Source organism: Phaseolus vulgaris, chromosome 3, assembly GCF_000499845.2.
Source record: "Phaseolus vulgaris cultivar G19833 chromosome 3, P. vulgaris v2.0, whole genome shotgun sequence".
NCBI lineage: Eukaryota > Viridiplantae > Streptophyta > Magnoliopsida > Fabales > Fabaceae > Phaseolus > Phaseolus vulgaris.
In genome coordinates, this window is record NC_023757.2 from 29335224 (window position 1) to 29396990 (window position 61767).

At 41.1% G+C, this 61767-nt stretch overlaps 1 protein-coding gene across 1 annotated transcript; it reads left to right on the forward strand.

Annotated features, from left to right (window-relative positions):
• The first annotated feature begins 49389 nt into the window (after positions 1–49389).
• LOC137805859 (putative ubiquitin-conjugating enzyme E2 39) lies at positions 49390–50764 on the forward strand. Its single transcript, XM_068605760.1, has one exon. It carries the CDS (start codon positions 49639–49641, stop codon positions 50638–50640), a length of 1002 nt encoding a protein of 333 aa, XP_068461861.1. The 5' UTR covers positions 49390–49638; the 3' UTR covers positions 50641–50764.
• Positions 50765–61767: the final 11003 nt, after the last annotated feature.

Consider the following 61767-nt stretch of genomic DNA (forward strand, 5'->3'; position numbering starts at 1 on the left):
CATCCATTATTAAAGAACACAACTTATCGTTGATGAGACATATAGTTTAAAAAATATTTTCTCTTTGACTTTCATCAAAGGGTTTCAAACTTGGCCTAGCATTCGTCTCACCACTAATAAGTCACCCTCACAAGGAATCTCACTCTCATTTTCACTTGTGGATCTAGAGGTGTTGGAAGACTTAGAGCGTTGGGAACTATGATCACTTAAGACTACCCCATCATGCATCATCATATTTCGTTTAAAAGGACAATTAGAAGCAATGTGACCATAACCTAAACATTTAAAGCATTTTCTATTTAAATCATTTAAAGCATTTAAAGGTGAAGGTCTAGACTCTCTAGTTTTGTAAGTGGACTCTTTAAAATATGAGGGAAAATTTGAAGAAGTTTTGTTTTTTTTTTCTAAGAGTGGTAAAAGTCATCATTATGAGATTTTTGACAAGAAGTTTTCTTTGAAAGTTAAGATTCTACCTTGATGGCAAGGTGAACCAATTTTTCTAAAGAAGAATATTCATACAATTCTACCACATATTGGATATCTCTTCATAGGCCACTTACAAATCTAGCCATCTTTGATTCCTCATTTTCATGCATGTCAATCTTGATTAAAATTGTTTCAAGTTCTTTAAAATAAACATACACACTTTGTGTTCCTTGATAAAGTCGTTGGAGCTTCAACAAGAGCTTTTTCCTATAGTGTGGTGACACAAATCTAGCGTGCATGCATTCTTTCAAATCCTCCCAAGAGACCACGGTTGGTCTCTTGTTTAGCCCAATGCCCATGAGAGTTTTGTGCCACCATTGCATGGCATAGTCCAAGAATTCTAAGGAGGCTAACCTAACTCTTTGGTCATTTTGGATCTCATGTACATTAAAGATTTGTTCTACTTTAGCCTTCCAATCTAAATACACATTAGGATCACCTTCTCCACTAAAACTAGGCAATTTTACAAATGGTAAATAAGGCTTTGCCACATGTTGGCACCTATCTTCAAAATTGTGCATCCTCCATTCGACTTCTTCTTCATGTCCATGATAATTTTGAAAATTTCTTGATTCATATCTATGATGGTGCCTTCTTTGTCTTTGGGGCCTTTCATTTAGCATTTCTAATCTTTGGAGTCTTTCCTCCATTTGTCAAATTTCTTCCTCTTTTTGTGCAATGGTTCGTTTAGCTTCCTTCAATTCTCGAATTAGAAAAACTTTTTCAAGAGCATGAGGCTTAGATGATTCACCACTTGAAAGATGATCCATAACAACAAACAAACACAAAACACAATGAACAAACAATTAGAGAAAACAAGTTAGAAGCAAAGAATGCTTTCGGCAATATGAAAAAAAGTACTCAATCATTCAAAGAAAAATTTCTTTCCTTAGCCAAGGTCTCTCTTGTGGATTGAATAACTCTCAAGTGAAAGATGCAAAAGCAAACAACAATTGCTCAAAGTAAAATCACCAGAAAACTTGAGGAAAGAAGAAAAGACAAACAAGTAAAGTTGAAAACAAGAAAAGGCTAAACCAAAGTTAGAAAAGAAATATGAAAAAACTTTGAATAGAAGACAATCAAGAAAAGCACAAAAGAATACTCAAAGAACCTTACTAAACTTTTAACTATGAAACTTTTTGAACTAGAAAATTGCTAAAGAAAAAGGATACAAAATTCCACAAAGTAGAAAACAATTTGTCAATCAAGTTGAATCCATAGATTTGAAAATGAATTTCTAAACCAAATGATAAGCAAGATGCCTTTTGAAACAAATGCTTTGTTGTTTTTATTGTCACTTTTATGTGAAACCGTTACTATTTTGGAACAAAGCAACCCTTGTTGTATGGTTTTAACGTCAATTGCTCACTATTTTTGTATTGTTAAAAGAGCTTGCTGTTTTTCTCTTTTTTTTTTTATCTTAATTGCATCATACAAATTGTCAAGAACATTCAATTTTCACACAAAATTTTTTTGGTGGATTCAAGATAATTGAACACTTGAAATCATATGTTTGGAACTTAACATCAACTTTTACTAAATCAAGTTTCTAATTAATGTGTAAACTTCACAATTAAAAGTATGTAAGAAGAATCAAAATAAGGACACCTAGAACACTAGTGAACATATGAATTTGTATGATGCAATAAAAGATCAATAAAAGACATCACAAGAAAATATTCAAAACGAAAAATGCTATGAATATAAGAAACGCTAAAAAAAAATCTACAATGAATTAAAGTGCTGGAAAATTAAAAGCAAGAAAAATAATGACAACTTTTACTAAAGGTATTTGAATTTTAAAAAAAAATGTAAAAGTACTTGAATTTAAAGACAAGAATTAAAGGTGCTAGAATGTAAATTGCTTGAATGCAAAGTGCCAAATCAACTCACAAAGATGAACACAACCATAGCTCTTGATACCACATGATGTGAGTTGATTTTAGGTTGATTCATTTAGGTGACACTTTAGAATTAGAATTGAGATTGATTAAGCAATTAAGGTGACAAGTCTAAGGAAAATTCCCACTAGACATTAACTTAACAAGTGTTAAGTAGATGTGAAGGTTCATTTCCATAAGACCAAAGGAAAAACACAATTATAGGTGATAATGAATGACAAGAGAAGGTGCAGAAACATGAACACAAATCAAATCATATGAACCAAATAGAATCACAAAAAAGGGAATTGAACCGATTATAATTATCAAACAAAGCACATGAACCGATTAGAATAAAAAACACAAGAACAAGACATATTCATCAATTGAAATGGAATGGAAATGGATTTGGAAGATGAAATATAGGAAAAGCTTATGTGGTTGAAGCTTGGGAAGAAGATCATGCCACTTGGAATGGTGAATATTGTTGATCAAGTGCTTTGAAGAATCCAAATCTTATGTGTTTGGTGCAAGGCTGGTGTTGATGCTGTGTTTTGGGAGGGATCTGGGTAGAATAGAATGTGATCCACTTTGTTGAATCTAAAACTGATGTGATTTAAAACCTTTTAGAAAATAAAGTGTTTTTCCAACTAAGTGAAAACAACCTATTGTTTTGTCGAATGAACCGGTTGTTTTACTCTTAGGAGTTTTTGAAAAGGTTGAAAACTGTTTTAGTTTGGTTGACTTAACTGCCAAACCAAACAATCGGTTGTTTCGTAGTTTCAACCGATTGTTTCTTTGAAAATCCTAACAGAATTCTGTTTTGGTGGTTGAATGTGCTTTAAATGATTTTCAACTGAATACGCTCCTTCATTAAATGCTTTGACCAATCTTTGGAAAATATAAATAGTTTGTTTATGTTTTCAAAGAGGGTAGAGAAACATATTTGAGTTTTTCAGTTGAGAAAAAGTTGATTTCAAGATTTGAACATTCACATCAAGCTTTGGGTTTTCAAAGAGAGTGGAATAGGATTGCAATTGTATTGATTTCAGTTTGTTCTGTAAACAAGTGTGATCCCTTCTCAACCTACTGTATTTCTGATGTTGTGTTGCCAAGGAGTGTTGTGTGCTCTTGAGGTGGTCAAGATCAATACCCTTGGTGTGTAATTTGTCAAAGGGAGTGTGTTTCTTGAAGGGTTCAAGGTCACTACTTTGGTGGTTTGTGTGTTGTAATCTGGTTTGATTACTTAGTGGATTAACCAGTGGTTTTCTGGGACTAGATGTAGCTCTTGGCTTAAGAGTGAACCAGTTTAAATTTTTGGTGTATTTCTCTCTTACCCTCAAACTCATTTAAATTATGTTTTAAGCTTTACTGGTATAAACAACCGAATGTTTCGAAGAAACAACCGATTATTTTTCTGTTGCTTTGTTGTTTTATTGCTTTTGTTCTTGGCTAACCTGATTTCTGTTATGGATTCACACAAAGAATTTTGTTAAACTTTAAAAAGATTTCAAATACCTCTCTTAAACAATTCACCCCCTCTCTCGTTTAAGGCCATATATTCTAACAATTGGCATCAAGAGCTTGGTACTTGAAAAATATTCAAGTTTGATCCTAAAATCTTTTTTTCTATAGCTGAAAAACTGCCTTTTGGGGAGGGTGCCTCAATTAACAGGCCACCCTTGTTTTGTGGTTTGAAATATCAGTTTTGGAAAGTTAGAATGAAAATCTTTGTTGAATCTTTTGATAAAGGAATTCGGGATGCAATTGAAAATGGCCCTTTTATTCCTAAATTTGAAAAGGATGGTTCTTCTATTGAAAAACCTTGCTCCCAATGGACTGATGCTAAAAATAAAAAGGCCAAGTTTGATTGTATTGCCAAGAATATCATAACCTCTGCTTTGAATTCTGATGAATTTTTCAGGATATCACAATGTGCATCGGCTAAGGAAATGTGGGATGCTCTAGAAGTCACCCATGAAGGAAAAAATGATGTGAAGAGAGCTAGGAAACATACTCTTATACAATAGTATGAGATGTTTAGAATGCTCAAGGGAGAATCAATTGCTAAAGTACAAAAGAGATTCACTCACATCATCAATCATCTAATGAGTCTTGGAAAGACCTTTGACTAAAAGGAGCTAAACATCAAGATTCTCAAGTGTCTTGATAGATCTTGGCAACCTAAAGTCACGACAATTTCTGAATCAAAGGACTTGACATCCTTGCTACAGCCTCCTTGTTTGGAAAGCTTAGAGAACATGAGTTGGAGATGAATAGACTCAATGTTCAAGAAAGTGAGAACAAGCATGTAAGGAACATTGTCTTGAAAGCTGCCAAGCACAAGAATAAGCAAGATTCAAGTGATGAAAGTGAGGAAGAAAACCTTAACTTGCTGTCCAAAACGTTTAGCAAATTCTTGAAGAGAAATTGCAACAAAGAATCCAACAAAGAAAGGTATGAAAATAAGAAAACTAGTGATTTCATTCTAACAATTATAATTGCTTTGGTTGTGGAGAACAAGGGCATATAAAAGCTTATTGCCCAAATAAAGAAGGCAAGGAAAAGAAGTGAAGCAATAAGGAAAAGAAAGGGAAATCAAAAAGAGCATATATTGTTTGGGATTAAAATGAAGTCTCTTCATCAAGCTCCTCATTAAGTGAAGATGAAAATGTCAATCTATGTTTAATGGCAGAAGGAGATGATGATTCAAGCAGCTCAAGCAGTGTAAGTTCTTGTCCTTCCTTAAGTGTTGAAAATTATAGCCAATTACTTCAAGCTTTTAAAGAAACTCATGAAGAAGCTAACTGATTGGCTCTCTCAAACAACAGATTGAAAGGGATGAATAACTGGCTTGAAAACAGAGTCAAGACTCTTGAAGAAGATTTGGAAAATTCAAAAATTGATTTTGAAAAACTAGAAATGCATTGCAAAAATTCTTTTCACTTGAGTGACTCCAAGTTTTGTAAAAATTGCAAAACTTTTGAGAGTAAGATCCACTATCTTGTAAGAACTGTGGATAAACTTTCAAATGGTAAATCCAACTTTGAAACTGTCTTGGCATACCAGAAATGTGTTTTTGGAAAATCTGGTTTGGGGTTTTATCCTCAAAACAAGAAAAATGGGATTTCAAAGCCTTTTTCAAAAGTGCCAGAAAAACAACCGATTGAAAGATCGAAACAACCAGTTGTTACATGCTTTTACTGCATGAAGAGAGGCCACTCGGTTAGATTCTGTAAAATTAGGAAATATTTTTTTCCTAAAGGTATCATGAAATGGATTCCCAAAGGTTGTAAGGTTTCAAATTACAAAGATGAATCTAAAGGACCCACATTTGTAAGGGGACCAAATCTTGTTGCTTGAATTTATTATGATGCAGGGATACTAAGAGAAACATGAAGTCTTTGGTTATCTGATCAAGCCTTTGGAAGAAAAGAAGCGTGACTAGAACTGAACTAAGGGAATGCACCAGTCCAAGATGTCTTAAAAGCCAAAAGAAGCATTCTTGATCACAAACAATGACTCATTGAAGGAACTTCATAACAAAAGGATAAGACCTTCCCTGTCTCTTCTTTTCAATTATAAATTCATATTAAATTCTTCATCTATATATGAAAAATTGCATTTGTTTTAAATTCTTCTCAGTTTATACTTAAAATTAAAACAATGTTGTTGTTGCAGAAAAACAACCGATTGTTTTCTCTAAACAACCGATTGCTTCTTCTCTGACAGCACTGGATAAATAGATTTAATTTCTTTGTGCATTCTATCTTTTGCAGATTCAAATCTTAAAGAGTCTTTAATTCAATAAAGCAGTCATGAAAGCCTGATTTGATTCTGAAGGAAGTTACTTCTTGTCATAAAGGAATATATTCCATATCTTGGAAATTCAAGTGCCTTTTTGTCTAGTCAAAGTCACATGTGCTGACCATGTGTTTTTTGCTCTATGCTAACGTTTTTCTATGCAAAAGCTGGACCAAATTTCTTCCTTGAAGACTGAAACCCACTTCAACCAAAGGTTCAAAGAGGAATTATGGTTTGCTATAAAACCCTCTACAGCTGTTTTCCTTCACAAAAACAACCCATTGGCCCATCTCTTGCTACATCTCTTTCTCTCCTTGTGTGTGTGTGCCTTTTTCTCATTCTATTTTCATGGATTCCACTCCTTCTACATAAAAAAGAATTAAAACCAAGGTTGTGAGATCAGGAAGACGTCTTGAGGGCTGGTTTTCAGGAGACAATGAATTGATTGAAAGATATCGCTTTGAAAGAAGTAGAAAAGTGATAAACAACCCAAAAGTTGTCTCTTTTGGCTGGTTGAAGAGTCAAAAGCTAGATGATGTGAGGAGGCTTCTCAAAGAACAGTTGTTAAAAAGGTTATTGGAGATGAAAGGAAACATTTATTCGGATTTCATTCGGTCTTCTACACCAACTTGAAATTTGAAGGTAATAATCTTGTTTCTCATGTCAAGGGTGTGGATATGGAGATCACTCATGAGGTGTGGGTTGTTGTGGCTGGTCCAAAGTATGTTGGGCTGAGAATCAACAAAGGAAACATTGGTGTGGTGGAAAACTTCAATAAGATTCAATATTACAAAAGTTGTTTGAAGAATCCTCATACTCAAGTTAGAACTTGTTCGGTTGGAGGGATGAATTTAAATGAAAGGTTGTTGGCTCTCTTTGTCACTTGGATTCTAACCCAAGAGGAAGCAACCATTCTTTCCTAACTGAGGAAGATCTTGTCTACATCTATTGCATAATGAACAAAGTCAAGATTAATTGGATAGACATCATCAAGGAGCATATGCAAAAGTATATGAGGTTAAGCGATTACCATTACCCTTTTGTTATCTTGATTTCTAAATTCTTACATTATTTTGAAGTAAATCTTGATGGTGAAACGTCTTAGTAGGTGAAGTCAACATTTGAAGTGAACAATGGATCACTAAGAAAGATGGGTTTTACCAAAATCAAAGGAAAATGGGTAAGTAAGGATGGTGGACAAGGTGGTTCCTCAAGTGGCCTTCATGCTGAACATGGTGAAGAAGATCAAGAAGATGATGAAGGTGTTGACATGAATCTTCCAGATACAGAACAGCCTGCTACTGATTTTGGTGTTGGGACAAGTGTTGGACATCAAGAAGATGGGACTCCTTTAATGTCTCCCTTTGAGAGCTACATGGGGAATAGGCTAGATGGCTTTACGGAAAATCAAAGGAATCTTCATGATCTTTGTGTTTCAAACTTTCAAAACTTTGATAATAGATTCCAAAGCATGGATACACGGTTTCAAACACTTGATGAAAAAATTGAAGTTGTTCATAATCAAATTTTCGAGCTGTAGTATGGAAAGGAAGACTAAAGAAAAACAATCGATTGATTTGTCGAAACAACCGATTGTTAAGCTTGACTGACAAGGCTTTGTTGTTCTTTCTATCTTTGTATTGCTTTATTTTTGAACTTTTGTTTAATCTCTTCCTATAGTCTATTTGTGAAGACAAATAGGGGGAGAATATGGTATTTGTGTTGTCTTACAAACTGCTATAACTCTACTTTTATTCAGTTTTTTAATTTTGTTGCATTATTGGTTTGTATGAAGCTGTTTCTGCTATGTTTTTTTTGTTGGTTTTTCTGCTCTTATTTTTATGCAGAAAAATAGTTGATGTATGATCATAACCTACTATGAAAGATGCTTTGGATTGCATAGCTTTTGTTTTGTAGGTACAGTTTCAGATTCAATCAAGATCAACACAAGCAACCAGGGATTTGTCTTCATCAAATAGGGGGATATTGTTGATCAAGAGTAATCAAGTGCTTTGAAGAATCCAAATCCTATGTGCTTGATGCAAAGCTGGTGTTGATGCTGCGTTTTGGGAGGGATCTGGGTAGAATAGAATGTGATCCACTACTTTGTTGAATCTAAAACTGATGTGATTTAAAACCTTTTACAAAATAAAGTGTTTTTCCAACTAAGTGAAAAACAACCTGTTGTTTTGTCGAATCAACCGGTTGTTTTACTCTTAGGAGTTTTTGAAAAGTTTGAAAACTATTTTAGTTTGGTTGACTTAATTGCCAAACCAAACAATCGGTTGTTTTGTGGTTTCAACCGATTGTTTCTTTGAAAATCCTAACAGAATTCTGTTTTGGTGGTTGAATGTGCTTTAAATGATTTCCAACTGAATATGCTCCTTCATTAAATGCTTTGACCAATCTTTGGAAAATATAAATAGTTTGTTTATGTTTTCAAACAGGGTAGAGAAACAGATTTGAGTTTTTCAATTGAGAAAAAGTTTGTTAGATATTATTAGATATAATTAGATATTATTTTATATTATGAGATATTATAAATATTGTTAGATATCTCATATTTATGTAATGGGCTTAGCCCATATGTTTCTTTTTCCTATATAAACATAACCCTATGTGTTCAATATACACAAGGGATTTACCCTATTCTTTCTTTTCCTTTAATATGGTATCAGAGCCATTTCGAGCCTATCCTAGCGAGTGTTTGTGTTGGGCCTATCGTGCCACCCGCTATCGGACCACCCATAATATATAGTCCCACGCACGAGTTGGTAGTCTCGGCGTGAAGGGGTGTGTTGGAGATCCCACATCGACTAGAGATTAGAGTCTTTCATTGTATATAAGTGGGTGCAAACCTCACCTTATTGAGCCGGTTTTATGGGGTTGAGTTAGGCTTAAAGTCCACTTCGTAATATTGGCCACAAAATTGACAGATGTTATGCCTTACATGGTCGTCCTCCTAGATCTGTTGCGGTTGCTCAAATTGCCCCTGTGCAACCTTCTACCATGGATCATACTTCAATTGATACCCCAAGCCAGCCTGCTATTTTCAATGAATTTCTTAAATGGTATGAGGATCGTCAGAACCCTAGTTCCACGGCTTCTGTTGCACATTCAGGTACATCTTTTGTTGGCCTCACTCACTCCACTTCCCATGGCCCTTGGGTTCTAGATTCAGGTGCCACTGATCACATTACTGGTAATAAATCTTTTTTCTCTTCCCTATCTACTACGGGTTATTTACCTTCAGTTACCATGGCCAATGGATATAGGGTACCATCACATGGTGTTGGTACTATTAATCTTTTTTCATCTTTATCTATTGATAATGTTCTTTATGTCCCTAGGTCTCCATTTAACTTATTATCCATTAGTCGTCTCACTCGTTCCCTTGACTGTGTTATTTCTTTTACCAAAGATTCTGTTACTTTACAGGACCGGAGTTCGGGACGGATGATTGGCACCGGATGTGAGTCTCATGGACTTTATCAACTACAGATCTCTGCACATGTTGGCGCAATTATGGATTCTCCATCTCTCATTCATGCTCGGTTGGGTCATCCTACTCTTGCCAAGATGCAACAGCTTGTTGTCTAATGTGTCTACTTTATCGTGTGAGTCGTGTCAGTTAGGGAAACACATTCGTAGTTCTTTTCCTCGTAGTGTCTCACAACGTGCTTCATCTCCTTTTGCCTTAGTTCACTCTGACATTTGGGGACCAAGTCGTATTAAGTCTAATTTAGGATTTCAGTATTTTGTTACTTTTATTGATGATTATTCAAGATGTACTTGGGTATTTTTAATGAAAAACCGTTCTGAGTTGTTTTCTATATTTCAAATATTTTACAATGAAATTAAAAATCAATTTGGAATTTCCATCCGAATTTTGTACAGTGATAATGGACGTGAGTATCTTTCTCATTCTTTTAAAAATTTTATGGCTTCTCATGGTATTCTTCATCAAACTTCATGTGCTTATACACCTCAACAAAATGGGGTAGCTGAGCGCAAGAATAGACATCTTGTTGAAACAACTCGTACTATTTTAATCCATGGTGATGTTCCTCAGCGTTTTTGGGGTGATGCTGTTCTTAGTGCATGTTATCTCATTAATCGCATGCCATCTTCAGTTTTAGATAACAAAATTCCTCATTCTATTTTATTTCCACATGACCCTCTCCACTCTTTACCTCCCAAAGTTTTTGGGTCCACATGTTTTGTTCATAATTTTAGTCCTGGTCTTGATAAATTATCTCCTAAGTCACACAAATGTGTCTTTTTAGGGTTCACTAGATCACAAAAAGGATATAAATGTTTCTCACCGTCTTTAAACCGTTATTTTATTTCAGCTGATGTCACTTTCAGTGAATCTTCCCTTTACTTTAAGTCTTGTCCTTCTCCTTCAATTTCTTCATCTAATCAAGTTAATATTCCTCTTGTTGTGCCTAGTGCACCTAACAATTCACCACCGTCGCCAACTCTTCAGGTGTATAGTCGTCGTCAACCGTCTCATCGTCCATCAGCAGACTCTATTCTGGTGCCAACACCTCATCCCCCTCCGGCTCCTATAGTTGAACCTCCAACTGTTGAACCTGATCTTCCTATTGCTATCCGTAAAGGTATACGTTCTACTCGTAATCCCTCTCCACATTATACTGCTTTGAGTTACCATAGACTATCTCAACCCTTTTATACCTGCCTTTCGTCTATTTCTTCTGTATCCATTCCAAAATCTGTAGGTGATGCCTTAGCCCATCCTGGTTGGCGTCAGGCCATGCTTGATGAAATGAATGCGCTTCAGAATAATGGAACTTGGGAACTTGTTCCTTTATCATCTAGGAAATCTGTTGTTGGTTGCAGGTGGATTTTTGCTATCAAAGTTGGTCCTGATGGTACTATTGATCGTCTCAAAGCTCGTCTTATGGCTAAGGGTTATACCCAAATTTTTGGTTTAGACTATGGTGATACTTTTTCTCCAGTAGCAAAGATGGCCTCTGTTCGCTTATTCATAGCTATGGCTGCTCTTCAACAATGGCCTCTTTATCAATTGGATGTTAAAAATGCTTTTCTTAATGGGGATTTGCAGGAAGAAATTTATATGGAGCAACCTCCCGGTTTTGTTGCTCATGGGGAGTCTTCTGGATTGGTATGTCGTCTTCGCAAATCCTTATATGGCCTCAAGCAGTCTCCTAGGGCTTGGTTTGGAAAATTTAGCAATGTTGTTCAACAATTTGGTATGACTCGCAGTGAAGGCGATCATTCAGTTTTTTATCGTCACTCGAGTGCTGGGTGTATCTATCTTGTAGTATATGTTGATGACATTGTTCTTACAGGCAGTGATCACCATGGCATCTCACAAGTAAAACAACACCTTTGTCAACACTTTCAGACCAAAGATCTTGGCAAACTCAGATATTTCTTGGGGATTGAGGTAGCACAATCCAATACTGGTATTGTTATCTCTCAAAGAAAATACGCATTAGATATTTTGGAGGAAATTGGGTTGATGAATTCGAAATCTGTTGATACTCCCATGGATCCCAACGTCAAGCTTCTACCTAATCAGGGGGAGCCTCTTTCAGATCCTGAGAAGTGTAGGAGATTAGTTGGAAGATTGAACTATCTCACTGTTACTCGTCCTGATATTTCCTTTGCAGTCAGTGTGGTGAGTCAATTTCTTAATTCTCCATGTGAAGATCATTGGAATGCAGTCATTCGTATAGTGAAGTACATTAAAGGCTCTCCTGGAAAAGGTTTGTTATATGGTCATAATAACCATACTAAATTCGTTTGTTATTCAGATGCTGATTGGGCAGGATCTCCATCTGATAGAAGGTCAACTTCTGGTTATTGTGTCTCCATTGGTGATAACTTGATCTCTTGGAAGAGCAAGAAACAAAGTGTTGTGGCAAGATCTAGTGCAGAAGCAGAATATAGAGCTATGGCCTCGGCTACTTGTGAGCTTATTTGGCTTAAACAGTTACTTAAAGAATTGCAATTTGGAGAGGTTACTCAAATGACACTGATATGTGATAATCAGGCTGCTCTTCATATTAGCTCAAATCCAGTTTTTCATGAAAGGACAAAACATATTGAGATTGATTGTCATTTCATTCGAGAACAGATTATATCAGGAGATATCAAGACTGAGTTTGTTAATTCAAATAATCAATTAGCAGATATTTTTACTAAACCCTTACGAGGACCTAGGATTGATTACATTTGTAACAAGCTGGGTACATATGATCTATATGCACCAGCTTGAGGGGGAGTGTTAGATATTATTAGATATAATTAGATATTATTTGATATTATGAGATATTATAGATATTGTTAGATATCTCATATTTATGTAATGGGCTTAGCCCATATGTTTCTTTTTCCTATATAAACATAACCCTATGTGTTCAATATACACAAGGGATTTACCCTATTCTTTCTTTTCCTTTAATAAAGTTGATTTCAAGATTTGAACATTCACATCAAGCCTTGGGTTTTCAAAGATAGTGGAATAGGATCGCAATTGCATTGATTTCAGTTTGTTCTGTAAACAAGTGTGATCCCTTCTCAACCTACTGTATTTCTGATGTTGTGTTGCCAAAGAGTGTTGTGTGCTCTTGAGGTGGTCAAGATCAATACTTTTGGTATGTGATTTGCCAAAGGGAGTGTGTTTCTTGAAGGGTTCAAGGTCACTACTTTGGTGGTTTGTGTGTTGTAATCTGGTTTGATTACTTAGTGGATTACCCAGTGGTTTTCTGGGGAATGGATGTAGCACTTGGCTTAAGAGTGAACCAGTATAAACTGTTGGTGTATTTCTCTCTTACCCTCAAACTCATTTAAATTATGTTTAAAGTTTTACTGGTATAAACAAACGATTGGTTCGAAGAAACAACCGATTGTTTTTCTGTTGCTTTGCTGTTTTATTGCTTTTGTTCTTGGCTAACCTGATTTCTGTTCTGGATTCACACAAAGAATTTTGTGAAACTTTAAAAAGATTTCAAAAACCTTTCTTTAACAATTCATCCTCACCCCCCTCTCGTTTAAGGCCATATATTCTAACAAATATGCTCCAAGATAAGTGATGTTGTCGCCACTTGAGAGCTCCCAAACACTGACAAGATAAGACTAAGCTAGGAGAAACAATTCTCACTATTCTCACACAAATTGTGTGTAGTAACTTTACTCTTTATTCAATGTGATTTTACATGAGTCAAACACCTCTATTTATAGTATGAGAGGGTAGGTTTTCACCAAGGAAAAAGGTGGGAAAATCAAAAGATACACCATTCAAAAAATGGTGCCTAAAAGAGAGTCACATGGAAGGTGTGACTTGTTGCCATTTCTTCTCATAGGCCCTAAACTTCTATCCACGCCTTCCTTTTATGTTCTATTAAATATACTCTAAAGAAATTATAAAAAGAGACATCAATTGATGTTCATCTCCTAATGCGTGTGCCCTGCTCCTAGTAATCCTCTAAGGCATGGTGGATGATGAGAGCTTTTGAGCCTTCTTCTCTAGTCTTATCTTGAAGGATCCATGGTGTCCTCAAGTGGCGGCAACACTCTCATCTAGGAGCAACCACACTTCTAGTGGCGAGATCATTCATCATTCATCCATCTTCATGAGCAATTCTCTTCTCCTTCCTTTCTTCTTTGTTAATTCCTTGTCTTAGCTTGTTCCTTGTTGTTTTTGGTTCGATTTTTAAGTTTTCCAGCAGCTGTTCTTATTCTTCTTTATGTTTTGGTTCGGTACATTTCTGTTCCAGCTTTCCTATTCAGTTTTCTTGGCTTTAATTGCATTTTGTTCGGTTCAAAGTTGTTTTCATTCAATTCTATTCGGTGCCTTTGGTTTTTACCTCTTTTTGTTGGTTCAATTTGACAATAGTTGGAATTTCTATATGAGTTTGTGTTTTGGCACTAGTTTTGGTGAGTTCTTGTTCATAGAACCTTGATCCATTTCTATGATAAAGTGCCTAGCTCTTATCTCCAACTCAAGTTGATTCCTAAAAATGTCAAGAATCATTCATGTTGTGCTATTGGAATCACATCAAAAAGGAAAGTAAGAGAAGGAACGACAGTGTCGATTAGTTTCTGGTAGGGGATTAGATGCAGAGATAACTAGAGAAGCCGATTCACAAGGTGTACCCCCATAACTAGCGACAGGGGGAGAATCTTAGATGAGGCCCTAAGTGTAGAACTTATTCCTCCATCGAGGAAGGTTGCTAGCCCTGATAATGCTAACCGAACTCATAGGTATCGATATCATCAGAATAGTGGACACTCTACCGAGGAATGTTAGGACCTAAAAGATAAGATAGAGGAACTTATCCAGATCAGACATCTCCGCCGGTTTGTACAAGGAGGCCGAGGTGCTAAGTTGTCCTCGCAAAGGGAAGACCCAGCCAAGATAAGGGATTACAACCCCCCCCCCCCTCCCCGAGGGTGCAAGAGAATGACCGCCGACCTGAGTTCCAACCGAGAAGAGATAATCCTCCGAGAAGGGACGACCCTCTAAGGAGGGAGGGGAGAAGAGGTGACCGCGAGGTCATCAACACAATAACTAGGGGATTCGCTTGGGGAGGTAGCTCCAACAACGCTCGAAAGAAACTCCTGAGGGAAGTGCATTAGGTCAACATAGTATCTGTCTGACCGAGGATGCCACCCAACACCTTTACCGATGAAAACTTCAAGGGTGTTGACCCTTCGCAAGACGATCTCATGGTGATATCGATCAACATCGACAAGTTCACCATCATGAAGACGTTTATAGACTAGGGTAGCTCGGTGGACATCCTCTATTGGTAAACGTTTAAGCAAATGAGGATAGTCAAGGAGGAGATGAAGTCGTTTGACGACCATGTTGTCAGCTTCTTGGGTGAGAGAGTGGGCACCCAAGGCTATATCGAGCTTTACATCACTATTGGCAAGGAGAAGGCGACCAAGACTATCAAGATTTGGTATCTGGTAATCGACACCAACACCTCCTACAACATCCTGTTGGAACGACCGTCCATCAATAGGTTGAGAGCGATTGTCTCCACACCTCATCTAGTGATGAAGTTGTTAGAATATATGGTCTTAAACGAGACGGGGGGTGAATTGTTTAAGAGGGATTTTTGAAAACTTTTTCAGCTAGAACAAAATCCTTTGTATGAAACTAAATCAGAAATTCAGTTAGCCAAGAAATTAAGCACAAAACAAAAAAGCACCAAAAAAATAATTGGTTGTTTATGCGAAACAATCGGTTGTTTATACCAGTAAAGCAATAACAACTGAATTTAAAGGAGTTTAAGGGAAGAAAGAGATACACAAACAGTTTATACTGGTTCACTCTTAAACGAAGAGCTACATCCAGTCCCCAGAAGCCACTGGGCAATCCACTAAGCAATCAAAACAGATTACACACAAACCACCAAAGTAGTGACCTTGAACCCTTCAAGAAACACACTCACTTTGGCACAACACACACCAAGAATGTTGATCTTGAGCACCTCAAGAGCACACAACACTCCTTGGCAACAACACCAAAATTTACAGAATATTCAGAACGAATTACACTTGTTTACAGAACAATCTGAAATCAATACAGATGTAATCCTATTCCACTCTCTCTTGAGAAAACCCAAAGCTTGATGTGAATTTTTGATCCTGCCTGTTGACCAGAGCGCAAGAGCCTTGCCTCGTCAAAGGTGTCTTCCTCTAGATCGGCTTTGCACCACGCTAGCTTCCGTCCTTCACACCTCGATTCACCTCAAGAACCTGCAAAAGACAGAGTGGCGCCGCTGCGGCCGATCGCGCTCCGACGCTCAAGTCAGTGACGGAACCACCAAAACTCTAAGAGAGAAAACTAAGAACTCAAGGAACCGTGCAAAAACTCTCTCAGCGTACTCAAGTATTCTCAAGCGTAAAGAAGTGTTCTAAACGGGCGTACCTCAGAAGTTCGAATCCCTTATATACCTGTGCACTTTCTCTCTCCTGACAGTTACACCTCTGGACACGTGGCTCGCATCCAGCTGTACACGTGTCACCATCTGAAACGTCATCTGCTTGAGCGTCACTTCTTACTCTTCAGGCTGTTCGACTAAGTTACCCATGCAATGAGCAACTCTGCGTATAGCTGCCTTGGAGCGCGATCTCTTCTGTGTGGTGAGTGCGGGGTGTCACCATGCACACCTTCTCTGTGGTCTTGCCGGCCGCCATCATGATCTGCTTCACTTGCTTCACCGTGCATGTCCTGGTAAGCTATTCCCTGGCCTCAACCTCTAGCTAGCTAGGGAATGATCATCTGATAACTTCATCCTTCGCACTCGTGCTCCTTGAAAGCCTTGAACAAGCTTTCCTGATCTTTTGGCGATGTCCTCCTCTCGGCGGTCTCTGATCACTTGGTCGCCCAAGCTCGCATACGGCGACGACAACACAAGCCTGGTGACTGCCGGTTTAGATATGCTAGAGATCGGAGCACGCCAACTTAACGACTGGCGACTACATGAACTCCCCGATGTGCTTCCCTTCTGCCAGCCAGGTGTTCCGCTTAACACGCCTATTTTATCTCTTGCTGCCACGTCATCACTCCCGACTACCTGGTCGGTACACAAGCCCCCCAGTCTTAAGCGGAGACTTGTCCAGCGAAAAGACTAAGAGGTCACGTCACTGTCGATCTACGTGGCTCTGGTGCAGGTTTCCGTACATCCGTACCCTCTGTTTTCTGAGGCTCCACTAACTTCCTTTCCCATCGCTCGACACGTGGCTTCATCAACGGTTATCTTCAATTGACGTTTGCGCTTCCAGAAGCGTTCGAAAAAACCCTTAAACCCTTTCGTTTCCACTGTTTCATCACTTTTCTGCATTCTCACACGTTCTAAGTTTTTCTCTGTGAACCCACGAAGCTTCTCAACTCTCTCAATCTCCAACTCTCTTCAACGCTCATCCGATCACAAAAAGGTACCTCTTTTACTTCTTCTGTTGATATTTGCTGCATCTTAACCGATTCGCATCATCCATTATCTGTCTGGTGCATACGTTGTGGGCTGTTTTTTCCTTTTCTCTTCTCTCGTAACTTAGGGCTTCGTCTTCCATTACGTTCATCCAGCGAACTCCTGTTTGTTTGTTCCTCCTTCTTCATCCTTCATCGAGTTGTTTTCTGCGATCTTTGTTCATCCCTTTCCTTTTTCCTTTGCAGTTCCTGCGATGGCTCGCACGAAAACCACCGCGAACCCTCCTCCTTCATCGCGAAACCCTCCACCCCAAGCGCATAAGCTACCACGAGCATCTAGTGCTCCTTCTACCCAGGCTGAGAGGCCTGCAACTTCTCATGCCAACCCTGCTCAGGCAACTCCACCAGTTGCCGGAGGAGCCCCCATTCCTACACAAGACTATAAGAAACTCTACCCGTGGGCCACCCCAACTTTGCTGAAGGAGACCTCTTCAGTAAACTCTGCGTTGGCGGTGCTACGGTTGAAGAAAGGGGACGAACCCAACCTCTCATTCCACAAGGAGCATGACGACAAGTTAATGGTGCTGCCTTGCCCTCCCGACGTGCCAATCTGCGCCGATGACAAGGCGAACAACGGCGAGTTCTTCTGCTTCGTTTACACCACTCTATTCAAGAAGGTGAAACTTAGGTTTCCCTTCACCTGCTTTGAACGAGAGCTACTAACCGAGCTCAACATTGCCGCTGCCCAGCTCCATCCCAACAGCTGGGCATTCGTGAGGGCATTTCAAATCATGTGCGCGCACTTGGGACTACCGGTCTCGGTAGACATTTTCCTTTTCTTGTTCGAGGCCAAGAATCCCGGAGACCGCCCCTGGGTGAGCTTAAACGGGATTGCTGGGAGATCGATCCTCTCAATCTTCCAGCAATCCTACAAAGACTGGAAAGGAAAGTTTGTCCAAGTGCGTCAAAATGATCAAGACCCCTCGCTACTCGATGGCTTCCCCTTGTATTGGGTAAACAAGGGGAGCAAGGATTCCAAAGAAAACTTCAGAAGGCCCAGAAGTCCTGACAACATGGGCGAGTTGGACAAGGACCTCTGCCTTTTCTGGAAGAGGATGGCTGATGCCCACATTAACTTTCCTACTTCTTCAATAATCACCTTCGAATTCCTCAAGGGTCAACTCGAAGCCCCACCTCACCATCAATTTTACCAACTTAGCATTTTTCTCCGTTCTACTTTGGCATCCCGTTATTAACGTACGCGCTGCTTGTGTTATCCCTGTACAGACATGCTTGTATCTTTTGCTTCTGTTTTAATTGCTTACCTACTTTTTTACCTTGTGCAGATAACATGCTGGGAAAAGGCAAAATGGCTGAATTAAGGGCGATCGCCCGAACTCACAAGCTGGCGGTGGGCTCCCAAACCGTGCCCAACTCGGTAGTGGAGATCGCCGTCGCCCAAGGCAAGACTCCTCCTCAGGGTGCGAGTTCTTCTGGGGTACTGCTCGCCCCTAAGAGGAAGAAACTTATCTTGAGGAAGCCCAAAAGGAAAGCCCCCCAGGTGGTTCAAGAGGATGAAGAGGATGACGAGGCGACTGAAGACGGCCTCGTCACCAAAAGAACAAGGGTGGCACCCTCTTCACCACCCGCTCTCCCAACACCAACGCCGCCCTCTCCTCCAGCTCCAACACCACCAGTCCAAGCAACTCCCTTGACTGTCGCACCCCCTGTGGTTGAAGGCAGCAAGCCTAATATCATTGAGAATCCTCCAAGCACCTCCACGCCATTTGTATATGGTGGAGAGGGTCCTCCTTCAACCACCTTTATCGCTGGGGCTGCACCAGAAGGAGATGAGGGAGGCCATACCTCGCAAATTCTGATAACAGAATCTCCGACTTCACCACCACGCCAAGAAGCCCCCCTCGCCCTACAAACTCAAGAGGGTGGTGGTGAAAGTCAGCACCAAGCTCCTCCAGCATCTCCACCGGCAACAACCTCAAGTCGCCCCTCTTCTGTCGATGAGGCCTTGAGGCCCTTCACGGCCAAGCTGAAAATGATGGCAGAGGATCTCCCCTTGATCATAACAAAAGCTGTGGAGGAGTCCAACAAAAGGCTTCGGGACGAGAACTCAGTGCTCCAGGAGGAGAACCGCCTGACAAGGATTGAGGCGGAAAAACTGTCTTGCAACCTGATGGTGGCAGAAATTGATCACTCAAGGGTGGAGGATGCCATGAACGCTGAGCTAAGGGGCGCACGAAAGGAGGCCTCCGACCTGCGCCAAAAACTGCACCTCCTAGCTCAAGAGAAAATTGGGGTGGAGAGTAAGCTGGTACCCTACAGGCTCAAGGTTGCCAACTTGGAGGCATCAATGAAAGCAGATGCGGCCAAGGTGGAGAACCTTGAAAAAAGATCAGCAAATTGGGAGGTGCTCCTCGGGAAAGTCGAGAAGGAGAGGGATGACACCGTGGCTGCGCTCGCCAAGGCTCAAGAGGAAAACAAGAAGATCATTGCAAAGCTGGCCCAGGCGCGGGACGAAGGCAAAAAGGTTGCTGAGGACCTTGCTCAAGCTCGCGGGGAAACTGAAGAGCTGAAGAAACGAACCGACGAGCTGGAGAAACAAACCGAAGAGCTTGAGCAAAACTCCTCCCAAGTCCTTGCCGCCGGGTTCGACGTCGCTTTGGAGCAAGTCTCGTGCCAATATCCCGAGCTCGATCTCTCCATGGTGTCAATATGCAACGAAGTGGTAGATGGGAAGATCGTTCCCTCTGAAGATTAATTGTCTCCCTCCATCACTTTGCTCTTTGAAAACTTGGCGCTTATTTCTGTTTTGTAAAAACTTTACGTGCAATTTTTCTTCTTATGTATTTGACCTGACATTGCTTTATGTAACTCCTTCTGCTTTTTGCACCTTCATCTGCTTTCTTACTCGCTGTATGGCTGATCAACTTATCTGGTGAAACTTGCTTAAACAAATCAACCCAGCGATACGCCGGGCTCAACTGTTCACTCACCGCTTTGAACTTGAGCAAACCGTTAATCTTATAACAATTTATCGAACTGTTAACTCGAAGTAAGACTTGAGCAACTTATTAACCTTCAAGCAATGACATTTAACGGAACTTGCAAACTTAAGGCAATTAGTTACTTACTAGGCAGCAGGCTTTAACTTAAATTGGTATCACAATGCAGTTTACCTAATCTGCCCGGCAAGGTTAGCCTTTACTCCTGTCATCGCCTGGAATTCTTCTGATCGCCATAGGGTTCCGGCGATGTAAGCTTTCTTTGCTTTCATATCTTGGCTTTTGTTCCCTCATCTGGGGGGGTAAAGGCGCCTTTCGGATCCTTCTCTACCTCCCTGGGTTTCAGAACAATAAGCCGGATAGCGAGGTGTTCTTTTTGAATCTACCTTAGCCATCTTTTAAAACTTTTTCCACCCTTCACGCCATACCTGAACTCGTTCAAGACGAGAAGGATTTTATCTGCCTTCACACCGCCTACAAGCGTGGAAGTCTTCTCTGGTCTTACTAAGTCAATATTGATGTTTCACTTAAAGGGGGAAAGGCGTTTTCCTTCCTTTCCCGCCGTTTAAGGACACGAACACCCCTGACCTTTCAGTTCATCTTGCCTGAACTCACTCTGAGGTGAGAAGGACTTTTTCTTGCCTGAACTCGCTCGACGGTGATAAGGACTTTTTCTCGCCTGAACTCGCTCGACGGCGAGAAGGACTTTATCTGGTGCCTCAACTTGCCCAGGGTGTACATCTCCTCCCCCCTAGATGCACTGAGGACTATTTCTCTTTCTCGCCTGCACTCGCACGAGGGCGAGGAGGTCTTTTACTCTTTCTCGCCTGCGCTCGCTCGAGGGCGAGGAGGTCTTTCTTTTCTTGCCTCCAAACGCACGAGAGCGCTGAGGTCTTTAGTCGTCGCTGGTGCCTCCGATCGCCGAAAGACGATGAGGACTTCAAAACTTTAACTGATGCCGCCAATCGCCGAAAGCGATGGGGACTTTAAAACTTTAACTGATGCCGCCAATCACCGAAAAGCGATGGGGACTTTAAAACTTTAACTGATGCCGCCAATCTCCGAAAAGCGATGGGGACTTTAAAACTTTTTCTTAGAAAGCATGCAGCATAACTTCAAACTTGCCTTGAATCACGTACGAGTGATAAGGTCTTTTTCTAAAACTTTCGAAACAACAAGCATGCAATCTTAGAAACTTTAAACTTTGAAAACTCTTCTTTATTGGGTGGCCTCATTAAAAACCCTCCTTAGGGAAAAAAGAGTGCCCCCTTCAAAATGTTTTGACAGTAAGCTTGCAAATCTCTTCATGTTCGTTTTTACTTACAAAGCTTTAACTGTAATATAACTTGAGGTGTGTGGCGTTCCAAGTGCAAGGAATCGCCCCTCCTTCCAATGTCTCTAAGCGGTAGGCGCCGTTCCCGAGCGCCTCGGTTATTCTAAACGGTCCTGTCCACTTAGGCGATAACTTGTTTTCCATCTCGTACTGGTGGGCCTTCCTCATCACCAGGTCGCCTTCTTTAAACTGCCTTGGCATCACCTTCGAGTTATACCTTTGTTCAATCCTCCTTTTGACTGCCTCAGCCTTTACTCTCGCCTCCTCCCTGACCTCATCCAGTAAATCCAGATTCAACCTTCTTTCTTCGTTCGAGTCTTCCGCTACAAAGTTCTGGAATCTCGGCGAGCTCTCCTGGATTTCTACTGGAATCATTGCATCACATCCATAGACCAAGCTGAACGGGGTCTCATGGGTTCCTGACTGCTCGGTGGTATGGTACGCCCAAACTATGCGGGGTACCTCCTCAGCCCACGACCCCTTAGCCTTCTCTAGCCTTCTCTTCAAGCCTCTTAGCAACACCCGATTGGTGGACTCTACTTGGCCATTTGTCTAAGGGTGCTCGACGGATGCAAACACCTGCTGAATTCCCACTTCTTCGCACAACTTCTTCAGTAGGTGACTTGCAAACTGAGTCCCATTGTCCGACACCAGGCGCTTAGGCACACCAAACCGGCACACAATGTTCTTCCATACAAAGCTCTCAATCTTGTGTGCGGTGATCTAGGCTACTGGTTCTGCTTCGATCCACTTGGTGAAGTATTCAATCGCCACCACCAAGTACTTCATCTGCCTGATCACCAATGGGAAAGGTCCCAGAATGTCAATTCCCCACTCGTGCTGCTTCTGACGAGAGCTCGACCACAAAATCGGCGAAAATCTGCCCCTTGATCGGACCTCGAGGCTCATACTTGATGTCGAACTCCGACAGCTCCACCGCCCACTTCACCATTCTCCCAGCTACGTCAGGCTTCTTCAGGACTTTCTGGATGGGCAAGTCAGTCATCACCAGCACTATAAAACTGTGAAAATAGTGGCGCAACCTCCTCGCCGAAAATACTACAGCCAGTGCAGCTTTCTCCAAGGCCTAATACCTCACCTTCGGGCCCTGCAACACCTTGCTGACGAAATAAATAGGCTTCTGAGCCTGGTCTTGATCTTGAGCGAGCACCGCACTCACCGCCCTCTCAGTCACAGCAAAATACAACCTGAGAGGGGTTCCTACAAAGGCTTTACACAAAACCGGCGGGCTTGCCAAGTACTCTTTAAGCTTCACGAAGGCTTCTTCACACTCCTTCGACCAGACAAACTTATTGTTTCGCCTCAAACACTGGAAATACGGATGGCCTTTCTCTCCGCTGGCTGATACAAAACGAGACAGGGCGGCCATCCGACCTGTAAGCTGCTGCACCTCCTTCACGGTAGCCGAGCTCCTCATCTCCAAAATGGCAGCACACTAATCAGGATTTGCCTCTATTCCTCTTTCAGTTAAGAGGAATCCCAAGAACTTCCCTGCCTCCACGCCAAAAATGCACTTCTCGGGGTTCAGCTTTAATCTGAACTTGGTGATTGTGGTGAACAACTCCTCCAGATCCGCAACGTGCTTGCTCTTTTCTGGCGAGGTCACGACCATATCATCCACGTACGCTTGCACATTCCTTCCCAGCATTGGTGCAAGTACCTTATCCATCAATCTTTGGTACGTGGCCCCCGCATTCTTCAGCCCAAAGGGCATCACCTTGTAACAGTAGCACGACCACGACCTCTCAGTCAAGAAGGCAGTTTTCTCTTCATCCATGGGATGCATCTTTATCTTATTATACCCCGAGAAGGCGTCCAAAAAGCTCAGCAACTTGCACCCTGCTGCACTGTCGACAAGGGCATCTATGCTTGGCAAAGGGTACGAATCCTTTGGGCAAGCCTTGTTCAGGTTAGTGAAGTCGACGCACATGCGCCACTTCCCATTGCTTTTCTTCACCAGCACGACATTAGCCAACCACTCAGGGTACTGGACTTCCCTGATATGGCCTGCGGCGAGGAGCTTCTGTGTTTCGTCCCTAATCGCCTGCCTCCTCTCCTCATTGAATTTCCTTCTTCTCTGCCGCACTGGTCTGACCTGGTTGCCCATTGCCAAATGGTGGCACAAGAAGTCGGGGTCAATTCCCGGCATGTCTGAAGCAGACCATGCAAAAGCATCCAGATGTCGTTCTATCACCTTGGCGATCTGGTCTTGGAGCTCAGCCTCCAAAGATCTTCCCAGCTTGAAGATCTTCTCCCCGATCTCCCTTCCGAGCCACTCCTCGACGGGTTTGGGTCTGGCTTCCCTGGCGATTCCCAATTCCCTCGCTTCCTCTGGGCGGTTCCTCGCCTCTTCCTCCCGTTCGGCGCTCTCTCCCTCAACCTCAGCCTCCACCATGGTGACGTCGCCTCCGGCGGCCTCCTCTATCGCTGCATCAACAACTCGCCATTTTGTTGGCTTGGGCTTCACACCAGGAGGCGGTGTCGAGGTGATGTAACTTACTGACCTCCTATTCTTGAGGCTATTCTCATAGCATTTTTTCGCCTCCTTCTAGTCAGATCTGATGGTGATCATCACCCCCTCCATCGATGGTAACTTCACCTTCATGTGCCTAGTTGAGGGCGCAGCTCCTATTCTGTTGAGGGTTGGTCTCCCCAACAGAATGTTATATGCTGAGGGGGCATTCACAACGAGGTACTTGATTTTCTCCGTCCTCGAGGCCACCTCATTCGTGAACGTTGTTCTTAGCTCGATGTACCCCCTGACCTCCACCTGATCGCCAGCGAACCCATACAAGCACATAGGGTCTTAGCTGGTCAAGGGGTAGTTGCAGCTGTGTGAAAGTCGGCCAGAACATTTCATCTGCCGAGCTTCCTTGGTCCACCAGTACCCGGTGGACTTTCCTTCCCGCCGTGACAAGCGAGATGACTATGGGATCGTTGTCATGAGGCACAACGTCCCTGAGATCTTCTTTTGTGAACGTGATGTCCACATCTGGCGAGTGGTCCTCGAACATGTCCACCATCATCACAGACCATGCATATTTCTTCCTCTGTGATGCAGTGCATCCACCACCCGAGAAACCTCCAGCGATGGTGTGGATCTCACCGTGGGTTGGCATCTCATGCTGCTGACCCTCACCACTCGCCGGCTGGGAGCTCGACGCACCCCCCGTCCTCCTGTCCAACAGGTAATCATTCAAGAAATCGCTCTTGACCAGGTTGTTGGGAATGGCGATCAGATCCGCCAACCCCATGACAAACTTGTGCTTCGGTGGGCGATTGCAGTCCCTGGGGCGCCCTGGGCCCCTTCCCTTGTTTCTCTTGGGATCATGAGGATGGCGAGTCCTCTGATCCTTCCTGGCCGCCATCGTCTCCAGCACCCTCTGCGGCTGGATTCTAGTCTGGGCTCGTGGCCTAGCAGGGGCCACGCTCCCTCTCTTCTCGGCGACCTCACTCTCATCGGCGATGTGGGCCACCGCAAGTCGCCTAACTTAAGCAAACGTGGCGGGGTGAGCCCTGATCAGCGCCTCACAGAAAGGTCCCGGCAGCACGCCCTTTTTGAAGGCGTACACCAACATTTCCTCGTCTTTAGCAGGCGAGCGGACCATATGTGCTCCAAAACAATTCAGATAGTCCCTGAGGGACTCTCCCTAGTATTGCCTTATGTCGAACAGGTCATAAGACACCCTAGGTGGCGCCTTGTTCACAATGTACTGCTCGACGAAAAGCTTCGAAAACTACTGAAAGTTGGTTATGTGACCTGTAGGCAAGCTCACAAACCATTCCAGCGCTGTTCCCTGGAGCGTGCTCACAAACATCTTGCAATATACAGCATCCGAGCCTCCTGACAGCATCATCTGCGTGTGGAACGTGGTGAGATGTGCCTCAGGGTCCTCCACGCCGGTGAAAGAAGCTTTCACTGGTACTACGCTCGCAGGAATAGGCGTGTCTGTGATCGCCTGAGCAAACGGCATAGGGAAAACGCGCGGCGGTGACGACGACGCGACCTCTTCAACAGTTGGGCGTCCTCTCTGCTCCTGAAGAGCTTGACGCAACTCCTCAGTTACTTTGCTGAGCTCTTCATTCCTGGCCCGAGAGGCGACCAGGTCTTCATGCTTCTTCGCTTGGTCTATGCGCGAGGCCTCCACATTTGCCTGCAGCGCGCGCATGATCTCCACCATCTGCGCCATGGTCATGGCGCCTTCTGTAGCAACTGGCACAACGGGACTTGAACGGTTGCTTCTCATCTTTCTCATGAAAACTCAGCAAACCACACTTTAACGAGCAAAACCTTCTCCAGCAAACGATCGATCCAGTAGTCAATCGGTCTGAAACTTCCAAACTCCCAAGAACTTCCTTAAACGCAACCACAACAGCACGCCGATAGATTCGGACATCCAAACCTTCACAGAAACTAGCAACCTCACCACGAACCTACCGCTTCTCCAGCAAAACTCTCGATTTACCGATCAGAAACGCGAACGAACGGTAAAACTTCGAATCAACCGATTGAAAACCGCACAAACAGCAAGAAACCTCAAGAAAACGATCGAAAGCTCGAACGAACGGTGGCAAACTTCAGACTCGAATTCACCGAACAAAAACTCGAACGAACGGTGGAAAATGGTTGCACCAGCACACAACCACGCGGAAACTACAGAAACCTCAAGAACTTGACGTTGTGGATGGGAACAGGTTTTACACGGCCCCACGGTGGGCGCCTGATGATCCTGCCTGTTGACCAGAGCGCAAGAGCCGTGCCTCGTCAAAGGTGTCTTCCTCTGGATCGGCTTTGCACCACGCTAGCTTCCGTCCTTCACACCTCGATTCACCTCAAGAACCTGCAAAAGACAGAGTGGCGCCGCTGCGGCCGATCGCACTCCGATGCTCAAGTCAGTGACGGAACCACCAAAACTCTAAGAGAGAAAACTAAGAACTCAAGGAACCGTGCAAAAACTCTCTCAGCGTACTCAAGTATTCTCAAGCGTAAAGAAGTGTTCTAAACGGGCGTACCTCAGAAGTTCGTTAGAATCCCAAATATACCTGTGCACTTTCTCTCTCCTGACAGTTACACCTCTGGACACATGGCTCGCATCCAGCTGTACACGTGTCACCATCTGGAGCGTTCTCTGCTTGGGCGTCACTTCTTACTCTTCAGGCTGTTCGACAAAGTTACCCATGCAATGAGCAACTCGGCGTATAGCTGCCTTGGAGCGCGATCTCTTCTGTGTGGCGAGTGCGGGGTGTCACCATGCACACCTTCTCTGTGGTCTCGCCGGCCGCCATCATGATCTGCTTCACTTACTTCACCGTGCATGTCCTGGTAAGCTGTTCCCTGGCCTCAACCTCTGGCTAGCTAGGGAATGATCATCTGATAACTTCATCCTTCGCACTCGTGCTCCTTGAAAGCCTTGAACAAGCTTTCCTGATCTTTTGGTGATGTCCTCCTCTCGGTGGTCTCTGATCACTTGGTCGCCCAAGCTCGCATACGGCAACGACAACACAAGCCTGATGACTGCCGGTTTAGATATGCTAGAGATCGGAACACGCCAACTTAACGACTGGCGACTACACGAACTCCCCGATGTGCTTCCCTTCTGCCAGCTAGGTGTTCCGCTTAACTCCCCGATGTGCTTCCCTTCTGCCACAAAACAATCAATTGTTTTGGTTTGACAGCAAGTCAGCCAACCAAAACAATTTTCAACCTTTTCAAAAACACATAAGAGTAAAACAATCGATTGTTTTGACAAAACAACAGGTTGTTTTTCACTTAGTTTGAAAAAAACTTTAAACTCAAAAAGGTTTTAAAGCACATTAGCTTTAGATTCAACAAAGAGTGGATTACACATTTAAAGTACCCAGATCCTATCCTAAACACAGCAGCAACTCCAGCCTTGCATCAAACACTTGGATTTGGATTCTTCAAAGTCTTTGATCACTCTTGATCAAAAGAAGTTTCTGTCAGCATTGGGTGACATTCTCACGGTGCATGTAGATCAGAAACTCGAACGAGAATGTTATGCAGAGAGCCTTAAGGTGGAGCCAACACAGCATGATACCGACCCCTAAGTGCAAATCCTCTCAAGGAAAAAAATCCCCTCGAAGAGAGACTCAACCGACACCAAAAGAGCACATGGTTGCCTTGGTCGATTTGGATCCCCAAACGAATGAGCCTAGGCTCGAAGCCAAGGACGAGATACGTCGAGTTCCCCTTCTTGAAGAGGAGCACAACACTTGTGTAGGCACAACCATGGCAGAGGCCGAGGTTGAGTTGGTACACTAGGCCTTGAAGTAGAATGTTGATCTCTTCGCCTGGAAGGCATCCGATATGTCGAGGGCAAGCCCGGATATCATCACCCACAGGCTCTCAGTCTATAAGGAGGCGCGCCCGGTCACGCATAAGAAGCGAAAGCTTGGTGGGGATAAGAGGTTGGCAGCTAGAGAGGATGTCGATAAGCTCCTAACGGTCGGGTTCATCCGGGAGGCCCAGTACACCACTTGGTTGGCCAATATAGTCATGGTTACCAAGCCTAACGACAAATGGACGGTGCGTGTGGACTACACGAATCTCAACAAGGCATGCTCGAAGGATTCGTATCCACTTCCTAACATCGATCGGCTAGTGGATGGAGCAGCAGGCCATAAAATCTTGAGCTTCCTGGACGCTTATTCTGGCTACAACCAGATAAGCATGCACCCCAGGGGCAAGGAGGAGACATTCTTTACAACGGACGATGCCAATTACTATTGTGAAGTAATGTTGTTTGGACTAAAAATTGCTAAAGCAACCTACCAGCAACTGATGGACAAAGTCTTCAAGGGACTCATCGGTCAGAACGTGGAGGTCTATGTGGACGACATAGTGGTGAAGTCAGACTCATGCAACTAGCATATCAAAGATCTGGAGGAGATCTTTGAAGCGTTGAGGCGGACGAATATGCGGCTCAACCCCGAGAAATGTGCGCTCAGTGTGGAGGGCGGAAAGTTTTTAGGGTTTATGATAACCCATGGAGGAATTGAAGCAAACCCGAACAAGTTTCAGGCGATAGCCAAGATGAGAAGCCCTCAGAACGTGGAGGAGGTGCAGCAGCTCATAGGGCGTCTCACCGCCCTCTCCAGATTTCTCTCTCAATTGGTCGAGCAGACATGGTCGATGGTACAGCTGCTTCATAAGGCAGCCATATTCAACTGGACGAGAAATGTGAAGAAATATTTCAACAACTGGAGGAATTCCTGTCCTCACAGACAGTTATTCAAATATGGAGAGTCGATCAATCGATCGTGGTGTACCTATCGATCTCCGAAGAAGTAGTTAGTGCAGCATTAGTCCAAGAGGTAGAGAAGAAGGAACATCCAGTGAACTTCGTCAGCCAGACGCTTCATGCCGCCGAGACCAAGTACCACATGATTGAAAAGGTAGGACTAGCCCTAGTCCTGACGGCCAGGCGGATGTGCCCGTACTTCTAGAACCACACTACAATTGTAAGAACCGACTACCCAATTTTTAAGATTTTATCTAAGTCTGATCTTGCAACACGTTTGATAGGGTGGTCGGTGGAGCTTTCGGAGTTCGACATCTGCTATGACCCGAGTGGAGCGATCAAATCTCAATTCTTGGTTGATTTCTCCACCAAGCTTACTCCCTAGCACGACATCTCGGCTGGATGGACGATATACGTGGATGGCTCATCCAACAAGGCTACATGTGGAGCAGGGGTTGTCCTCGAAGGACCAGGCGACCTCCTTTTGGAACAAGCACTCCAGTTCGGGTTCAAGGCCACCAACAATCAAGCTGAATATGAGGCTATTCTGGTCGGGATGAACCTTGCATACGACATGGGAGCTCGCGAGGTGACTTGCAAAAGCGACTCCCAGCTGGTGGTCAGTCAGATCAAGGAAGAGTTTGAGGTCAAGGAACCCTTGCTACATAAGTATTATCATACGGTCTCCAACCTCATTGCCTGATTCAAGAAAGTAACGATGGAACATATTCGTCGGGAGGACAACACAAGAGCCGACACACTACCTCAGTTCACCACAACAAAGAAAAAGAGCCACCACAGGTATGTGGTACAAATCTATCTAAAGCAATCAGTGTGGGAGAAGCCGAGTGCCTCTTCGTGATCGAGGCCAAGACCTGGATGACTCCAATCATTCAATAGCTCGAGCATGGTACCTGAAACCAGGAGAAGAGAAGACGACGAAACAATAGTGCTCGAGATACACCATGATCGGTCAGGACCTCTACCGAAACGGATACCCTGGGCCGCTGTTATTATGCATCACTAAGAAGAAGGCAGTGTATATCATCCCGGAGATCCACGAGGGAGTATGTGGAAGCCACTCGGGCAGAAGAATGATGACCGCCATTAAGGCCGTTCAAAGCAACTCCGCAAATACGTGAAGAAACGTGCCAAGTGTGAGGAATTTGGTCCCTTATCTCATCTCAAGCTTGAAGCACTACACAACATGGTATCGCCATAGTCGTTCATCATCTGGGGAATGGACATCATCGGCCCCTCTAGCTCGGGCAAAGAAAAAGCCAAGTTTATCCTGGTTGGGGTCGACTACTTCACCAAGTGGATCGAGGTTGAGCCCCTTACCTCCATCTCGGCCAAGAATGTTGAAAACTTTGTGTAGACAAGCAATGTGTGTCGGTTCGGAGTCCCTCACACCATCATCACCGACAATAGTCTTTTTGTGAGGACCTTGGCATAAAATCAATAACGAGCTCGGTCAAGCATCCCCAAACCAATGGGCAGGCCGAGGTTGCAAATAAATTCATCTTGAGTGAGTTAAAGATGCGACTCGCTACGGCAAAAGGGCGGTGGACCGAAGAGCTACTTGAAGTCCTATAGGCATACCGATGCACACCCCATATCGACACAGGAGACGCCCTATAGCCTAACCTACAACCTAACCTACGCAAATCTTCCCTCAAGGGACAACTTTTTGATTTATCCCTAAATCAAGAGAGTTTATCGGTCGGGATCGACTTCCTAAACAAGCTCCAAAACAAGAGCAAAATCCACGAAACAGCGTGCAAACTCCGACCAACCAGGCGATACAACACGAAGGTCCGATCGAGAAGCTTCTAGAAAGGAGATCTCATTTGGAGAATGAGAAGTGAAGCTAGGAAGGCAAATAGCAAGTTCTCGTCCAATTGGGAAGGCCCCTTCCGGATCCGAGAAGTAGCAGCCAGGGGGCATACCACCTAAAGTGGCTATCGGTAAAGGTTGTACCGAGGACGTGGAATGCCACACACCTCAATTTTTATTACAATTAAACAACAAATAAAACTTACACACTCTTTCCTCACCCGACCGTTTTTTCCCTAAGGATGGTTTTCGATCGGGCAGGTTTTAATGAGGCGTTTCTCTTCAAGTTTGTGTATTTAAACAAAGATTTGTGCCTTTCTCAACACTCGGGTCGGTCAAGAATGCAGCCTTAACCGGCATATCTTACCGACACCTAAAAGACATGGTTCGGTCAAAGATGCAGCCTTAACCGACATATCCTACCGATACGTAAAAGACATGGGTCGGTCAAGGATGCAGCCTTAACCAGCATACCCTATCGACACCCACAGACATAATTTGGTCAAAGACGTAACCCTAACAGCATACCCTGCTAACCCCTTAAACACTTGATTTAAATAAACATTATTATCGACTTTACCGACAAAGAATACTTAAATAAACATTATCATTTAAAGTCATACCGGACGGTAAGCCATTAACATTTCACTTGTTCTTTTGATACTAGGTGGCAAAATGGATCCCGTCGGGTTGGCATGGCAACTTTTAAAAAAAAAAATTATTTGTTTATTTGTTTAGTAATTGACATAATTTTTTTAAAAAAATAATAAAATAAAATTAAACTTTAATATTATAATCAAATAAAATGTTTAACAAAATAAAATAAATATTAATAATACTCCAATAAATTAAATAATACATAAAAATTAAGTTACATATGTTTTAGTAATTTTAATCTTAAAAACATGAGATTGATATGTCAAATTTAATCAGATTGGATAGACTTATTTGATATTGTTGCTCCTTTAACTTCCATTAAGCTTTAAGAAGATTAATTTTTTTCACTTTTTCAATTAATTTCATTCCTTGGATTTCTTTTTCACCCATAGTTCTCACTTTTAATCTCTTAAACATTCATCTTTATTTTGGATATAGATTTTTAATTTGTAGTTTTCTACATTCTTATATTTTATTTATCGTGTTTGTGTGTTTTTTATAATTAATTATTTCTTTTATTATTCATGTAGATATAAAGAATTTGATTGTTGTTATTATTCTTGCTATACCACTGATGGTGTGTCAAATACAATGAAAGATCATCACCGTAGCTTCAACGTTTAGACTTACGTTTGAAATTGAATAGTTGCATATCATCCACCTTATTCTAGCATACTGATTTAGAATTACAAGTGAATTTGTGACATACCAATACGCAACTATATTAATATATAAGTAAATTTAAATCATTAGTGGTATAAGTAAATTCATTATGAAGGTGTATACGTAGCCATTTGCAACGAAATAATGAATGGAAGCACACATAACCTACTAAATATACTATACAATACGTAACTATATTAATATATAAGTAAATTTTCATCATTAATGGTTTTTTAACCATTTTGTGCATCTAAAATGAACATATGAATTCTCATGTGTCAGAAAATTAAGAAAAAAAAATCAAATCTTTTTTATTTTAACAAAAAGAGTTACATTTTCATATCTTAGGTGGCCTTTATTTTTATGGTTATTAGGGATGAAATAGTGGTGTTTATTAGTTAGTAGTGTCGTTAGTATTGTTATTCTATTTTCACTCTTTCTCATGCATATATTTTGTATCCATTCTATTAGGTAATATAACTTTCATTTCCACAATATTCATCATTTGTGGTCTCTCTCCTTCCACTCAAATCTTACATGGTATACAAAGCTACCATGGTTGAACTTTCTTCAACCTTTGTTGCTACTTCTTCAAGCTCCACTACCACCATCCAAAAAAATTTTGCTTCCGCTTTCTACCCTCACATTTTCACCACTCCTATTCACTTCAAACTGGATGAAGAAAATTATCTCATATGGCAACAACAGGTTCTTGCCACTTTACACAATCTCAATCTTACCCAGTTCTTGGACTTTGTTTCCATTCCTCCCGGGTATCAATATAAAAAAATCATGAAATAGAAACCAATTTTTAGATACCAAAATAATTAGTTACAATAGGAACTAAAATAGAAACCATTTTAGAAACTAAAAAAAAATTGGTATCTAAATTAGTTTCTATTATTGTTAAATAGTTTCTAAATTGGTATCTGATTAGCAACTCAGGTTTTAACTACCAATTATTTAAATTCTAAATTTGGTAGCAAAAACTTTGGTTGCTAATTAGATACCAATTTAGAAACTATTTAACAATAATAGAAGATAATAGAAACTAATTTAGAAACCAAATTTCTTTTTAGTTACTATTGCAACTAATTATTTTGGTTTCTAAAATTTGGTTTCTATTTCATGATTTTCTTGTAGTGTATTCTTCTGCTACTAATGAATCTAACTCCATGTTTTCTCTTGCTTTTCGTTCTTTTCATCAACAAGATCAAGCAATCATTACGTGGCTTCTTTCCTCCATCTCTTCGTCTCTCCTCACTAACATGGTTGGTTTCTCTTCATCACACCCAAATATGGTTCAATCTTCAAACCCATTATGCATCGAAGACCCGTACCCATGTCAAGAAACTCAAAATGCTTCTATGTGCTCCCAAACGCGATAAATCCATTTCTATTTTTCTTCAATATATCAAGAAAGTTGTTGACTTCTTAACCACTGATGGGTCTCCCATCACCATTAAGGATCACATTGAAGCAATCTTTGAAGGTTTTCCTGAAGAATACGATGCTTTTATCACTTTTGTCACCTCCAAAATCGATTCCTATATCCTAGAACAAGTTGAAGCTCTTCTTTTAGCCCAAGAAGAGCGTCTGGAAAAATATCATACAGTCACTGATCTTCTCCAAGCACAAACTGCATCTTTTTCTCGTTCTAAGTTCTTCTCAAATAATCAACGTCATGCTCGTGGTTCCTCTCGACCTTTGCTTCCTAAACATCTCTTTTTATCCACTACTACAAGACCCACCTCCAAACCTTAATGGACTGCTTCCTCCTTCTCCTCAAACTCTACCAACTCATCAAAGATTCAGTGCCAAATTTGCTGGAAAAATGGTCACTACGCTTATGATTGTCGGCATAGATATGAACTTCATTCTACACCATCTATTTCTACTCATACTTCACAGTTTGCACCCATTCCTTATGTCTCCAATGAACCTTCCATTCTTGGATCTCCTTCTACATCTACAAATTCTTTTTGGCACCCAGACAGTGGTGCCTCACATCACTTCACTCGTGTTAAAGCCACACTAACTACTGAAGCTCTATACACGGGATCTGAAACAGTCAAAATATGTAATGGTTCGAGTTTGTATATTAAAAATGTTGGCACTACAGTATATACTAATCCTCATAATCATTGCACGTTTTCTTTGAATAATCTCTTCCATGTTCCTCACATTGTTAGAATTGTAGGCCTTAAATAAGAGGGGAGTGAATTTTTTTCAAACATTTTTTGAAAGTTTTGAAGGTATGAAGAAAGTCAAAGAAGAATCAAAACCAAAGGAATCAAAGAATACAAAATAGAAAACACTTTTAGTTGAATTCTATAAATTCAACCGGTTGTTTTTATCACCAAAGTGTAAAAATAACTAAAAACATATATGCAAGAGTTAAGGGAGAGAAAGAATCACACAAGCAATTTTATATTGGTTCACTCTTAAACCAAGAGCTACATCCAATTCCTAGAAACCTATGGGTATCCACTAAGTAACCAACAACCAGATTACAAGCACACAACCACCAAAGAAGTGATCTTGATCCCCTCAAGAACACACACTTCCTTTCGCACACCACAATCACACCACAAATTAGAACACTCTCTGACTCTATGAACAACATTTCTTACAGAATTACAAATCAAGAAGAAATAGGATTGATCACACCTGGTACAAATCAAATCAAAGTACACAACAAGTCCTACTTCACTCATAGAGAAATATCCAAAGCTTTAAGCAATCTTGGAGAAAACTTGATTTCAAAACTGATCTTGTAAGTCATCTGCTAGGAGCGTATAACAGAACATTTATACTCCAATTAGCAGTTGAAAACATTTATTATAAAAGCCAAATCAGTTTGAAAATATTTAAAGCAGATTTAACACATTGAACAAAATTATGTTAAGGTAGTTAAAAAAACAATCGGTTGTTTTATTGAAACAATCGATTGAATTGGTTTGACAGCAAAGTCAACCAAATTCAAATCTGCCAAAACCAGTTTCAAAAACATTAAGTATGAAACAACCGATTGAAATGATAAAACAACTGGTTGTTTTTTTGCTTCTTCATAAAACACTCTTTTAAAAAGATTTAAATTAAACCAACTTTTGGATTCAAACTATCCCATAAAACACTCAACTAAGCTACAATCAGCCTTCAAGCAATCCATGGAGATTTTGAGTCATCAAAGCTCTTCTTCAATACACATAACTAAAAATCTTCTTAGTGTATCTCAATTTGCTCTTAATAATGATGTTTTATTTGAATTTCATCCTCACCAATTTTTTCTAAAATAGTCGGGCACCAAGGAGATCCTTCAAGAGAGATGCTTAGGAATGGTATGTATGTGTTTTCTAATGTTATTCCTTTTTCTCCACCTACTGTTAATACTACTACTATTTCACATGCAAATGATACATACAATGCACGGTTTGGACATGTTCATGCCAGTGTAATTCATCGTATTATGCACCACTGCAATATTGCTTTCTCTGTTAAGAAAATATTTTGTGATTCATGCATTCTTGGAAAACATCATCAATTACCTTTTACTGACTTACACACTCTTTACACTACCCCTCTTCAACTTATTTACATTGATATATGGGGTCCATCTTCCATTGCTTCTTCCAATGGCTCTTACTATTACATTTCTTTCTTGATACCTACACTAAATACACATGGTTTTATCTCTTACATCATAAATCTCATGCTGCTACGATTTTTAAATCCTTTAAAATCTTGGTTGAAAACTGAGCTGGTTTTACTCTATAAAATATTCAAACTGACAATGCCAAGAAAAATTGTTTTTAAAGTCATATCTTGTTGAACATGGTATCCACCATTGTTTGATTTGTCCCTACACCCATGAGCAGAATGGATCTATTGAACGTAAACATCGTCACATAACAAATGTTGGATTAACTCTTCTTGTTCACATCAATCTCCCTATAAAATGTTGAGATGAGGCCTTCACCACCGCTATGAACATGATCAACGTTTAATCATCATCTGTTATTAATTTTGATACTCCTTATCATTTGCTTTTTAACACACAACCTGGTTACAATTTTTATAAAACTTTTGGTTGTGCATGTTACCCTCTCATGCGTCCTTTTCAAAAAATAAATTGAATTTTCATTCTTTTTTTATGTTTATTTCTTGGTTATAATCCACAATATAAAGGTTATATTTGCGAATCTCCATCTGATAAGAGATACATTACACGTCATGTTCTTTTTAATGAATCTGTATTTCCTTACTCATCATGTTTTATTTCATCTGATACAACTCAATCTCCTGCTATGCATGATACATCCTTCACTTATCATATCAACTCTATTATTTCTGCATCACCCTCCGCCCCTTCCTCGCCTCATCCTTCCATACCTTTACTTCCTCTTCCTTCTACATCACCATCACCCTTTGTTCTATCTCCGCCTACTATCAACTCATCACCTCACAATACATCTCCTATTCCTTATAATGCTCACCCAATGTTCACTAGAAGTAAATATGGTATTTTTAAACCTCGAGTGTTTAATAGTGAGTTTAACATTTTTCCTTCAACGCTCAAAGAGGCTCTTCAAAATAATAACTGGGTTGTCGCAATGCAAGAAGAATATGATGCCTTACGTGCCAATCATACTTGGACTCTCACCTCACCACCATCTACTATCAAACCCATTGGTTGTAAGTGGGTGTTAAAAAATAAGTACAACGCTGATGATTACTTCCAACGTCACAAAGCTAGGCTTATCGCCAAAGAATTTCATCAACATGCTAGCCTCGATTACTGATAAACTTTTAGCCATGTGATCAAGTCAGCAACCAACGTATTCTTTTAACAATTGGTTTGTTCAACAATTGGCCTATTCACCAAATTGACATAAAAAAAATGTTTTTTTTATGGTGATCTACAAGAATCAGATTACATGCTTCAACCGCCAGGTTTTGAAACAGATTCTCAACTAGTATGTAAACTTCACAAAGAAATTTATGAGCTCAAACAAGCACCAAGATCTTGGTTTCAAAAGTTAAGTCATACTCTATCTTCACTTGATTTTTCTTCAACAAAATCTGATTCTTCTTTATTTATCAAAACTGACTCACATACTACATTATTTTTTCTAGTTTATGTTAATGATATTCTCATAACTAGAAGTTCTCTTAGTGTTATACAGTCACTAATTATTTCACTACAACAACACTTCGGACTCAAAGATCTCGGTAGGCTTCATTACTTCCTTGGCATTGAAGCTTTGTGGACTTCCAATGGTTCCCTTCATCTTTCTCAAACAAAGTACATCAAGGATTTGCTACAAAAGTCAAGAATTCTATCATCCAAACCACAACCAACGCTAATGATATCCTCCATTCGTCTCACACGGGATGGAACCACAATCGTTGATGATCCTTCTCTATACAGATCCATTGTTGGCTCATTTCAATACATTCTCACCACTCGTTCTGAATTATCATATAGTGTCAACAAAGTCTGTCAGTTTCTTCATCATCTTCAACTTCACCACTGGAAAGCTGTCAAATGCATATTGTGATATCTTGTTGGAACTACATCACATCGCCTATTACTTCAACCTTCTCCACGCTTCAATATCGCCTTTGTCGATACTAATTGGGGATCTGACCCAGATGATCGAAAATCCACCTCTGGATATATTGTTTATTTGGGACTCAATCCAAGAGTTTGGACTTCAAACAAACAAAAGACTATCTCTCGTAGCACTACAGAAGCCGAGTATCACAGTATTGTTGCTTCTTTATCTGAGATTAAATGGGTTTGTAATCTTCTTCACGAATTATGCCTATCATATCCTACACTGAATATTTACAGTGATAACTTCGGAGTCGTTTTGCTTATTGCTAACCCCAACATGCACTAAAAAACAAAACATTTTGATCTCGATCTTCACTTTGTGCATGACTTTATTCAACACCAAGATCTACAACTCTTACATATCCCTAGTCATCTAATGATTTTGAAGGAGGGTAGTTAGTAGTATTGTTATTTTATTTTCACTCTCTCACGTATATATTCTATATCCATTCTAATATAACTTTCACTTTTACAATATTCATGTTTTGCTTTCTCTCTCCTTCTACTCCAATCTTACAGTGTTCTTAATGAAAATATACTGAGATATATTTTCTATGTCCTATAACTTTCTTTCTTTTTTTACATTTTTATTTTTTAGTTAATTTAAACTTAAAAAAAAATTCAAAAATATTAAAATGTAATCATATACTTTATTAAATACATGCAATAAAAATATTTTTACCTTAAAACCATCGTCGTTGCCTAATTATACCATTTAAAGCATGTTTGATAAGATTTGACCAAACAAAACGTATCTGATAAGTATTTTAAAGTACTTTATTTTAAAAGTTACTTCATCTACTTTTTCATTAGCTTCTAATTTATTTAATTTTCTTTTATTATTATTTTATATTTTTTAATTATCTTTAACTCTTTATTAATTGTTATTTATTTCGATTTTATAAAACAGTTAATTATTACACCATTTTTAATATTTATTGGCTTATAATTTTTATGTACTTTAATTTTATTTTATTTTTAAAAATAGCTTTATAAATTAAAATAACTAATGGTTTTGTTACATAATATTATTAAAATTTACAAAATAATGAAATTATAAAAAAAAAACAAATTTGACCTAATACTAGTTTAAATGGAAAAAAATTGAAAATAAAAAAATTAAGCAATACTTTGATAAACTCATTTAAATTAAATGAATTATTTAAATAAATAAAAAACCTATACAACTTTAAAAAAATAAAAATATTAAAAAGTTTAATTAAAATTTATAATCACATAATAATTTATTTTTTTCATAAAAATCACAATTTTCCTTCATATTAATAAAAATTATATAATTATATTCTTTTATATTACTTTACATGCATTAAGTAGTTTATTTGCGAGTTTACTGAATATTGACTACAAGAAGAAAAAAAAAACAAAAAAACCATGAATAATCAGAAATTGAGATCCGTATGTAAATTTATCTCACTCACTTAAAAATCCGTATGTAATTTATTATTCATTGTAAGAAAGAGAAAGTGAAAAAGTGGTTAAAAAAAACCCTTATCTACAGATATAAGGGAAGGGAAAAGAAAATCCCCAATTATATTTAATAATAAAATTAAATATAAAAAAATGGCAACAAACTCAAATCTCCTTACGCCAAAAATCTGAGGAGAATTTGAAAGAAATTTGAAGACATTTTGTTCCAACTTTTTTTTTCTCAAATCCAAAACAAAAGAGTGACTAAACTACTCTTTTCCAAATTTTGAACTCTAAATCATCATTCTCACCGACAGTGTACCACAACTTTGTCTTGAATAATAAATCAACGATTAACATTGTTACAACTTCAATCACTACTGAAATAATTTAGAATGAGATGTTTAAGGTACGAATAATTTTTAGTATGGTATTTTCTTATCAAGAGTAGGACTTTTTTCACTTTCCTAAATGGTTGAAAAATGAGCTTCCAATCTTTCTTTTGTTAATCCATTGTCTCACTAACTACTTTCATCCTCATCCATGACTTAAGTGACATTTTATTTAAATATATTATACAGAGGTTCATCAGTGACTTTCTATATGTAGTATTATGTATGTAGAATAGTTGTGAAATCATCTTTCTTTTAGTCTTGATAATGGTTGAGTTTTACCCATTGATTTATGACTAGGACGAAATGTCCACATTCAATAACACAAAAAACCAATCCCTTTCTTTTTTTTTTTTTAGATTCGTTAGCTTTCCACTTAGGTAAAGGAAATAGGTAGAAAATAAAAGAGAATTTGATTGGACTCTATTGGAATTAAAATACTATCACTATTGCTTGTTTATTGTATTTGATGAATCCGAAATAGAATCCTTCTTTTAGGCTTTCAAAGCTACTAGGTAGGGAATGAAAACTATGAGCATAATTCTATTAACACTTAATAACTTTAATCATAAATTTTTGAATTCTAATAATAAATAAATTCATTATTTTAATTAATATCCTTTTAATTAGGTTTATTTTGGTCTTAATTGTTATTTTTGTTAATTCTGTATTTTTAACATAAGTTGCTTCTTTGAATCAAAATAGAGAACAAAATTTGAAGTAAAGAATTAGAGAATTAAATCTGCAAATATCTTATAAAATGAATTGAATGCAAATTTCTGGAGGGATATTCTCTCCAAATTTTGTAATTAAAATTCCTTTGCAAAATCCTTCCAAAATAGAGCAAATATACTTTGAAAATATTATTCAAAAAAATCTTTTGCAATAACTCTCACTGTAGTGTGCTGAAATCAATGCACAAATATGAAGAAAATTGGAAACAATATATTTAGAAGAGAAGTAAGAATAAAATATGAGACGGGAAATGAAGCATCTAATAATTGTAAAACAATGTCATAACATATTTTTAATCCAATTTTGTGCAAGGAAAAGAAGGTTATAAAAGAGACTTCAGATGAAGGAAGAGAGAGCTTTTGGACCGTATTCATAGGAGCAAACGCATTCTAGACCTAGTTTTTTTTTCTTCTTTGTAATTCTTTTGTTTTGTCTTCGCATGGAAAGCTAAACTTGACAACTTTTTAACATTGTTCTTTCTTCTTGGATTATATCCTATTCCATTTTTATTGAAGACAACATTTTTTATCCTAAAAGTTTTTCAAGGTTTTCCCTACCTTTAGTGAAATTTGATAAAAATTTTAAAAGGTATTCAACCTTCTTTTCTAAACCTTTACAATTTTCACAGGTTTTAATAGATGCATGCAGACATGTTAATTCAAGGCTAACTAATTTTATTTTGGCATCATGAAATTCCTTTTCTAATGCTTTGATCTTTGGTTCAAGTCGATTATTTGTACTTCTTAGTTTATTGCATATAACAGCCAACCTATTGGCTTCATCATGTGTTTATTTAAAAGCAATTAACAGTTGATCATGGCTTTCCAAATCAATTGAGTAATTATTAATTGAATCATAGCTTGATTCTCCATTGTTCACCATGAAGCATAGATTTGTTTCTTCACTTTCTGTTGAAGACTCACTTGATGAAGATACTTCCTTATCTTCCCATGAAATATATGCCCTTTTTCATTTGCTTCTTTCAACCTTCTTGCTGACTTGTTTGTCCTTGCTTTGATTGTTTGGACTATCAATTTTTATATGACCTAGTTTACCACAACCAAAGCAAGTGTAGTTAGAGGAATTAGATTCATCCGGTTTAGAGTACCTCCTTTTTGGTTGTGTTCTTTCCCGACTCTTCTTCTTTAAAAACTTGTTGACTCTTTTGGTGACAAGATTTAAAGTTTCTTCTTTCCCTGAATTCTCTTCTCCTTCACTTAGTTCATTTTCCACAATAGTCTTCGTAGTAATGTTTTTGGTCTTCTTTTCCAATGATTCTTGCTCCTTCAATATGTTGAACTCTAACTCATGTTCTCTGAGTTTCCCAAACAGTGTAGCAGTGGAGAGATTTGATAAATCTTTGGAATCAGAGATTGCAGCCACCTTGGGCTACCAACTTCTATCAAGACACTTTAGAATCTTGATATTTAGCTCCTCTTTATCAAAAGCTTTTACAAGACCGGTTAGATGATTTGCAGTATGTGTAAATCTCTTTAGTACATCAGCAATGGTCTCTTCTGGTTGCATTCTAAAGAGCTCATATTCTTGACACTGTCACTCTAATCAGACCAAGCCTTTTTTTCAGTTTCATCTTTAACAACATGCATAGGTATAAAAGGTTCATTCACAACAGCATACCAAATTTCCATATCAATTGATTCCATAAAGATTTTCATTCTTATTTTCTAGAATGCATAATTCACATCACCGAACATAGGAGGTCTATTAATAGACGCACCCTCGACAAAAGGCAACTTAAACTGAGCCATATTGACATAAAACTTGATTAAAATAAAAGTTCTAGCTCTGATACCAATTGTTGAGATTATGGGAGTCTAAGTTCAAGAGGGGGTTGAATTATACTTAGAAATTTTTTTGCAAATATACTCTTTAAGAAACCCTAACATAAAAAGAACAAATTGATTTAAAGAAAAACATATTGATTTTCTTATTCGAGAAGCAGTTTCATAAATACAACAAATTAGTTTTAGAATCAACAGATTTTATTTCTAACTTATCAGTTTAGATCTTTATACAAATGACAGTGTTAAACCTTTTACACAATGAGTTAAAAAAGATTTAGTTTCAATTTTAAACAAAAACTTGAGAATCAAAGCAAGTGCAACAAGATCTTTAATTCTGATTTTTAAAATAGAACCTTTAAAACACTTGCTTCAAAAGGTTTTAGTTAAAACAATTTTGTTAAAGAGGAATAAGAACTTAAAATCAGCAAGCACTTTTCATAAATCTTTTAAAACCAGTTTTGATATGATGAAATCTTGAACCATTTTTAGAACAAGATTGCTTATAGAGCTTTAATTCGAGTATTACCTTGTAAAAGATTAAGGATACCTTGAATTTTAAGAAAGAATGATTAAGGTCTTATCAAAATCTTGAAAAGAGAATATGATTCAGGCCAATAGAACAGTTAAAAACAACATATTCAATTATGAAACAACATATTTATTTCATCACATATTTCCAAATTTTAGTTTTAAAGGCAGTGGTTAAGGAAGAAGAATGACACACATAGAATTATACTAGTTCACTCAATAAGAGCTACATCTAGTCCCACCTTACACCAAGATGGATTCCACTAAAAACCAAACAATCTTTACAAACAACTCAGTTCTTGAACCCTTCAAGAACCAAGAACACAGGCTTAAAAACATTATTTCAACAACACTATACTTCTAGAAACACTATCAAGAAGCATATACAAATACACTTTTACAAAGAAAACAGATTTAGGAAAGAGAACACCTTGTTTGCAGACTAAAGAATCCAAACCGGAATCCTTCACAGCTGCAGCACTAGTCAGAACTTCAAATCCCAAGCCAAAAAGAAACCAGCACAAGAACTCTTAAAAGTTTTTAACAACTTTCAAAAACTAAGCTCATGAAAACCTCAATGAAAATCACTTGAAAATTGTAAGCACTTTGTAATTGCAAGGGATGATATGAACTGTGATAAAACTCCCTTTTTATAGGATTCAAATCAAAACAGTTTTGAAAATTGTTATAAAATGACAGGTTAAAACGTGAAAGAACATATTGTATCTTGAAAAAGCTCTTGGTGGTAACATAACCAACCTATGATCAGTTGAAAACTGAATATGTGAAAAAAAAAACATAATTTTGGAGACAAAACAGAATTTTGAAAAATGAAAACAGTTTTGGTGCAGTGTAAATTAATCGATTGTTTTATCAAACAGCAAATTAAATTTTTGTACAGTAACATCAGTTTTTGAAAAGCTTGAGCAGATTTTTAAAACTCCTTTTAAAAGACCTTTGTGCTTAAGATCTTCATTATGGCTATGAGATATGAAGTTGAATCAAAGTGAAAAAGACTACTTAAACAACTTTATCCTAACTATATAATTTTTTATACATCTTCAAACATATTTTCTTCATCAAACACTTCTTTATGAAAGTTGAGTAGAATTTTCACTTATTCTCAACACTATCATCTCTCTAGTGTTAGACATCTCTACGCTAGAGTCATTTTAATTTGACAACGACAGTTATCAAACAACTTCCACTAGATTAGATATAGTGGAAGACCCTGACTCTTATACTTGAGTGACTATTATTACAATTCTTTTATACTAGTTTTTTTCCCCTTTTATGTACTTCATTCTATTATATCTACTCGTGTTCTTTCTTTTCAAATAAATATCTCCATCTTTCAAATATTTTAATGGATTATATTTTTTTATTTCTTATTTTCTGATGTATGACTTATATTATATATTATTCTTTGTTTTTATTTTTTTGCAATTATTTCGTATTACTTCTTAGTTGCATGAGTTACATCGTATTGTCCCTCACACTTTTGGACTATAAATTGATTAGCTATTTTGGAGATCTCACATCAACTAAGGATAAGGATATTTCATAATATATAAGTGGGTGCAAACCTCCCTTTATGAGCTGATTTTATAAGATTGAATTTGACTTAAAGTTCACTTTCTAATATGGTATTATATTCATTTAGAGTCTATCATAGTGAAAGTTTGTTGGGCTTATCAGTCATTCGTTATCGGACCACCCATAAATATATAGTCTCATGCATGAGTTGGTAGATCTCGGCGTGAGGGTGGTGTGTTGGAGATCCCACATCGACTAGAGATAAAGACATTTTATAGTATATATATATATATATGGGTGCAAACCTCACCTATAATGATTCATTTTTATAAGGTTGAGTTACGTTTAAAGTTCACTTCCTAATGTATCATTTAAAATGTTTCTTTACTATTTGTGTTGGACTCGTTGTTGGGTAGATATGATCGCGAATCTAAAGGTAGTGAATGTACTTCGTTAAAGCGTAAAGGTGGTTCATCTTCCAAACTTTTAATCTCTTGAGAATTTAAATTGGTATTCAAATATTTTAAAATAATTTACTACTATAGAAATGCTTTCAAACAGCGGTTTTTAAGGCTCTTAGATGGTTTTAGAACTGTAGTTTATTTGCATGTCTATAATTTTGAATTATAAACGATAACTAAATAATCATAGTCTATAAAACAACTATTGACGACGGTTATTAACAGAACCATTGTCTATATTGTAAGTTAAATAAAAACATAAAAGACCCATATGAGGGTATAGACGACGGTTAAACTGCCGACTATACTCTTTTCTGGATCTCTTATGTTTAACTGCATGGAGTCATCATAGATTACGGTTATATCTAAAACTATAGTTTATGATCATTTATATATAACATTTATGTCCATAATTACCACCTATATTGTCTCATAGATTAGGGTTTTAGTTATAATTGTAGTCTATAATGAATTTTTTATAGTTCAGTTGTTTAATATGTTTCCTCCTTTTAGATAATCTGTTTATTTTAAAAACTCAACTAGAAAACTAGATTCACGTTTATTCAAACAATCATATATATAAAATTTTAAAATATTATTAAAATATTAATTAAAATCTGATTATAATGAAATTGTGTTACTTTATTACAATTTGAATTTTTTCATAATAAAATTATATCATCTTAATACAACTTATTCATTTTAATAATTTTTAAAAATTTATTTTATTTTAATAATTAATGTGTGAGATTGTAATTGTTTAGTAAGAAGATAAAAAAAATAATGAATAAATAAAGCTACACTATTATGCTTAACAAGAACTGCGAACTATAGAAACAATATCATTATATATTGTAAATGATTAGTTACAGACAAAAACAAATCATAGTATAATTTATATTTAAATCGTAGTATATTTAGATTTGGAATTAAATTTTGACTTGTTATTAAAATTTTAACTTTTTTAAAAAACTTAATTCAAATTAATGATAAATTAGATTAATGGATAAATTTTATCCCAATTTTATCCCACTTTAAATTTTATCCTCATTAACTTTGCAATAGGAAAGTATAAAGATGAGGTTTTATGTGATGTTGTACCCATGGAAGCAACTCAACTTCTTTTAGGAAGGCCTTGGCAATTTGATAGACATGTTTTACATGATGGCCTATACAATACAATGTCTTTTTCCTTCCAAGGGCGCAAGGTTATCTTAAAACATCTCTCTCCCAAAGAGGTTCATGAGGACCAAATGAAAATGAAAACTAAAAGAGAAAATGAAAAAGAAAAAGAAGTAAGTACTAAACTGAGTCACACCACTTTCTCCACTAAATCCATCATGTTGACTCGTGCTATGCCTCAAGTTGAACCTCCAAGGTCTTCTTCAAGCTAAAAGAAGACTCAAGAATAGGCTTCAATTAATATCTCTCTTTATAGTTTCTTTTGTATAAATTGTAAATAATAGAGAATGTTTAAATACATAGTTTTTAGGAAGGTGCTTAGAGGGAAACATTAGATACCTCTTTTGTAAAGCATCTTTAGGCTTTAGTTTAGAATTTTCTAGAAGGTGACTCTTCATGAGTCACTATAGGCGTTAGCCTAGGAGTCTTTTGGTTAGCTTGTGGTACAAGCTTTGTAAGCCATGATCGGCCCTTGCTCCTATTAAAGGAGGGCTTGGGTCCTTCATAATTCAGAATTGATGTTTGATGTAGAAAAACTCTCCCAAATTGGTGATTGAGTGTGTGAGAACTTGTCTTCTCCTCTTCCTTGTCTCATCTTGAGTGCCTTGGTTCTCTCAAGTGGCGGCATTGCACACTTATCTTGGAGCATTCATACTTCAAGTGGCGTGTCCATCAACCAAGCTTTTCATTCACATAAGTTCCTCTCTTCTCCAACTATTCATTTCATCTCCATGTTCATACGAAGCTAAAACATGTCTTAGGTTCCTATTCTTGCATTTTCATTCGGTACTTTAGCTTAATTCTTGTTTTAGTTTGGTTTTTCTTCTCTTTTGCTTGATTCATTTGGTTCTTCTTCATTTCCTATTGTTTTGTTCGGTGCATTTCAGTTTCTAAGCAATTTAAACGGTTCTTTTGCTTTCTTATCTCTTTTAATCGGTTCAATTGGCAAGAAATGAGTCTTCCATGTGAGTTTGGTGTTTGGTGCAAGTTTTGGTGAGTTCTTGAAACATAGAACATTGATCCATTTCTATGAAAAGTGCCTATTCAATCTCCAACTCAAGTTGATTCCATAAAATGTCAAAGAATCATCTATATCTTGCTATTGGAATCATATCACCCTTCGAGGCGCCTTTTAAGGACAAAACCGTGACGGAGCACCGACCTCCAAAGCGGACAATACCTCGGATGTGGTGATTGACCCTAGCGATGTTGTCCAACGACTTGAGGTCGGAACAATGGCGCCCACCGTGGGGCCGAAGAGGCTCCTTTGCCCCTCAACTAGGAGGATCCACTCCCCTTAGACCTCGAATGGGGGGCTTGTTCCTGTATGCCAATACAGTCCCACATCGCTCAGGAATCGAGGCCAAGGGCAGTTTATATACTCCCTCCTCCCTTCACCCTTCGAAGCGCCTTTTGATGGAAACCAAGTAGAGGACGCTCAAGCCCATGAAGCCCAAGCCCAACGAGTCACTAGGAGCATGGCAAGAACTTTGGGACAAGAGTATCAAAAGATGACTCTTCTTATTTCTATTGTATAGAGTAGGGGTGCGGATATTAAATAAATAGGTGTGAATGTATTAGAGAGAGTCACTTTGTCCATGTGACTTGTTAGGGGGGTGTAGATGTCATATAGGAGGTGCCAAAACTAGGAAGGAAGTCACACCTTCCTCATGCTCTAGTTGGCGCCATTTTAGTGTCATTTAGGAGGGAATTTGCATTTGATTTGGCTTCTCATTTCAGCACCTCTTAGGCTATAAATAAGGTGCTTTCCTTTGTAATTTTCAGAATTGGAAAATAGAAGTAGAGAAACTATACTCAAGTTTAGAGAGAAATTGTGAGTTTTGTTGTCTTCTTCTTCCTTTGCCTTATCTTGTGTGCCAATGGTGAGCTTCAAGTGGCGGCAACCTTTCACTTATCTTGGAACAAGACTCCAAGTGGCGTGAATGCAGTTCCAAATTCTCAAATCCAGCAAGCTTCCTTCAATAAGTGTTCATTCTCTCATCTCTTGTAATTTCAGTTGGTAGTTTCAAATGCTTTAGTGTTCTTCATCCTTTTCACCGTTTGATTTGGTGTTTCTTAGCTTGTTCTTCAATTTCTGTTCGGTTCTTGTTGTTTCTGTTTTCAATTGCGTTTATATCATGTTCCACGGTTATGTAAAAGGAAATAGCACTCTTAATGAGTTTGGATCATCATTTTGGAAGGCTTGGTCTCCATTGATGACTCCTTAAGCTTCTTTGCACCCATTCTGTTTTCAGCTTGTTGTTTTGTGATTTTGATTTCGTTTCCTTTGTTCTAAGCACTCTTTGATCCTTTAATTGTTGTTATTCTTCTCCTATAATGTTGTTTTCAAGATTTCTAAAGTGTCTATGTTCAATGCAACTCATATCACCTTTTAAGGACAAAACCGTGACAAAGCACCGACCTCCAAAGCGGACAATACCTCGGATGCGATGATTGACCCTAGCGATGTTGTCCAACGACTTGAGGTCGGAACAATGGCGCCCACCGTAGGGCCGAAGAGGCTCCTTCGCCCCTCAACTAAGGGGATCCACTCCCCTTAGACCTCGACTGGGGGGCTTGTTCCCGTATGCCAATATAGTCCCACATCGCTCAGAAATCGATGCGCCTTTTAAGGACAAAACCGTGACGGAGCACCAACCTCCAAAGCGGACAATACCTCGAATGCGGTGATTGACCCTAGCGATGCTGTCCAACGACTTGAGGTCGGAACAAAAATTTAATTTTTACATAACAAAATTAATTAAATAAAAAAATATTTTTAGAGACCTAATTAATTAATATATTGACTAAATTATATATCATTTTATAAACTCAAAAATTATTGATATCTAAAGTAATTTCTATTATAATAAAAATTTATAAAGTAGTCTTTAAATTGGTATTTAACATTAGCTACCAAAATTTCATCTACTAACTACTTTATATTCTAGAAAGTAACTATCAAGGTTTTAGCTAATGTTAGTTACTATCTATAATATAAAATAATTAGTAACTAATGTTAGATACTAATTTAAAAACTATTTTATAAATTTCTATTAATAATAGAAACTACTCTAAATATTAATATTTTTTAATTTATAAAATAATATATAACTTAGTCAATAATATTTTTTGTCTCTAAATTTAATTTTTTTTAATGAGTTTTTTTTTCACATTATTCATCTATAAATAATAAACTAATTTAAAATTATAATAAAATTAAAATCATAAGAAAAAATTAAAAATCATCAAAAAAATGTGAAAAATTATATATATACATATACTCAAAAATTGAATTAATACTCTTTAAATATAACTACTCTTTCCCGTAATAAATATATAGAAATTAAGTTGAAAAACAACAACTTGTTGTTAAAGTGTGTGAGAAGGCACATAGATTTAAGAGATAAAACTTTGTACTGTATTTATTATGCAAATTAATGTTCATTAATGCGTGAAGTTCCACTTATAAATAATGAGCATTGATTATCTAGTTAATGTTCATTGATGAATTTGGAATCACTTGCAATTTATGAGTATTAATGATTATTGATTATGTCATTAATATGCATTCATGAATTGGTTTTCAAATACACTATTAAGTATCAATGACATGAGGCTCACTTACTTTATTCATTAGCATTAATGGTGTTTATATAAGTAATTCTTACCTACAGAGAATATGTGTACAATTGCTAGATTTGTGTTGAACACGTTAATTATAGAAAAAAGAAAGTGAGAAAATTACTAAAAACAATGAAACAATTTAATTAGATTAAATGATTATGCTGCAAGAAAGACACATAAGGTTAAAAGAGGGAGTAGATTTGAGATAAAGTGGAAATCAAGCATCTTTTATTTCCTTCATAACTACAAGGAAGCAAAAATGGAGAAATTATTGGATGATGAAACCTGTAAGAGAGCACGTGGTATGTTGATTATTCTTATTCAACTCAATGCTGAAATTGCGCATCAACTGCGACGTGCTCCTTGCTCACACTGTATTTAACAGCAACACTCACTTGCAGAGAGACATAGCAAACAAAGCAACACATGGCGGCAGGCACCGACAATAACAACAACATGGAACGCTTCGACGTCGTATCGGACGACGCTGACCACTACTTCCTAGTACCAGTTGTGGACTCAAGGGGGTTCAGCAGAGTAGGGAGTAACGTGTACAAGAGGATCATGAGAGAGTGGAAAATCCTCGCCCGCGGCCTCCCCGATTCCATATACGTTCGTGTATACGAGAAACGCATCGATTTGCTCCGAGCAACGATTGTCGGCGCCGCCGGCACCCCCTACCACGACGGTCTCTTCTTTTTCGACATCGCGTTCCCGCCAGATTACCCGGCCAGCCCGCCGGATGTTCATTTCCGCTCCTACGGCTTCTCCGTCAACCCGAACTTATACAGCAATGGCCAGGTGTGCTTGAGCCTGATCAACACGTGGATCGGGAGAAGAAACGAGAGGTGGGACCCGTCTCGCTCCACCGTGCTACAGTTGTTACTTTCGATCCAAGCGCTTGTTCTAAACGACAAGCCGTTTTTCAACGACTTTTGGTCGGAGATTTTCTTACTCGGACGCGTGTTCTTGGAGAAGAGGTCGCAGGCTTACAATGAAGCCGTTTTCGCTCTCAACTGTAGGACCATGCTTTGTCAGCTACGCCGCCCGCCGCGGAACTTCCAAACCTTCGTCGTTGCCCATTTCCGTGACCGGGCGCATGCCATTCTGAGCGCGTGCGCCGACTACGCGAACGGGCGCGTGAGAGTTGGGCATTGCGGTGAAGACGGCGAGGGCTCGAAGTCGAAGGTGAAGGTTTCGGCGAAACTGAGGGATTCGTTGGTTATGTTGTATCCTAAACTTGTTGAGGCATTTGTTTTGAGTGGTGCGGTTTTGGGTAGTGACGAGGAACGGTTGAGGATGGAAAAGAGAAATGGGTTGTGCAGAAGTAATGTTGCTATGAGAAAGTACAGGGTAATTATGACGAAGGTGATTGGGAGAATACGGAAGGTTTATACTTCAACGTTGAAGACTGGTGACAAAAGTTGATCTCAATGTTATTCCATAGGAAGTTTAACTACCTTTCCATGGCAATACAAGTAAAAAAACATCAGATGAAAATAAGGAACCAAAACCCTAATCCTTTTTTAATTAGAGATTTTATATATTTTAATTTGAATCTCTCAATTTAAAATATTTTCACGCTTTTTTATTTAATCATTTTAATTATTTTAGTTCATGAAATATAAATATTCTGAAATTTTCTTTTTTTTATGGAGATAAGCAAACTCAAGAATTAAAATTTCAACGTTACTCTATTTCTATGTTTAACTATGTATAATAGTAATTTTTAAAATTGTATTATAATTACGGATAAATTCATTTAAAGTTTTTAATTCAATCATTTTTCTAAGATAGAAAAGCTGAATTAGTTACTACTATCTTATATTTTGTGATTGATGGAGTAAAGATTTACTTTTATTCGTCCCTAATTACACTACAAGAAAAAATAATTTTAATAGGTGTTTATTTTTATATTATCTATGGTTAAAACTTCTATTAAGTCATTTATCTAGGGTTACAGTTCCCCCGCTAAACCATCTCTGAGGGACGTGTCCTTCGAGGTTTTTTTAAATCTCAGGAAAAGTCTTTCAGAATTTGTACCGTCCCGTATCCGGGCGTTGACTAAGTCAAGGTCAAAGTCAACTGCTGGAGAGACAAAGTCAACACAAGGCGTCGCCTGGGTGGAGAGACGCCAAGAGGAAGCGTCGCCAAGGCAAGGCGTCGCCCAACCAGGGCGTCGCCAGATCAAACAGTGCTAAAGTAAGGCAATCACGGTGTGGTTCCCCGATACCCATGGGTAGGAAAGACCATGGAGGGAGCGACGCCGTGGGAAGGCCTCAGGTCCCAATAGCACGGGGCAGCGATAAAGAGAAGGAAAAGGTGGCTTCAAGGCCATAGTAATAGTACCAGTGAAGGGCAGCCTGACTCGTGAAGTGCTCCTGCCGCCCCAGAGACGCCCGTGGGGCAGATACGACTTAAGAGGAAAGTCACGCCCAGGGCAACCGGGTGCAGAGTACAAAAGGAAGGCAGATACGCTCTCAAAGTAAGTGACTAGATACTTGGGGGCATGAGTTGGCACCCAAAAAGTCACCCCTAGCGCAGTAGCACTCTCAGCAGGAGGACTCACACGTAGAAACGTCCCCAGATGGGCAGAAACGCCCCAGATGGGGTCACGGCGTCGTGAGGCCCTCCACGTGTACAACAGCCATGTCAGAATGGAAACACCCTTTAGTCAGGTGCCAGGTAATTAAGAGTCATTCAATACAGTTTCCCTTTCGAGCATTCAGGTACTATAATGGCTCCCGAGCGTTTCAACGTCTTAAATGCGCTACGTTTTCTAATTAAACGCTTTAATGAGTGCGTTACGTTTGTGATTAAAAGCGCTTTAAGGCGCTTTAAATGCTTGGGTAGTTTAAATAGCGCGGAGAATGTTGGAAAAAGGGGGAACTTTCGACAAATTTACCAGAGAACTCTCTAGTTGCTGGCTCGTGCTTCAAGGTTACGTACAAGCGACTGGGGAATATTTTTGCCTGAAAGAGACAACACACACATATACACAGTTCTTTTACCACCTTCAGAGTGCCATACGCGGTGCTCAGACACGTAGGTGGACAGTTTTTGGTGTTTCTTGTTGGCTGACTTGAGCGTCGGAGTGCACACGGCCGCTAGGGCGCCTTTTTGTCCTCTTTTTTTGCAGGAATCCACAGGCTACCAGTGGGAAGGAGTCCCTAGCTGACGGTTGAGGTCGCGCACGAAGACGTCCCGGTCAACCGGACGGAACATTATCCGGGCGTTGACTAAGTCAAGGTCAAAGTCAACTGCTGGAGAGACAAAGTCAACACAAGGCGTCGCCTGGGTGGAGAGACGCCAAGAGGAAGCGTCGCCAAGGCAAGGCGTCGCCCAACCAGGGCGTCGCCAGATCAAACAGTGCTAAAGTAAGGCAATCACGGTGTGGTTCCCCGATACCCATGGGTAGGAAAGACCATGGAGGGAGCGACACCGTGGGAAGGCCTCAGGTCCCGATAGCACGGAAAGCGATAAAGAGAAGGAAAAGGTGGCTTCAAGGCCATAGTAATAGTACCAGTGAAGGGCAGCCTGACTTGTGAAGTGCTCCTGCCGCCCCAGACACGCCCGTGGGGCAGATACGACTCAAGAGGAAAGTCACGCCCAGGGCAATCGGGTGCAGAGTACAAAAGGAAGGCAGATACGCTCTCAAAGTAAGTGACTAGATACTTGGGGGCATGAGTTGGCACCCAAAAAGTCACTCCTAGCGCAGTAGCACTCTCAGCAGGAGGACTCACACGTAGAAACGTCCCCAGATGGGCAGAAACGCCCCAGATGGGGTCACGGCGTCGTAAGGCCCTCCACGTGTACAACAGTCATGTCAGAATGGAAACACCCTTTAGTCAGGTGCCAGGTAATTAAGAGTCATTCAATACAATTTCCCTTTCGAGCATTCAGGTACTATAATGGCTCCTGAGCGTTTCAACGTCTTAAATGCGCTACGTTTTCTAATTAAACGCTTTAATGAGTGCGTTACGTTTGTGATTAAAAGCGCTTTAAGGCGCTTTAAATGCCTGGGTAGTTTAAATAGCGCGGAGTATGTTGGAAAAAGGGGGAACTTTCGGCAAATTTACCAGAGAACTCTCTAGTTGCTGGCTCGTGCTTCAAGGTTACGTACAAGCGACTGAGGAATATTTTGCCTGAAAGAGACAACACACACATATACACAGTTCTTTTACCACCTTCAGAGTGCCATACGCGGTGCTCAGACACGTAGGTGGACAGTTTTTGGTGTTTCTTGCTGGCTGACTTGAGCGTCGGAGTGCACACGGCCGCTAGGGCGCCTTTTTGTCCTCTTTTTTGCAGGAATCCACAGGCTACCAGTGGGAAGGAGTCCCTAGCTGACGGTTGAGGTCGCGCACGAAGACGTCCCGGTCAACCGGACGGAACATTTGGCGCCCACCGTGGGGCCGATATAAAACATCAGTCCCATCACAAGTTCGAGAAAATTTACCAAGTTACAGTGACATTGAAAGAGGTTGGAGTGACAATGGCCCCCACCAGACGAAGAGCAGCACGCGCAGCCTCAGCAGACCTATCGATGCAATAGGTCCTGGAGATAATGAGGGGGCTGCAGCAGGACATGGCGGATTCGAAACTGGAACAGGAACGCATGCAGGCAGACCTCGATGCCTCGCATGAGCGGAACGAAGAGCTCCACCGTGTGAATGAGGAGTTGCGCCAGAGCCTGAGAAACGATCGGAGGCGGCCGAGACAGGACGAGACGGAGAACCATTCCCCACCAAGGGAGTTTTCCACTCCTTTCTCGCAGGAGATCCTGGACGCAGCGATCCCGAACACGTTCGCGGGACCCAAGGTAATCTTCACCGGGATGGAGGACCCAGAGACGCACCTTGCTGCGTTTCACACACAGATGGTCCTGATAGACGGTTCTGATGCTGCCAAGTGCAAGCTCTTCATGAGCACCCTGACCGGGATGTCTATGGACTGGTTCATTAGCCTTCCAGAGGGCCATATCACATCTTTCCGCCAATTGTCGCGGTTATTCAGAGAACAGTACTTAGCAAACAAGGCCCCGCCGCCGGTCTCCTACGATCTGTTTGACGTGAAGCAGTATCAGGGGGAGACCCTGAAGGAGTATATCAATCGCTTCGGGGCCCAGGTCGTGAAGGTTGGTACAACAGAGGAGCCTATGATCGTGTACGCATTTGTGCCCTCACGCCCGAGGTGACCGACTCGAGTTCAACCCGTCAGAGTCAATGAGACCACGACGGGGAGAAAGAAGCCAGAGGCGAGACGCCCCTACGAGGCCAGAAAGCCCCAGCCCCGGGGCCCAGCAGGAGGCGAACGCCCCGCCAGAGAAAGAGCAAGACCGGCGAGGTACAACTTCGTGGTTGAGTTGAAGGATTTGATCGCCGTGCCCAACATAGCTGAGAGGCTGAGGCGACCGGCGAAGACTGACAAGGTGTTAGGGCCCCGTAAAGACTCTTGGTGCGAATTCCACGAGGCTTTCGGACACCAAATTGATAATTGCCTGTCATTGGGCTACCAGCTAGATGAGCTGGTGAGGACTGGGTTTTTGAAAGGTCGCAGATTCCACAACGACCGCCACCGTGCCGCCGCCGGCAGATGAGCCAACACACGAGATGCCTGTGCTTGGCGAGGTCCACACCATTGCTGGAGGTTTTTCCGGCGGAGGACCCACCGCCTCCCAGCGGAAGAAATACGCGAGGGGGGTGAATTCAATCGAAGAGAGGCTCTCGGGGGAGCCCTGGGAGTCAGATATTGTGTTCACAAGAAGAGACCTCCGAGATGTGGTGCCCCACGACAACGACCCCGTTGTCATCTCAGTCGTCACAGCTGGAAGGAAGGTCCACAGAGTGCTTGTTGATCAAGGAAGCTCGGCAGACGTCATGTTTCTGTCGACCTTTAATAAGTTACGGTTGTCCCCCGATCTGCTGAGTCCCTATACGGGATGTTTGTATGGGTTCGGGGATAACCAGGTAGAAGTCCGGGGGTACCTGGAGTTGAGGACTACGTTCACAGACGGAGAGGCCTCCCGTACCGAGAGCATCCGGTACCTCGTCGTGAACGCTAATTCTGCCTACAATATTTTGCTGGGCAGACCGGCGTTAAACCGTCTGAGCGCGGTGTCCTCCACCCGTCACATGAAGATGAAGCTGTCGGACCTCAGTGGCCGGGTGATAGTCATCAGGTCAGACCAGGAGGAGGCGAGGAAATGCTATGAAAACAGCCTGAAAACGAAGAGAGGCGTATTCATGGTGTATGAACGTCCGCCGAGCGCGGACGCGACGATGATTGAGGCGACGCCCGCTGGGCTGACGCCTGAAGAGGCCATAGCGGAGAGGGCGATGCCCGAAGCAGATGTGCCAATGGAGGAAGGCCCTGACGACGCGGCGCCCGTAGAAGAGGCGGCGCCCGTCGAAGATGATAGCAGGGAGCAGCCTGCAGCTAACGCCATAGAAAGGGAGATTGGCAGCAAAACTTTCAAGTTAGGAAGTTCGCTAAGCCCAGAAGAACAGGAAGGGGTGGCAGAAATGATTTCACGCCACCTAGATGCCTTTGCATGGTCCGCCTCGGATATGCCAGGCATCGACCCCGATTTCCTGTGTCACCACCTCAGCATGGACGCCACGGTCCGCCCCGTGCGTCAGAGACGAAGGAAGTTCAATGAGGAACGACAGCAGGTGGTGAAAGACGAAACGCAGAAGCTGCTGGGTGCTGGCCACATCAGGGAGATTCAGTATCCTGAGTGGCTCGCCAACGTCGTCTTGGTGAAAAAGGCGAACGGAAAGTGGAGGATGTGCGTTGACTTCACGGACCTGAACAAGGCATGCCCAAAGGACTCGTATCCGCTGCCCAGCATCGACGCCTTGGTAGACAGTGCGTCCGGCAGCAAGGTGTTAAGTTTCCTAGACGCCTTTTCAGGGTACAACCAAATCAAGATGCACCCAAGAGACGAGAGCAAGACTGCATTCATGACGGAGACATGCAGTTACTGCTACAAGGTGATGCCCTTCGGGCTGAAAAATGCGGGCGCCACGTACCAGAGGCTAATGGACAAGGTCCTGGCGCCAATGCTTGGGAGGAATGTGTACGCTTATGTAGACGATATGGTGGTGGCGTCGCAGAACAGAGTGCAGCACATGGCAGACCTGGAGGAGTTGTTCAACACAATATCCAAGTACCGCCTCAAGTTGAACCCCGAGAAGTGTGTTTTCGGGGTAGAGGCCGGTAAGTTCTTGGGTTTTTTGCTCACCGAGAGGGGGATAGAGGCGAACCCCGACAAATGTGCGGCTATTATCGCCATGCGGAGTCCGACATCGGTAAAGGAGGTGCAACAGTTGACAGGGCGGATGGCGGCGCTCTCGAGGTTTGTTTCCGCCGGAGGAGAAAAGGGGCACCCGTACTTCCAGTGCCTCAAGAGAAACAGTCGCTTTGCATGGACTGATGAATGCGAAGCGGCTTTCATTAAGCTGAAGGAGTACCTGGCGACGCCACCGGTTCTCTGCAAGCCGGTAACGGGCGTGCCCCTCCGGTTGTATTTTACTGTAACGGAGCGGGCCATCAGTTCTGTGTTGGTCCAAGAGCAGGACCAGAGTCAGAAGCCCATCTACTTCGTAAGCAAGGCCTTACAGGGGGCTGAGACGAAGTACCAAGCACTAGAGAAGGCGGCGCTGGCGGTAGTGTTCTCTGCTAGGAGGCTCCGTCATTACTTCCACAGCTTTACGGTGGTGGTGATGACCAACCTCCCTATACAGAAAGTGCTGCAGAAACCTGATGTGGCAGGAAGAATGGTACGCTGGGCAGTGGAACTGTCAGAATTCGACATCCAGTACGAGCCTAGAGGATCCATCAAAGGGCAGGTGTACGCAGATTTTGTAGTAGAACTTTCGCCCGGAGGTGAGCAAGAGGTGGAAGCGAGTTCGCAGTGGCTGCTCTCGGTTGATGGCTCTTCAAACCAACAGGGGAGCGGTGCGGGAATAGTGTTGGAAGGACCCGACAGCATACTGATCGAGCAGGCCTTGCGTTTTGCCTTCAAGGAAAGTAACAATCAGGCAGAATATGAAGCCCTGATAGCAGGAATGCTCTTGGCTAAGGAGATGGGCGCACAGAACCTCCTGGTCAAGAGCGACTCTCAGTTGATTATGGGGCAGGTGTCGGGTGAATTCCAGGCGAAGGACCCACAGATGGCGGCGTATCTGAGATACGTCCAGTTATTGAAGGGGGCGTTCAACGCTCTTGAGCTGATACATGTCCCGAGGGAGCAGAATGCCAGAGCTGACCTGCTCGCAAAGCTGGCCAGCTCAGGCAAGGGGGTAGACATAGGACAGTGATCTAGGAGACTCTCAAAGCTCCGCGTCGATTCGTGGAAGACAACAGGGTGGATGTCCTCCAGATTTATACATCAAGGGGAAGGCCGAGGAGTCATTCCTCTTTGACCCAAGATACGCAGAGGGCGCCCCGCATCAGCATATACGCGGGTGTGCCTGAGGAAGAGCAGATGCAGGTCTGTGTTTTGTCCAAGGGAGACACCTGGATGACGCCCTATAAACGATACCTGGCGGATGGGGCTCTTCCAGTGGACCCTGAAGAGGGTAAAAAAGTCAAAAGAAATGCCGCAAGATATACTTTGGTGGATGGGGTGCTGTTCAGGCACGGCTTCACTCACCCTATCCTAACATGCGTCAGTGGCGATGAGTGCACCAGGATAATGGCGGAGCTACACGAAGGCATATGCGGAAGCCATGTAGGAGGAAGATCCTTAGCCTCCAAGGTAATACGCGCAGGTTTCTTCTGGCCAACAGTGAAAGAGGATTGCGCACGGCACGCCCAGCGGTGTAGGCAATGCCAAAAGCACACCGACTGGCACAAGGCGCCGCTAGAAGAGTTGCGGTCCATATACAGCCCGTGGCCTTTCCATACATGGGGAATTGACATCCTGGGCCCTTTCCCACTGGCAATTAGGCAGATGAGGTATCTGATCATCGCCATCGAATACTTCACTAAGTGGATAGAGGCAGAGCCCGTGGCACAGATCACTGCGCATAAGGTACAACATTTCGTGTGGAGAAACATTGTGTGTCGCTTTGGCGTACCTAGGCGCCTGATATCTGACAATGGGACCCAGTTTGCCAGTCAGCAGTTGAGAAATCTGTGTGCTGAAGTAGGAATCAAACAAGTGTTCGCGTCGGTTGAACACCCCCAGACCAATGGACAAGTAGAGTCGGCAAACAGAGTTCTGCTGAGGGGGTTAAAAAGAAGGTTAGAGAAAGCCAAAGGGGCGTGGGCGGAAGAGGTGCCAAGGATTGTATGGGCATATCACACCACGCCCCAATCCTCTACTATGGAGACGCCCTTCAGTTTGGTGTACGGGTCGGACGCGATGATTCCAGTAGAAATACATGAAAGCTCACCACGTTTTCAAAACTTTGTGGTGGAGGAGTCCAATGAAGAGAGGCGGGTAAACCTGGATCTGCTAGAAGAAGCCAGGGAAGAAGCCAGAATAAAAGCTGAAGCGACAAAGAGAAGAGTAGAGCGGCAATATAGCTCTAAGGTAAAGCCGCGACAGTTTCAGGTTGGCGACCTAGTGATGAGGAAAGCTCACCCATACGAGTTGGAGAATAAGCTGTCTCCCAAGTGGACCGGGCCCTTCAGAGTTACTGAGGCTAAGGGCAACGGTTCGTACAACTTGGAGACTTTAGATGGAGGGCCCATCCCGCGCAGTTGGAATGCAGCCAACTTAAAATTTTATTTCAGTTCACTTATGTAAGCAGTATGTAACGATTTAGTTGAAGGGGACGCTCTTTTTCCCTCTCGGGGGTTTTTTAATGAGGTCACCCTAATAAAAGGAAAAACCAGTTTGAGAAAAAGAAGTGCCTTGGTTTTCAGCCTTTATCTTTGCTTGTTTGAAGATTACGTGATGCGCCGCCTAGGCCATGGCGTCGCCAAGAAAGAAGGCGTCGCCTAGGTCATGGCGTCGCCCAGAAAGAAGGCGCCACCTAGATAAGGGCGTTGCCCTAAGCAGGCGTCGCCCAAGTGAAGACATGCATCGTTGGAAGAACGAGACGAAAGGAAAGCGCGCAGTACATGAAGCATATGCAAAGTGAAGCAGCGTTACAAAAATCAAGTATGACATTGAAAAGTTGTTGTTACAAGCAATGTTCAATACAATGGGAGCGGCACAAACGGAGCAAACGCTACAAATCATGCAAAAACACGAACAAGCCATTTCTCAGCGCTCATCAGAGTCATCACTGGAGGAAGGCGAAGCCCCTTTTCCAGCCCGCAGCGCTCGAGTAAGTCGTGTCCTCTTTTCTTGGTTTAGTTTCGAACCTGCACCAGGGGAAAAGACGTGTTAGAGACACCATGAAGAAAGACAGGCGCAGTTAGAAAGTAACGAAGGCCGAGTTTCCTAAGGCAGTGGTTCTTACATATGTACTTCTCAAGAGTCCCAGCGTTGAACTCCAGGCTGATCACCGTAGCAGAGTCAAAACCTCCCGCCTCAGCAAGAATCCGGCAAGCTATTTGATCACTTGGAGCCAGATTCTTGAGGGGTTTGGCTTTGAGGACCTTTTCCTCTCTCACCCAGTACAGCGGAAACCCATCCAGAGCGTCGGGAACAAGATCAGTACGGCAGATCTTGAAGAACCGGCCTTTCCACCCCGTGAACGAGCTTTGAAAGGGTGTGAAGAGAACTCTTCCGGGTACATTGCTGAGAGTTACCCAGAGGTTGTGTCTCTGCCTCTTCACCTCAAAGAAGTGAAGAAAGAGGTCAACCGAGGGTGCACAACCCAAAAACCCGAAGAGAACGTCGAAGGCTTTGACAAAGGCCCAGCTGTTGGGGTACAACTGGGCCGGAGCAACGTTGATCTCCGTCAGCAGTTCCTTCTCGAACCAGGAGAAGGGTAAGCGCACCCCGATGGTCTTGAACACCACCTGGTAAAAGTAAAAGAAAGGGACCCCGTCGTTGGCCCGTTCGTCTCCACACACTGGCTCCCCCAGAGTGCAAGGGAGCACAGCGATGTCGTCATCATGCCTCCTTGCGAAGGCCCGGTGGTCATAAGAACATGACTCCCCTTTGTGCTCCCGTATGGCCCTGGTAGAGAGTAAGCATGAACACTCGTCAAGAAGTTCATTCGAAGCCCAAGGGTACAAATCTTTGGGACGGACCCTGGAGGAAGCAGCGTGAAACGACATTCTTTAACAAGATCAGGACTGCCAGAAATGCAAGAGTTGAGCGAGGGGAGCGAAGGTTAGAACAACCCTTCGACAGAGAAGAAAGGGTGCAACAAGAAAGAACGCAAGTAGGTTATGAAGAGTGAGAAAATGATGAAGATAGTTCCAGAGTTTGAAGAGTTAAATAAAGCGGTTAGAGCGCCAAATGATGCGAATGGACGCACCGCACGATTGATACACGTGGCAGAAGACGAAAGGATGACACTGGCACCACTGGTTTAAATCAGAAAACGTCGTATCAGCAGAATATCCAGTGGTACGATGCACCGTCGAAAGTGAGTCAGGGGTACAGCAGGAGTCAGAACTTAATGGGATGACTAGATGCCCCATCAACCATACAAGCAGCGCCACGTGGATCAAGTCGAATGACGGAACGTCCCATCAGCTATACAAGGAGCGCCACGTGGGTGGCACAGACAAAGCCTTGAGTACTTCGCTGCCATCAGGCATCGACCAAGGCAAGAATCAAAGTCAATGTCGAAGTAAAGGAAACGCCTGAGGCGTCGCCCGGAAGGACGTGAAGAGCGACGCCAGCGTGAGACGTCACGGGCGTCGCCAACCCAAATACCAACTGGCGTCGCCTCCCCGATACCCACAGGTATGAAAAACTATGGAGGGAGACGAAAGTGAAGGAAGCAGAGTTAGTTGCTGGCGTTGTTTCCCCGATACCCACGGGTAGGAAAGACTGTGGAGGGAGACAAGGTCGCCAAACGCCAGCGAATTACTGGCAGGGTGTCCCCCGATACCTATGGGGAGGAAAGACCATAGAGGGGACGAACCCCCCCAAAGCACTCGACGTTTTAGACACCCGGGGACGATACGGCACTGCTGTAGCAGGCCTCTCCTTAGGCGTGGGCGCCAGGGGCTAAGAATCAGGGAGAGAACCGTTTCGGTGTTAGAAACACCTCGTGGACGATACGGCGTCACTAGGTGAGCCTCTCCACGGGCGTGAGGGTTGTCACGCGACCTTTCTCGGTCATACAAAGCCGCCCAACGAAGTGAAAGAAATGGGCAGAACACAGATAAAATGATCGAAGCACGCGAAGGTAAAAGATGAGAATGAGATTGCACAAGCAGAATCGTATATGGCAAAGACATAAAGGGAATCATGCGAACGCCCCAAATCAGTAACAAGAGTGCGGGTAGTTCAAAGAATTACAAATTTTACAGATAAAATCAAAAAACGAAGGTAAAGTATAAAGCCTTAAGCGTGAAGCTGAAGGTGGCGGTTGAGAGGCAGCGGTTCAGTCATCCACGTCCATGGGCACGACCTTCCGTCGACGACATGGTGCATGGGGTCGCAGTTTGAAATATTTGATGCCAGGGTTC

Excerpts from the sequence above, each read along its gene's own strand:
- LOC137805859 (XM_068605760.1), top strand. The coding sequence starts at position 49,639 with ATGGCGGCAGGCACCGACAATAACAACAACATGGAACGCTTCGACGTC.